At 43.2% G+C, this 72,089-nt stretch overlaps 1 protein-coding gene across 1 annotated transcript; it reads right to left on the bottom strand.

Annotated features, from left to right (window-relative positions):
• Positions 1-27,859: 27,859 nt before the first annotated feature.
• Positions 27,860-71,645, bottom strand: LOC144780978 (cysteine-rich protein 1-like). Its single transcript, XM_078659571.1, has 5 exons — positions 71,531-71,645; positions 43,863-43,957; positions 41,803-41,860; positions 40,943-40,990; positions 27,860-28,242 (listed from the first exon to the last, which is right to left on the bottom strand). Exons 1-4 carry the CDS (start codon positions 71,568-71,570, stop codon positions 40,950-40,952), a joined length of 234 nt encoding a protein of 77 aa, XP_078515697.1. The 5' UTR covers positions 71,571-71,645; the 3' UTR covers positions 27,860-28,242; positions 40,943-40,949.
• Positions 71,646-72,089: the final 444 nt, after the last annotated feature.

Here is a 72,089-nt window from a genome sequence, read left to right as displayed (position 1 = left end):
CGGAGGAGACTTCGACGTGCGAGAGACGGTGGAGAGATGCGTCGATCAGGTAAGTAGGGCCCGCCTCACCACTGACTACAATAGGGAAAATAAAATTATCATTTTATTTTTTCCCTTTGAGCAGTGGGGCGACTCTGCCCTGCCTAAGCGGAGGAGCCGCCACTGTGTTTATCAGTGGCAATCTGCCTTTCAGAGCCGATCGTCCCCATGTACTGTATTCTGACTGTCCGAGGTCTGCCTTCACCCGCTGAATGTTGGATAGCAACAAAGACGTAGTGGTAATAATACAAACAGTTATTCAGTATCTGTCTTCTTGGTTCCATAAGAGGTCTCTGCTTTAAGAACCAGTGCTTCTCTAGAAGAGGTCATTCTTCGTGGACATGACGCCCCCTGGTGGGGGTACCACTTAACAACAATGGAAAAGGGATTTAGCCACAAGGGGTCAAGAAGAAAGGGTGGCAGTGCAAAATATGTAGCGCACCTGAGGTAGTAAAATGCTCAGTCTGCCCAATGAGAGAGCGGGGTCTTTCGGGACCGGGAATGCCACAGAAGAACCCTCCACAATGCCAGCCAGGGAAATAGAGCATGTTGGCACTGCTGCAACAGTGATACCTAAGCCGAACAAGTGTATCTACAATCTTTGTTTCCAGAGGTAGCCTGACTCCTATATCCTGACTAAAGGAGTCGATGTGGTGCTTGGCTCGGCTTTGAGAAGTAAAAGACAGAAACAGCAGATCTAAAGAACAGCCATTTGAAGAAAGGCCACCATTTTGAGTGCCCAGCAGTACTAAGAGAGCTCAGACATTTTACCTGAATTTCTTCAGAATCTAAAGAGAGTGAAACACAATTTACAGAAGTTGGCAAATGTTCTCAGCTTCGCGTTAATCAGTTTCTTAACTTGGACACATGTACCTGTTCTCTATAAACATTCGAGGCAGGGCAGGTTTGCACACACTATCATGATATTCACTTCTGATCTCCCCTCTTTCTCTTAAGTTGTTATGGCTGCGCGTGAAATGGGGCGGGCAGGTGTATGCGATGCCTCATTTGATGGTTGACAGCTTGGAACACGTCACTTTGCTGGTGTGAACATTATAGGCACCTTCCACCTGCTTTTAGCTCTTGCAGTGTGGAAAATGTTCCCTTGCCCCTGACTTCTGGCAACCATCTCTCTGCCCACTGTTGTGTGCTTGGACCAGGGGCGCTAACCCCATTGGCTGAAAAGCCTTCAGCCCCTCCCCTCCAACCCTGCCAGATGCCATAAGAGGGTCTGACTGTGGTGGGTCGAAGGGCCCAAGGCCAACCCCATCCTTCCAGGACTTGGAGAACCATTTACAGCTTTACTGGTCGCACTTTATAATTTCTTTTGTTCTTTGGTCGTTTCGCTTGCATGTTAATAAACACTGACTTGGGCTACATATGGTGTTCTGGGTGACTATGAAGATGCAAGGACTTTAGTTACCAAATAAGCAGCAGATGTGTGTTGCCATTCCCCCGGTGAAGCTACTATCAGTCAGTGCTTTAAATGGGAAACAATAAGGGCAGGTACTCATTAAAATGAGCTAGAGGTGTGGCAAGTGGGCGGGGCTAGGGCGGGGCTAAGTGCAACACATGATGATACATAATGACTTCCATACCAGTTGCAGCACATATTAAAACACCAGAAATGTGTTTATGTAAACAAAACAGGTTAAGTCATTACACAAAATGAAAGCCAAAGAGGATATGTTAACATTTCCTTGTGTATGTATATATATATATATATTCACTGAAAAAAACCATAGGTTTCAGGGGTGTTCTAGTTAGCTGGACATTTCACTCGTATAAAACCATTGAAATTCCCCCGTTATAGTTAGTTGTACTAACTATAACTCGCGCGCCCGCAATCCACTGCTGATGATGTCACATATTACATCATTCATGACATGGTCAGTGACATCACTGATTACATCACTGATGACATCACTGATGACATCACTGATGACATCATCCAGTGAATGTGGTTTGGTTCGTTATTTAAACATGTATTATATATATATATAGGAATCTGCCTTGAAGACTGAGTGGATGTATAAGTGTGTGAATGGAGGATTTAGTACCAATGTGATTGACTGTCTAAGTGAGGAATTTTAAGTGTCTCACTAAGTTAATGTGATAGTGATTAAACTATATGAATACCTGTATCACTCTATCTCTTGTTGTGTAAACTACTACATAAGTTGGTTACTACCTATGTGAAAGTCTACATTAGTTATTAATTAGTTAAGTGAGTATTTGTATGGGATAGTGAATGAGTGTGCGTGTGGTTGGGTGGGATGTGTGTGACTGTGGAAAGATATGTAAATAGTTGATTTAGTAAGTATATGAGGTTAAGACTGTATGTGGAAACAGTTGTTTGTGTGAGTGAATCTCTTTATGGGCGTGGTAATGAGTAAATATATTTCTCAATGATATATGTCCAACAAACTAAAAATATAAAAGGCAGCGTATGTGACAGTTATTGTATATAAATAAGTATACATAATACTCAGTGATTGTATGAGTGATGTATGGATAACTGTATACTTGTAATACTGATTTTATAACACACCAAGTATGAGTTACTATCTTCATGAATAAATAAAGTGGTGTTTGTATAAGTGTATAGCTAAGTAAATTTAACTATGATCAATTGTTTGCATAAGTGAGTAGGATGTCTGCATAAAGGAATAGGATATGTGCTGGTGTATAATGTTGATGTAGGTATGTAAATATATTTAATAGTGTTCTATTGATCTTTGTTAGCATGCATGAGTTAATCTATAGGTAAGTGTTTAGATGTGTGTGTAGATGTAGGAATCACTGAGTGGGTTTTTAGAAACTTGTACTGGTGTGTCAATGTTTCAAATATGGTACTTCATATTTTATAATGTGTGTTAAAAGATTATGCTACTGTATGATCAGGTGTATCAGTTTGTCACATGGATAATGTCATCAGTGATGTCATCAGTGATGTCATTTGAGATGTCATCAGTGGTGTCATAAGTGATGTCACTCACCATATCATGAATGATGTAATATGTGACATCATCAGCAGTGGATTGCGGGCACGCGATAACGGGGGAATTTCAATGGTTTTATACGAGTGAAATGTCCAGCTAACTATAACACCCCTGAAACCTATGGTTTTTTCTGTGAATTTCTAAGGTTTTTTAAATGCTAATTCCTAACTATAACTTATCTGAAACATATGGTTTTTTCAGTGAATTTCAAAGGTTTTTTAAATGCTAATTCCGAACTATAACATGTCTGAAACCTATGGTTTTTTCAGTGAATTTCAAAGGTTTTTTAAATGCTAATTCCTAACTATAACATGTCTGAAACCTATGGCTTTTCAGTGAATTTCAAAGATTTTTAAATGCTAATTTGTAAATATATATATTTTTTTATATATTCTAACTACATTTTTTAAAATCTTTTAATTTTTTGATGTTATTTTTTAAATAACATTACACATTTTTTTAATTAAATATTTTTTACATTAAAATATATTTTTTCATATTATACATTGTTCATAATATACTTAATTATTATTACTTTTTTTTTTTAAATGTATGGAGTTGCGCACTGTTATCCTATGGGTAGAAATTCACTTAGCAGATAAATAATGTTATCGTTACCTTTTCTTACACAGTGGTGGATCCTGGATACAGCACTGCTGCATCTCCTCTAAACAGTTGAAAGAATGCAAATTACCAAAGACGCGCGGAAGCCCGCGTTTTTTTAAAATATCACTAGAATGCGCGGATCATACGCGCACCCCACAATTTTCCCCCCAAAAATAAAAAAAAATAGGGGCCCTGGCAGACCTTGTGGGACCCCCTGAGGAGACCTAGAGGATCAGGGTGTGTCTAGCCTCCCCCTTTTCATGTTTTAAACACACATTCAACACGGTTCTTCAGCCTCCCTTGTACCGAGACATAAAATGGCTGCCAACAGTTTCTAGTTTCGAATGTTGACAACCACTTGACAGCCAATTAGCCTTCAGCACGTGATCGGAAGGATGCGCTTATCGTACGATGACAATAAGCGGAGTATACGTATTAAATTTTTTAATGGGAAGTGGGCCGCGTGGCCCCCCTCCCGTGCCCAATTCCGGGGCATGGCTAATTATATATTATTATTTTATGGAGGAGGGCTGCAAAGCCCCCCTCCTGAAGCCACTTCAAGACCACGGGGAAATCCGAACTCCATCTATGTATGTACCCCTTAGGAGTTGCCTTCACTTTGTACATCCATGTTTGTGGTAGTACATGCGTGTTAATGTTACGCATGTGCACAATATGTCCCACTGTCTGGCTATGTACCCCTAACGTATTTCATTTTATGTGTCCATGCTCAATTACAACATGCCCAATCATAGCTCTCACACCCAGTGACATCATGCTCAACCAATCATCCTTCTGCAAAGCATTTATAAGCTGCCAACCTTCTTGAACTTTTCCTATTCCGCAATCACAGCCATTGAGAGTGTTCGTATCCACTTCTTCGTAGGTGAGCACTTTTTTAAGAGTAATTAAATTAATTAATCTGAACAATCTTTAAATACCACGTAAATGCAAATTTATGTTCAATTTGGCAATGCTGTTTTTAAGAACGCTTTCCTGGTTTTTTATATCGTTAAAGTTAACTTCATAACTTTAGTTTCTGTGCAAATCACTTAATCCGGTGCGTTTGTTAAATTTGCCAAGCGCCATGTGGCCGCTCCTACAGCAGTGTGCTACGTGCTGTTCAGTGAATAGGATGTAGTTATTCTCGTATAAGTAGTGCGTCATGTGCCCCATGAATTGCAAAAGTAATGATTTCGCCAAAAGTGTATTTTAGCACGGTTTCCAGCACTTATAACTTAAATATTTTTCCTTGGTAGGCGATGTTTCTGGGCAAATTACTTATTCCTGCCGCATATCATTTTTTAAGTAGTGCGTCAGGTGCTCCTTCCTGCCCATGCACTGCACATGTAATTGCTTGATCAATGTTGTATTTTAGCATGCTCTCCATGTTTTTTTAATAACCTTAAACTTCATTTGCCCCCTGTTCTATCTCATTATACATATATCTCAACTATGAGATGTACTGGTCGCCACAAGCTGTCCTGCCCATACACTATACCATGTGGTGGTGAACAACTCTACACATCAGATCCACTGACTGCTCTCCATTTGTTATCAGCCGAAAATTGCAATCTAAATAAAGTGAGTGACCAATCTCGGCCTAACATTTGTATAATGCAATGCTATTTCCTATTTTGCTTGCCAAATTTAACCTTTAATAATTACTTTTCATCCCCAATCCTATTGAGAACAAATGTGTTTATGTACATTTAAATTAATCATGGACATATGTACAACATATACATTTGTAACTCTTTTTTCAGTTGGCAGAATGTTTGTTGCCGAGGTTGAAGAAAACGATATCCTCCTCTTCCATCTCCTTACACCGATGTCTCAAATATGGCATTTACTAGTTGTCCGAAGCCATGCACATTCACAAATTTTTTACGGATAACGTTAAGGTAAATACTCACAATACGACTACTCGACAAAGTTTAAAAGTAACGGATATAAGTACTTGGGTTTTCGGTGGCAGATAATGTCAAATTCACACTTCTACGAATGAGTCTGATACAGGGTGGATCTCTGTATAACTAATGGATGATTAGGTTTTAGGATGGCATACAGAGCTCCCAACCTTCTTACTTTTTTCTTAAAGAGTTCCAAATTGGGGACGAATATTAGGCTGTGCAGTAGAGGTTGACGATGTTGCTCCACTGGTACTTGGGCCTCCTCATGAAGCAGGAGGAGCCTTTCTCAATCTCCTTAACTCTTGTCTTACAAAGTTAACCGGATTCTTAGTCTGCAAGTGCTTCCAGATACTTGCAGTTCCACACCAGTCCTCTTTATTGGGATCTCCTCTTGAAAGCAGTCTTGCATATGTGGCAAGTAACTTTTCTTGCATTCACCTTTTTTAATACTTGTGAAAATTAATTTCAAAACATTCAATGAATACGGTGTCACTATGCATTGTGTCAAATGCTTTATTAAAAATATGCAGAAAATGTTCCCTTTGTTGTTAACGTCTTTACAAAACAATTTGAAAGGAGAAAGTAGGAGATGAATAACAGAGGTACGACGTTATATCTCAAAACGCAAAAATTGATAAAAAGAGTGGACCAAAGTCTGCATGTACAATGCCAGTGGAAACATTTCAGGCACACTGGGAACATTTAAAAATATACATATATCGTCAAGTGTTACTTTGACTTGTAATGTTTGACCTCATTTGGTCACATCAATCTAATTTTAAACACTTAGGGCCTCATTAGGATGGCGGGCGGGCTTTGCCCGCCCGCCACCCTAGCGGAAATCGGGACCGCCCGCCGAAAGGGCGGGGGTCCTGACATTGCCATTACGATGCGCCCGCCACAGTGGCGGGCGCATTCCTCAATTTAACATTGTGGCGGCCAGTGCTCACTGCACCGCCCGCCACAATGTTAAAAAACAAAAGCACGCCTTTGCACAATCGAAGCGGCAGGCTCCACGCGGTGCCTGCCTCTTCGATTATGCAAAGGCAGGGGTGTACCACAGGTACCCCCCCCATGTGCCACCCCCCTTTGGCCTTCACTCTGGGGGCCCACAGGGGGCCCCCAGAGTTAACACCGCATTTCTTTCCGTGGCGGCATTGCCACCACGGAAAGGCATTGAAAAAAGCCCATAGTAATATGCCGGGCGGTGTCTAACAGACACCGCCTCCATGTTACTCGTTTTCCGCCCCAGCCGCAAGGAGACCGGGGCGGAAAAAAGGCGGGCGGTGTTTTTCACCGCTGCCTTCCCCTCCGCCATCCTAATATGGTGGGGGGGATTTGGGCTTGCGATGTCGGGCGGTTTGCCTCCGCCAGGCCGGCGGTGGCCACCGCCAGCCTGGCGGAGGCAAACTGCCCGACATCGTAATGGACCCCTAATTTTCTTTTTTGTTTAGCAGATTAACTACAGTACTTCTTTTGGACTCCATATTATATGTTGTTTATTATATTGTTTTGTTAGTTATAGTTCTAGTTATTTATTGTATTGTTATCTTTTAGTTATAGTTCCAGTTATTGTTTTATTAAAAGTTAATTAAAAAAGTACATACGTCTGTTTTTTTGTGAGGGTAGCAGTCATCAATAGAAATTATATTTACAATTTGAAGTATAATTCTGAGGCTAACTCATTAGCAACATAGTGTGGTGAACGTTTAGCCTCTGTGCTCATGTAAGTGTTCCATGAACTGTTACTATGGTAACAGGCAGAAAGCCGTTTGGGGGTAGGGTTAAAAGTTGCTGGCTGTACAAAAACCGTAATATTTACCCAGGATCTTTTACATCACAGAAAGGAAAGCAAAGTAAAACAAAACACTGTGTACCAGATTTACAACCCCCTTGCACCACTTTTGCATCCACCCCCCCTACAACATTACCCGCTGTTCGGAGTGAAAAACCCGAAACTGCGCCGAGTCCAAAACCGCTCCGGTGAAGAGGAGCTTCTGAGAGGGGCACAGATGCCACTTCGGCACGTTGATGGACAACCCCAGCAGGTGCAAGATGTCGACCGTAGTCTGGAGGTGGGAGACGACTGTCTGGGACGAGCCTGCCTTCAACAACCAGTCGTCGAGATAGGGGAAGACTGGAACACCTGATCTGCGCAGGTAAGTGAATAAACATGTGAATAAATCTTTCTAATTTTCTACGAGACTATAGAATATTGTCCATATACCACAACAATCTGCATTTCAATATGCATGCATCTATTAAAGAGATAGTGTACATTTTACAGATGAAGGAAACCGAGTCTTCCTCATGAACTTTAGACTCTGCATCGGTACTTACTTGTAATTACTAAAATCTCTCAATAAACACAAGGGCTCTTTCTAGAACCACCCAACATCTATACACATAAGCTTGATATATATCTCAAAAATACATGCTTCGTTTTTTTCAGCGACCAAATGCGCTGATCCTACGCGCATATCCCGACATTTTTTGTAAAAAAAATTCGTACTTTTTTTTGCCCTTCGGGTCCCTATGTCACCCCCTGAGCAGGCCTAAGGGGTCAGGGTGTGTCCAACCTGCCCCTGTTCACGTTTTGCCAACATAGTTCACAGACTTCTTCACCCTCGCTTCTACAGAGACACAAAATGGCTGCCAACAGTTCCTGGTTTTGAATGTTTACAACTGCTTGACAGCCAATTAGAATTCAGCGCGTGATCGGAACGGTGCGCTTATCCTACGAGGCCAATCCTCGCACAATCCAAGGATCCTCCGCGCCCATTGATATATAAATGACTTTAACCGTAATTTTCAAAGAAACTACTGAACAGATTGACACCAGATATGCCAAAGGCACAAGTCGGAACTGAGGACTACCTCTCTGCCAAATTTGGTGTAATTCCGTTCAGCCGTTCGAGCTGTAGCTGTGGCTAAGGGTCCTTTGAGAAATTGCATGGGGAAAATGCGTTTTGGGACCCCCCTTTCTTCTCGGCCCCCGCTTCACCAATCACCCCCAGACTTTCAGAGAAGGAGCGGAACTTAGCTGGCCAAAAGTTTGGAAAATGTCAATAAGATTCATCAATCAACATTTAGATGTAGAAGTGTACATTGAGAATGGGCAAATGGAAACTAAAATCCACAGAAAACCCACAGCAGTAAATTCGGTGCTACATGCAACCAGTCAGCACCCTAAACATCTTATACAAAGTATCCCCTATGGGGAGATGATCCGACTAAAGAGAATATGTAGTACGGAAGCCGAACTAGTCAAGCCCAACAGACTAGTCGGTCACCATTTCTCCAACGAGGATACACTAAGAAGTGTATAGATGCTGCAATCCTGAAAAGTGGGTTAGTGGATAAGAATACTCTTTTGAAAGTCAAAACCACAGAATTATCTATGACATTATCTGAATCGAAACCAATACCAAATTATCAATTTCAGATGATAATCGGATATAGTAAACAAAGCAGGGAAGTCAACCGCATTATACAAAATAATTGGCCCTTAGTCAAAAATTATCCTGTTTTGGGTCCCACACTACCAACTAGACTGTCCATTACTAACAGGAGAGCTCCCAACATGTGTGACAATCTGGTACAGAATAATCTGGTTGACAAACCAAAAGGTAATTGGTTAGGCCAAAGAAAGGGCTTTTTTAAATGCAGAACGTGTAAAGCGTGCCAATTTGGCATTAGCACATCAACATACAAAACTGCATTTAGTGAACAGGAATACACTATTGACAAAGCCCTTTCATGTAAAACTGAATATGTAGTGTATGTCCTCTTGTGTTCCTGCGGACTTAAGTACGTGGGAAGTACTAAGCTGCAGGGACACAAGAGGATTTTACAACACATAAGAGCTATAACTAATAAAGACCCTACATATCCCGGGGCACGAAATTTCATGGAACACCACCAATCAGACCCAAAACATCTCAAGTATTTCATTATAGATGGTGTTCCATTAAGCAGGCGTGGCGGCAACAGAGAAAAGACACTAAGACAGTTAGAAACCCGCTGTATTTTAGAACTAGATTAAAAAAATCCTAACGGTCTAAACATCACAGAAGACCTGCACACCTATCTATAAAATGCCTAAGTCATCAAAAACAGTTGGTCTTGACTTTTATAACCATCTCTACTTTTATCCTTCCCCATGCACACTCTCCTCCTCTCTTTCGTCTTCTTTTTTATGACTGCTAATCTAGTATTTATTTCAATTTTAAAAGGATTTTTTTTTTCCTTTTTAAGAAATTCAACTAGTAACATATCTGAGCTACAAACTGTTATTTAGCAGTGAAATTGAACCTCACAACATATAGAAGTTATACAGGATATAAGTTATATCTTGGTGTGTTTTAAATTTTTTCACAGATATTTCCGAATATCTAATTGACAAAGGCTTTTGTCAATAAAGTTTTTTTGATAATTTGCACATATTGCACCAATTTGCACAAAAATGTTGGTCAGGTCAGATACTTGATGGATATATCAGAGACACCATTGCAGAATACAATAATGGTAAGGCCTAGGCAGGTCTTATGTCCCATAAGTAAAGTTTTAAGAAGGGGCTGGATTTAAATGAGACAAACAAACATCTATCCAAATAGTGCGACAGTCAAAAGAGACAAGTACTGAGAAAATAGTATTAACTAGGTATTTATACCAGGATTCTTTTTTGCATATATTTTGTCTTGTCTCTATTTATGGATTTTATGAAGGTCAAAATCGATATTCTTTTTTATATAATATAGATAAATTACAATGTTCATATTTATATATTTATATATTTATTTATTTATTTATGCATTAAGTAAATGAATGTACTGTTTGCACTATTTTGCACAATTGACTATAAACAAATAGATGCAACAAGTCATCCATACCTTTGGAACTGTAAAGATAATGAAGGGACAAATGTATATCCAGGTATTCATACCAATATACAACCAATTGCATACTGAGCGACGAGTTTATGTAAACACATATTAGAAACTGTTTTTGAGCACTGTCACTTTAAACATTCACGGTGAAGAGAGTGAAAAAAAGAAAAAAGAAAAAAACACACAAAAAATGGTATTTAAACAGTCATGTGACTTCTAAGCGTACCATGTGATCAAGGCTCTGCGGAGTTGAAACGCGTAATGGCTGACTTACCTTAAAGGCAATAAAAAATAATTGAATAATAATAATATTACACATTTGTAAAGCGCACAATCACCTGTAAGGGTCTCTAGGCGCTGGGGGCCGTCGGGAAGATTAAGCAAGCTATTGCCCAGAGTCACATGGTGCTGGGCTAATCTGCTGCCGGAGCCGGGGATCGAACCGTGATCCCCAGATTCCGGAGTCAGTCGCCCTGGCCGCGGCGCCACACCTCTTCCACATGTGCAGAGATGAGGTCCGTGCTCCTTTCTTCCAGACATTGAAGTGCCAAAGCAGCAGCAGCGGAGTGCTCTGATATATAAATATATATCCATACTAATATAATAAAGAGAGAGCCCAGACCTTTGAGGCGGGTAATCTCAGGAACCACAGCACCAATCACAACACCCAATACAGCGTTGGAAAGGGCAGTTGCAGCAGAAGGACATAGGCTATGGAGACGCCCACCATATACATTTAAAAGGTAAAAGAACCATGCCAGCAAAGTAGTCCCTTGTGGGCATGTCTGCGTTGTGCTGTGGGCGTGTGCTGGGGGCGTGACAAACGTTGGGGGCGTGTGGTACATTCCGCCCTTCATGCCATGTCTCATATCGTGTGCTAATCCCACCCTGCTCCCTTTAAATACCCCTGCACCCCATAATCATAACCCACCCTCACTCCTTAAAATACCCCAACACCCTTAAACACTAACCCATTTTAACCCCATAAATATACCCTGTACCCCAAAACCCAAACCTATCCCTAAACCCTAAAAATACCCCTGTACCCCAAAACCCAAACCTAGCCCTGAACCCTATAAATACCCCTGTACCTCAAAACCCAAACCTAACCCTAAAAATACCACTGTACCCAAAAACCACCCTGAACCCTAAAATACCCCTGTACCCCAAAACCCAAACCTAGCCCTGAACCCTAAAAATACCCCTGTACCCCAAACCCCAAACCTAGCCCTGAACCCTAAAAGTAACCCTGTACCCCAAACCTACCCCTCAACCCTAAAATACCCCTGTACCCCAAAACCCAAACCTAGCCCTGAATCCTAAAAATACCCCTGTACCCCAAAACCCAAACCTAGCCCTGAACCCTTAAAATACCCCTGTACCCAAAACCCAAACCTACCCCTGAACCCTAAAAATACCCCTATACCCCAAAACCCAAACCTAGCCCTGAACCCTTAAAATGCCCCTGTACCCCAAAACCCATACCTATCCCTAAACCCTAAAACTACCCCTGTACCCCATAAACCAAAACGATATCTGAACCCTTAAATACCCAAACACCCCAAAACATATACATCAGTACCCCAAAACATATACCCCTATACCCATACTTACCTTATCCAAACATTAAAAAAAACATGCTTTTACCATTCATGCATTTACAACGAATTTCGTTGTAAATGTATGCGTGGTAAAAGCATATAAAATGTAATGCCATGCATTAAAATGGCATTGCGGAGTAATGGTACTTTCGTAATGAAAGTATGCGGAGTGATGGTAGGTGGAAAGAAAGTTGCGGAATAATGGGTGTTTACCCTCCCCCGGTAAGTACATTGGTGGCACGGCAGCCCACATCTCCCGCAAAATACTCATATTTTTTCACCACCCATTTGAAAAATGCACAGGTCTCTCTCATTGATGGTCAGCCCCGACATACACTTTTAGACACACCTCCCGCCACAAGTTCTATTTATTTTATTATTTGAGCTTTTAGAGCGCGACAGCTACCCGTTCTAGAATTGCGAACTTTAGAGCTGGGGAGCTACGTACGAATCTCGGCATCAGCTCAACATCCTGTGATTCCAGGCAAATTGCTTTGTCTCCCCGTGCCTACCACAAATGAATGTGTTCTTCTGTAATGTAAATTGTGCTCATGCCATGTTGTCGAGTTCGCGCTATATAATATTGCAAGGAAAAATAAAGTAGGCAAACTCGAGTTCACACACTACTGAACGCGCACTCTTAAGTGCATCAGCAGTGCACTGTGAATCGGAGCGTTTCACAGGCCTGTCACAGATAAGAAATGCTATCAAAACGAAATCCTACAAAACAATATACTACTGGCCAGCAGCAATTCATACCCGGACAACATCGGGACGGGCTGCTAGTATATATATATATTACCTACTGGCGATAGCCAGTAGGTATATATAGTTAGGATTTTTTTCCTATGGGATTTTTGAAAATTCTATGTCGAATAACTTTGGCGTTTGAGGACAGAATTGGCTGAAATTTTCAGGAAAATGGAACATTTTGTTTCTGAGCAGCCCCTGAAACTTTGGGGGAGTTTCGTCAAGGGGGGCCGAGAAAAAAGGGGGGTCCCAAAACGTGTTTTTCCCATGCAATTTTCCATAGGGCGGTTGGCCTCACTTTTAGCCTGAACGGCTGAATGGATTTACACCAAACTTGGCAAAATTGTAGGGACTGGTAGCCCGATGTGCCTTTGCTATGTCTCAAGATATAGGCTCCAGTGGTTTTTACGAAAATTAACTTTGAAAAATAAATATTGGGCTACATTGGGCTATATATATGTTGGAGCCCAAATGTAGCCCAATGTAGCCCAATGTAGCCCAAAGATGGCCACCAGAGACAAAAAAAAAACAAATGTAGCCCAAATATCAGCCAGATGTAGCCCAACTATAGCCCAATGACAGAATGTCCCAGAGTGTTCTAAAGAACAACTAGAGTGGTAACAGTCCTACTTATTACAAAGGTATGGCACACCTGAAGCCATCTTGATTGGAATAAAGTGGTAACTCTTAAAACATTTAATTTAAAAAGGAACAAAATGAGGGGGTTCATTTTGCCATAGAAAGTATGATTAGCGAATATATGACGAAATCCCGCATACCATCAGTCCGCAAAAAAAATCCCGCATGTACTATTAGGCCACAAATTAAAATAACGAAAACCTTTAGAACGAATATGCCTTTAGCATACACTAAACAACGAAACTACCCTAAACCCTAAAACACTACCCCCAGCATGACCCTACACTACACAAACAGTACAACACTACCCAAAACCCTAAAACACTACACCCCAGCATGACCCTACACTACGCAAACACTACAACACTACCCTAAACCCTAAAACACTACCCCCAGCATGACCCTACACTACGCAAACACTACAACACTACCCAAAACCCTAAAACACTACACCCCAGCATGACCCTACACTACGCAAACACTACAACACTACCCTAAACCCTAAAACACTACCCCCAGCATGACCCTACACTACACAAACACTACAACACAACCCTAAACCCTAAAACACTGCCCCCAGCATGACCCTACACTACGCAAACACTACAACACAACCCTAAACCCTAAAACACTACCCCCAGCATGACCCTACACTACGCAAACACTACAACACTACCCTAAACCCTAAAACACTACCCCCAGCATGACCCTACACTACGCAAACACTACAACACTACCCAAAACCCTAAAACACTACACCCCAGCATGACCCTACACTACGCAAACACTACAACACTACCCTAAACCCTAAAACACTACCCCCAGCATGACCCTACACTACGCAAACACTACAACACTACCCAAAACCCTAAAACACTACACCCCAGCATGACCCTACACTACGCAAACACTACAACACTACCCTAAACCCTAAAACACTACCCCCAGCATGACCCTACACTACGCAAACACTACAACACTACCCTAAACCCTAAAACACTACCCCCAGCATGACTCTACACTACGCAAACACTACAACACTACCCTAAACCCTAAAACACTACCCCCAGCATGACCCTACACTACGCAAACACTACAACACTACCCTAAACCCTAAAACACTACCCCCAGCATGACCCTACACTACGCAAACACTACAACACTACCCTAAACCCTAAAACACTACCCCCAGCATGACCCTACACTACGCAAACACTACAACACTACCCAAAACCCTAAAACACTACCCCCAGCATGACCCTACACTACGCAAACACTACAACACTACCCAAAACCCTAAAACACTACCCCCCAGCATGACCCTACACTACGCAAAAACTACTACACTACCCAAAACCCTAAAACACTACCCCCAGCATGACCCTACACTACGCAAACACTACAACACTACCCAAAACCCTAAAACACTACCCCCAGCATGACCCTACACTACGCAAACACTACAACACTACCCAAAACCCTAAAACACTACACCCCAGCATGACCCTACACTACGCAAACACTACAACACTACCCAAAACCCTAAAACACTACCCCCAGCATGACCCTACACTACGCAAACACTACAACACTACCCAAAACCCTCAAACACTACCCCCAGCATGACCCTACACTACGCAAACACTACAACACTACCCTAAACCCTAAAATACTACACCCCAGCATGACCCTACACTACGCAAACACTACAACACTACCCAAAACCCTAAAACACTACCCCCAGCATGACCCTACACTACGCAAACACTACAACACTATCCTAAACCCTAAAACACTACGTCCAGCATGACCCTACACTACGCAAACACTACAACACTACCCTAAACCCTAAAACACTAGCCCCAGCATGACCCTACACTACGCAAACACTACAACACAACCCTAAACCCTAAAACACTACCCCCAGCATGACCCTACACTACGCAAACACTACAACACTACCCTAAACCCTAAAACACTACCCCCAGCATGACCCTACACTACGCAAACACTACAACACAACCCTAAACCCTAAAACACTACCCCCAGCATGACCCTACACTAAACAACCACCACAACTCTACACTACACTAACACAACACTACACTACACAACACTACACTACACTACACAATCACTAACCCACGAAAAAATTAACACAAACCCACTTACCTCTCTCGTCATCGTGGTTTTCACAACGCAAATGCATTTACCATACATGCCTTTAAAACGTAATTCTTTGTAAAGGCATGCGCGATAAATGCACATGCGCTTTGAAAAAATGCGGGATAATGGTATGCGAGGTCAATGACCTTGCGGGATAATGGTATGCGGACTGAAAGTCTGCGGGATAAAAAATGCGGGAAAATGGCTGCAAACCATGATTAGCAGCAGACTTCCCTGGTGAGCACTAGCTTTACTACAGTGATCTAATGAGCAACTAGAGTGCTAACATTCAGAATTTATGGCAAATGTGTGACACATCTGAATGCCTTCTTGATAGAACCAAAGTAAACAAGCATTGAAAATGCAATAGATCTCGCCCTCGTTTAAGTTAAAGCCATTCTGTTTGTAATGAGGTGGCTTTTTAGCTTTGCTTTTATTAGTGTTTTTAAAACTTTCATGTAAATAACATGCATATGTATGCATATATGTATATGTATGCATGCATTTATATTTATATAGATATGCAGATTATATATGTTTATATATGTATATTACCTACTGGCGATAGCCAGTGGGTATATATAGTTAGGATTTTTTCTCTATGGGATTTCTGAAAATTCTATGTCTAATAACTTTGGCGTTAGTGGACGGAATTGGCTGAAATTTTCAGGAAAATGGCACATTTTGTTTCTGAGCAGCCCCTGAAAATTTGGGGGGGTTTCGTCAAGGGGGGGGCCGAGAAAAAAGGGGGATCCCAAAACGCGTTTTTCCCATTCATTTTTCCATAGGGCGGTTGGACTCACTTTTAGCTCGAACGGCTGAATAGATTTACATGAAACTTGGCAAAATTGTAGATATGGTTTGCCCGACGTGCCTTTGCTATGTCTCAATATATGTGCTCCAGTGGATTTTGAGAAATTAACGTTTAAAAAAATATATATATCTGTGACAGCGCTCCGGTTAGCGCCCCGGTTCGCGTACCTGACGCGTAACGGAACTTCGCGAAGCGAAGCTGATTGGCTCTACGGTGTCTGTCAACATTCTAAACAGTCCGGAGCGGCCGCCATCTTGTCTCTCGGTACGATCGAGAGACAAGATGTCTTTTTTGCGATTTTACGCCGTAGAGGCGCGTCCCGGTACGCGAACCGGGCAGCTCACCGGGCAGCTCACCGGGCAGCTAACCGGGCAGCTAACCGGCAGCGTAGCTGTCAACATTGTAAACAGTCCGAAGCGGCCGCCATCTTGTCTCTCGGTAGGATCGAGAGACAAGATGTGGTGAAAAAAGAAGGGGGAAATGAAGGAAAGGGGGCAAGGTAAACCCCTCCTGACCCCCTAGGATTGATGAGGGGGATATTAAAGTCCCCCGCGATTTTTCGCGGTAGAGGCGCTTCCCGGTACGCGAACCGGGCAGCTAACCGGCAGCGTAACGGGAGTCCGCCATCTTGTGTTTTTGGAGCGTCCGGTTCGCGTACCGGGTAGCGTCCCGGTAAGCGTAACAAGGGGAAAACCAAGAGAAACAGTAAAAAAAAAATTAAGGGAATAGATTTCCAGAAAACTTGGCAAAATTGTAGGGACTGTTTGTTTGATGTGCCTTTGCAAGGCCTCAAGATATGTGCACGTGTGGATTTTGTCTAATTAAGGTTAAAAAATATATATATATCTGTAAGCGTGCTCCGGCACGCTTACGTTACGGGTTTTGTTTGCGCTGCAGAGCCGATACGTCACGGTTATGCGACGCGTCATGAGGCGTCTCACGTGGCTACGTGATACGTCACGTAATAAAGAATATATTTTACAGCTATAGATATTAGCTTTTAAAAAACCAATGAAATTCACTGAAAAAACCATAGGTTATAGACCATATATAGTTAGGAATTTGCATTTACAAAACCTTGAAAATTCACTGAAAAAACCATAGGTTAGAGACCATATATAGTTAGCTGGACATTTTATTGACATAAAACCAATGAAATTCCATATATAGTTAGTTGCACTAACTATATATCGCGCACCCGCAATCCACTGCTGATGATGTCACATATTACATCATTCATGACATGGTCAGTGACATCACTGATGACATCACTGATGACATCTCAAATGACATCACTGATGACATCACTGATGACATCTCAAATGACATCACTGATGACATCATGACACACCAATACCAGTTACTACATACGCACTCACTGATTCCTACGTCTACACACACATTCACTCATTCACCCATACAATCACTCATACATACAGTCACTCATTATTACAACACTATCATATGCACTCATACACCTATGCAGACACTCACACACTGCCACTCATCCATGGAGTTACTCACACACCTAGTCAGTCCTGTAAAGAATCAATCACACTTCCATTTCCTCATCTATACAGTTAAACACAGAACACCATACTTCAGTGACATCACTGATGACATCACTGATGACATCTCAAATGACATCACTGATGACATCTCAAATGACATCACTGATGACATCATGACACACCAATACCAGTTACTACATACGCACTCACTGATTCCTACGCCTACACACACATTCACTCATTCACCCATACAATCACTCATACATACAGTCACTCATTATTACAACACTATCATATGCACTCATACACCTAGTCAGTCCTGTGAAGAATCAATCACACTTCGATTTCCTCATCTATACAGTTAAACACAGAACACCATACTTTTCACACATATACTAACACATACTTACTCTCTTATACAATCACTGATACAAGTACACATTGATATGCACAGAGTCACACACCTCCCAGCCAGCCACACACACACTCAGTCTTCCATACATCCACTCATTCTTCAATATGTAAAACATAGTTAAACTTTACAAAAACACACAGACACTAGATGATGTCATCAGTGATGTCATTTGAGATGTCATCAGTGATGTCATCAGTGATGTCATTTGAGATGTCATCAGTGATGTCATCAGTGATGTCACTGACCATGTCATGAATGATGTAATATGTGACATCATCAGCAGTGGATTGCGGGTGCGCGATATATAGTTAGTGCAACTAACTATATATGGAATTTCATTGGTTTTATGTCAATAAAATGTCCAGCTAACTATATATGGTCTCTAACCTATGGTTTTTTCAGTGAATTTTCAAGGTTTTGTAAATGCAAATTCCTAACTATATATGGTCTATAACCTATGGTTTTTTCAGTGAATATATATATATATATATATATATATATATATATATATATATATATATATATATATATACATATATATGTATATATATATCAGAGCACTCCGCTCTGTGTAAAGTAAAAAATCTGCTGTATTTCTTGTTAACTTTAATAAATATATATATATATATATATATATCAAGAAATACAGCAGATTTTTAACTTTACACAAGTTTTTGTTAAAATGCCATTTCTAAGCCCCGATTTCAGAACTGAACACATATCTGGTGTTTTTAATCTGAAAAAAGTATCAATCCTAATTTAGGGTGACCAGGAGTCTCGGATTTGCCAGGACGGTCCCGGTTTTTCACCAGCTGTCCCGGCAGATTTCAGGAAATTTAGCTCATGTCCCGGTTTTTAAAGAGGGTCGACCAAAAACGGCGGGAGGTGCTTTTTCATGTTTTACAAAGCAGAGATAGTTAGCAGTTGTTTTGAGAAAGCAATCTAATTAACAGGCAAGTTACTGGGTTGAAAAATAGCATTTTATGTATGTTCTTACTGCCTGTTCTGGAATTATTTGCTGAGGAGAGCTTCATTTTGTGTGCTCGCTTGAAGTAAATTTGTAGTCCTTCTTCTATTTTTGTGGAATGTCCAAGTTTTTGGCTTTAAAATTCTGGTCACCCTACCTAACTTCACCTGTCACCTCACTTTTTTTTACATTCCTCCCTCCCCCTTCCTTCTATTTTCATTCCGTTTTTTCCCCAATCAGACCCATCACCAGTTGTCATGGGAGCTCATTCCTAGAGTGCTGCAGTGTTCCCTACTATTCATTGCTCTTTGGGCAGGGCTACTTTCACACCCATGGATCCCTCATTGTTATGTAAATACAGCCATTAGTGTTGGAGGGGCACACACAGGGAAGCAGCTCCTGTGCTGAAAAAAACAAACGTGAAAAGAAAACCCGCTTTGGGGAAGGTGTAGGAATGTGCTGCACTGCCACTCCTTTAGTAAGGCCAGTGCATTACCCTAAATGGGACTGGATTACTGACCGCAGCCCCAGCCCAGGTCATTTTACGCACCTTCCGGGGAGGGGGCTGGAGGTGAGGGGAGGGGGCTAAAGCACTTTCACCTGAATGGTCGTTGCACGCCTAATTAACAGTGCAGAGTCTGCCTAGACCCTGTCCTGTTAATCACAGCATGATGGAAGTCCTCTCAAACCCCTGCAGTGTCGGGAAATTCAAAGGGGCGCCACTGGACTTTAGTAACGTTTCTGCAAAAGTCTACTTCAGAGGCTCAGTGTGATTGCGAGATCCGGAAGCAGAGTGGCATTCTAAAGAAAAGTGCCGGTACTGATGGCTAGAACATTTGGAAGTGCTGGTACTAAGTACTGGTGAGTACCGCCCCAGTTAAAGTATTGCTATCAGTATGATTTGATGGCAAAGTGAGCAAGTGACATAAAATAAATATCCTAGCAAAATGTTGCTTTCCAAAGACATAGAAAAGTGCATGTGAAAATCGAAAAGAAATCTTTGGGGTCGTCTGATATTTTTTAGTGATATGTAGCACTATTTTCCCTAGAACTGCCCACATAAATCTGTCATTCTAGCATAGGGTTTTATTTACTGCACATAGTATGCCTTTTATATGTAGGTTAGGGTGGGCAAAACTGTAATTTTTTTTCCAAATATACATAGGTTTTGCATATTCTTGCCGGGATCATGCATACAAATTGGACATGAGGGCATGGCTTGCAAACAAGATCCGCACGAGATACCAGTAGATACCAGTAGAAGACTAGTTTGAGGAGAAGAAGTCTATTGACTGTGGTTTGCTATCACTGTAAAATTCGTTATGCTCCGACTAGTGTCCAGTGGGAAAAAATTATGCAGAATATTTTAGTCTTTATATGTGATTTTTATTTATAAAATTTGCTTAACGCAAAATTTGAAAATTGCACAAGACTTTGTGTAATGAAAATTTCACTGGGCCTAAAGTTAGTATATGTACCATGATTTTGACTCAACTGGTCTTCTCCTTCAAGAAAGGTGAGATAATTACATCAGAAGCAATTAAACCCAGTCTTTCAGCTGTTTTTAGTTGGATGGAAATGAACCAGCTCAAAAGTAACACATATACAACGGAGGTTCTTAGCTTTGGTCACAATGCCACTTTCAACCTGCAGGCTCACTGACCAGATGAGGCTTTGCTGCTCAATCTGCAAGTGGACTCGGTAAAAAACTTGAGAGTCAAGTTCAATAATCAGATGACCATGAATTATCAAATCAATACGGTGGTCTCTTGCACTCGGCAAACACATTTGCATCTTCTCTCTCTACCAGTGAGAATAACAGTGGTAATGGTATTAATTCTTTCCAGGTTTGACTATGCTAATGCCCTTTATAAAGGTTTCCCACTGCAGACAGTTCAAAATGCTGCTGCCCGATTTGTGCTTAATTTACCATACCGGGCACAAGTCTTGCGGCATTTCAGAAACCTGCATTGGCTCCCTGTGAACAAGCGGATCACATTTAAGATCCTTCTCCTAATGCACAGAGCAATGAACCACTCTGGTCCAGTCTACATGTCATCCAGGATACGCCATTACTTACCTGCGAGAACTTTGCGCTTATCCAAGGGCCACTTGGCCGCAATTCCTAGGGTCCGCCTTACCAAATTTGGGGGCTGATCCTTCTCATTCTTGGAACCGCAAGCCTGGAATAGGCTTCTGGTAGAGTTGCGACAAATGGAAGAAGACACTCTTCAGAAAGAAACTCAGGACATGGCTCTTTGCACTCTAACCACCTTTTTCCTCCCCTTGTTTTCCAACTAACCACCTAGCGCCGAGACACTCTTTTTGAGAAGACGTGTGCTTAACAAATCGTGTCATTAATTAATTCATTAATCCTCTCTCTCACATTTATTTAATTTCTTTTACAATGCTTCCAATCCCAGTGAGGGTGTCAGAGTGTTTTACATCACACATGCATTTTATATTGTATTGTATTGTATTGTAATTGCATTTATATAGCGCTTACTACCCCAGACGAGGCGTCATATAGTGACATTGAATCATTAAAGTGTGTAAATAAAGATATAGGAAATTTTACAAATAGATTAGAAGGTGAAGGAGTCATGTGTCATCCATACTGGTATGTATTTTATGTTAAGAGTCCTTTGTCTGGAGAAACACAAACCCCTGGATTTAAAATGTAACATAGTAGTTAGTGTTGTCTGTACAAAAAAGAATATAGGAACCCATCTTAACAACCTTCGAATAACAAAAGATTGAGGAAAATAATAAGATTGTAGACCTATGTCTTACAGTTTGCTTGCAGCTCTTTGATGCCAATTCATAGCTCACTGTGCTATGGCAGGATCTTAATTTATGAACTACATGTAACAAATGGATCTCAATGACAAAAGCAGTAACCCAAAGAGCTATCTATATAAAATACAATTTGTGATCTGCATGATACACATTGTGCTGCCCAGCATGCGACTCAGAATACTCTGTGTTATTTTATGATGAGCCAAAACTGTGACTTGACAAAACACAGATCTCTCCAGAAAGTACATTAGCCACTAGAGTTCCCTTGCTGTTATTATGCATTGAAAAAATCCTTTGCATACAAAGATCTCTGCAAGTTGCTTGTTTCACCTGTGACACCTAATGCATCAGCTCTTGTCTCCCTTCCCTTCAGAGTGCAAGTCCATGCCCCCTTCCAGATTGGCACCCCGTGAAGCGGCATAAGGCAGGCCCTAAAGTCGGCACTTTAATAAACATCTCAGTGCTATAAAAAAAATGCCTAGTCATCTCATGTTTTCTGAAGCACCGCAGAAAATACAGAATTATAGCTTTCTAGAGCACTGTTATGTGGTATGTTCAAAAGCACCTTATCCTATGTATTTCAACAGCTTTGAATTTATTTCAGGTAGGCATCGGTTAGGAAAAATTCACATCCCCTTAGAGACTACCCTAGAAAATACCAACTTCACACAAGCTTAATACTAATCAATTTTGGTAACCAGGTAAAGCTAATGGGTGTTTAACCCTTGTCATGGATAAATACACTATTGAGTTGTAGTCTAAGTGGTGCTCTAAAAAAGGAAGAAAGATTGGTTACCAATGCAATCTTATGTTAACCCTCCACAGAAGATTAATAGTACATTCAAAATCCACCACGAGCACACATAAGTCAAATCAAGAGCCCATGAATTATCAAGTAAGTCCAGTAGTTTTCAAACCAATGTCCCAATTTGTATTCCGTCTTTCCAATTCTCAAATGAAAGTAGGTAACTTTTCTATACACAGCTAGATCTTCAGTTCACAAAACAACAGCAGCCAACAAGTGTTTTGTCGTGCCATCTGATGCACAAATGACTTCTTCAGGGCTGCAAACCCAAGAGGAACAAAATTACTCAATATATACAATACAGTAACATGTATATATCATTAGGGAGTATACCACAGTACCAATAGAAAGTGTGTTATACAGAAGTTATAATCCAAGATTCCAAATATTGTGAACACCACCATCCAGAAAATGAAAAAGAAAAAAGCTCCAGTGACAAAGAGTCGGATTTGTATATTAAAAACACCATAGGCGTGATTACCCGAGAGCAGAAAACAGAAAGGAAAATAGAATTACTAATCACTTGATATAAACGATTCTTTATTGTTTGTACGCGATAAGTCAATCCATTGACATCAGAAATCTATAGAAGCAAAAAACACAACATGAAATAATCCCCATTCTGGACTGGCTATACCTAGGCCAATCCAAGTTTATGAGACGTTAAACCCCTCCTGAAGAAAGCCTCCTCTTACCCCAATGATCTAAAAAAGTATCACCCTATCTCTCTGCTCCTGTACCAGGCCAGAGTTTTCGAGAAAGCCATGAACAAGCAGCTCACCGAATTCCTGCAACAAAATCACCCACTGGCCACCTCTCAATCAGGATTCTGTGCCAACCACAGCACTGAGACCATGCTGATCGCCGCGACTGATGATATCAGAACACTCACCACTGTGGAAAATCAATTTCCCTGATCCTCCTCAACCTCTCCGCAGTGTTCTACACATTCACATTCCACAACAACAACAGCAACAGACTCCACAACATAAGCATACATCAAAACATCCTCAAAGTGGATTGCCTCCTTTCTCTCAGGACGCACACAGACATCTTATGTGGCGTACCACAAGGATCATCCCTTAGCCCCACCCTGTTCAACATCTACATGACCCCCTCACCGACGTCATCAGATCTCCCAGACTCAACATAGTCTCCTACGCAGATGGTACTCAACAGATCCTCTCGCTCATTGAGGACAAGTGCCAAAACCAACTTCTGCAACATCATGACAAACGTAGCCAAATGGATGAGAAACAACTGCCTCCAACTCAACTCCGAAAAAACCGAAGTGCTGATCTTCGAGAAGAAAACCTTTGCATGGGACCACCGCTGGTTGCCTGCAGAACTTAGACCCACACCCACACAGACCAACCACACACGCAATCTCTGCATCATCCTAGACAGCCAACTGATCATGAAACGACAAGTTAATGTAGTCACCTCTGCCTGCTTCCATACACTTTGCATGTTCCACAGAAGCTTCTGATGCCTTACAACAAACACCAGAAAGACCATCACCCAGACCCTCGTCACTAGCCACCTCAACTATGGTAATGCCCTCTATGCTGGCATATCCACCCAGCTCCTCAGAAGACTCCAGACCATACAGAACACTGCAGCTCGACTCAGCCTAGACCTCCCCAAACAAACCCATATCACCCTCCAAATGAGAGACCTCTACTGGCTCCCCTTCCAGAAAACATGGCAGTTCAAGATTCTCACACAAAGCTCTCCACTACCTAGGACCTGCTTACCTCAACCATCGACTGAATTTCCACCAACCCTCCAGATACATGCGCACCTCCTCACTAACCCTTGTACACACTACCCGCATCCGTCGCAGCAACAGCGGCCACTTCCTCTTCTACTTAGCTGCCAAGACCTGGGATGACCTTCCCCTTCAGCTCTGTACAGCCTCCTCTCTGGCAGACTTCAGAAAGAGACTCAAGACCTGGCTCTTCAACGGAGACACAGCACCCAGATACCCCTAAGGATGGCAGTGTTGTGCTCTACAAATGAGGTTTGATTGATTTGAGTGTTGAATGAGTTAGTAGATAAATATATTGCATATTCTCCATTGACAACATGGGATCATGTGATGCACAGTAGCTTTGTAGGTTATGTAGTGCCCAGAGTGGAGATGTGTAATCTGATTAGGGTTTTTTTTCATACCAGATTAACAGAAAGCATGTACTTGCAATGGTGTGGTTTTCCAGATTGAATATGGCTTTTCTTAAGGTCTGTCGACTTCTTACATATTTAGTCGACTCCTATACATGTGATGTTTTGTGGGTATAGTACAAATGCATATTAGGGACTGTAAATGTACACTTGTTGCTCTAACTGTAATGCTGTGGTGAGGGTTTCACTTGTAGGTTCAAATGGACTTAGTTTTATTCAATTGTAGATTGGCTGGAATCAAGCAGTGTTTGTCTGAATGTACAAATGAGAGAATGTCCACTTGTTTAGGCTCATTTGAATTTGCTCCTGATTGTTATGTAACTTCCGTTCCATATTAGCCAGACAGTAACGGAATTTACTGAACTTGCCGCGGTAATGGCTTTGAAAAGAACCAAAGAGCATGCTGAAGTGGCATTTGGGAGCACAGCAAAAGTCTATGAAAAGTCTGGGGATTGGAAGAAAAGAGGCTGAGAGACGGAATTGAGAAGAAAGGAAAAAGAGAGGAAGGGAGAGATGAGAGAGTGTGATGGAAGAAAGATAAAGATACATAGAGAGGAAAGGCAGAATAAGGGACAGAAAGGTGGAAAACGAATGAAAGTTATGAAATGTTAAAAAAGGTAGAAAGAGAAAAAAATAAGAAAATTCATGCAAAAAAAGCAGACAAGGAAAGAAAAGAGAATAAGGCGAAAGATGATGAGATAATGAGGGTGAAAACAGAAAGGCATGAAACAAAAGTGTAAATGAAGTGAAAGCAAGTGGGAACAAAGGAAGAGAAAGATGGAGAGCAAACAGAGATCATAAGAGGTGGAAGGGGAGTACAAAGAGAAATATATAGACCCACAGGTGAGAGAAATGGAAGGAAAAGGGAAGAGTGAAAAGAAAGGGATGGATAAGAGAAGTGAGTGGATTCAGCAGAGGATACAAATGTTCATCTCAAGCCAGATCGTAAGCAAACGCCTTGTAGCCCCATAACTTCTTAGGTGTGCGGTAACTCCTGTACATATCGAAATTGTGAGTTTTGCAGTTTTATCGCACCAAGTAATTACTGGGCATGATAAAAAACACATCACCAGTTAAATTTAAACAGGTCAACCATTACAGAATTCAAAGGGAGAAAAAGGCCAGGAAATAGCACGGCATACAGGTTTTTGAGGCGGCAAGAATCAAAATCCATGATATGCCCCTTTTCAGTGACAAAACTTACACCAGGCGATAATTATCACACCCAATAAATTTGGAACTCATCACTGTTAGATTTCATAGGATGCAATAATGATCATAACTGTGCCACTTCTGATGAGGGGTTGGGTCCATTTTGAAAATGAAAATCTTTACACCGTCCTGAAGGAGAGCTAGTTCAGCTGCCTCTGGTAGATTGGTAGAGAGTTCCATATACTTGTTGCTTCTCTGGTGAAGTACCTGTTCTGTGCTTGTTTTAGTTTGACTTTGGGTGGCACTAGTAGTGGTGCGCCTCCTGGAATGTCTGGCTTCGCCAGAGAATGTCAAGAGCGTGGCCATGCAGTTAGGTTTTTGCTGGTGGATGGCTTTGTGAGTTACGCATTTGATTCCAAATTTTATTCTGACCTCCAGTGGAAGCCAATGGAGGACACACAGAATTGGCGTAATGTGGTTGAATTAATTTTTGTCCCCGATGATTAATCTTGCTTTAGTGTGTAATACTGCTTGGATGGAGCGCGGTGGATCCCAGGAGTTCCTATTAAGATCACACCGCCGAAACAGATTCTTGAAATCAGCCATTGTGTCTCTCATTCACCCATTCTCATGAGCCGCTACTGCTTCTGTTCATCTCAGCTCACTTAGCTTCTACGACATCCACTGATTTCCTTGCATAAACCTTATATATACCATTGTAGACTCACATCAAAGCATTGTAAATTCCTTTGACCTCATCTGACAGGCTATTACGGGATAGTTACAGTCACCAAGTAAATGTATTAGTTGAGCCAAACTCACTATTCTACTGTAGTTTCCACTGTTTCCACCACACTCCTACATTGTCGAGTTTATTCACTGACCTCTACCATTACGAGGAATCATAAATCTGGAAATGCGTGTCAATGCTACGCCTCCCTAGTGGAGGAGTAGCAAGGCGCAACGAGGAGAAATGTTTTCATTTCTCCTCGTTTTCTCCTCTTTCAAAGCGTGCTGCATTCTACAGCACGCACTGAAAGAGGAAAATGCCTGTAATGATTTTTTTGTGCAGGAAGGTGTCCCTTCCTGCACAAAAACAATCTCCCCATGACGCAGGCATCCTTGCACCATGGTGCAAGGGTGCCTGCGCCTTCAGATGGCTGCAATTTGTGCGCCAGAGCAGACAAGAGCACAGGAATGCGATATATTATTGTAAATATGTTGCATTCCTGTGCTTCGCAAGTGCCGCAGCATGGCGCAGCCAAAGGGCTTGTGTTGCCGCGCTGCGGCACTTCCTTGTATATCTGTCCTGGGGAGTCTTGCTAAGTTGAAAATCACTCTCTGGCTATTTTATTTGAGATCATTCATGTTTGGTCTTTCGAAGGCTCCTAAATTCACAAACTAGGAGCCTGAATTTATAAGCATTTTCTCTGGATTGTCCTTATTTGCAAAGAGTTTTTTCCTGGCTTAGGACAGTCGAGGAACTTTCCGGTTTATGTCCTACACCAGGTACAAATGTAGTAAACAGGCGCAGCTTTTCATCCAAGAAACATTTTCTAGATCATGAAACAATGAATATAAATAAATAAGACTCTCTCATTATGTCTTTTTCAAATTTTAATATTTGTAAGAAATAATCATATACATCATAAAACATTTATGGTAAGAGCTTAGGTTAAAAACAGTTACTTCGTAGTTTGAATGTGTGGTTTACTCTTAGAAAGTTGTAATGTACTGTTCTTAAATTTTAGCCGGATTTGTTAACCATTCCGCCTCTAATAATAAAAAAAAAAACAGTTCAGACTGTGGGCAAACCCAGTAATCGTCGTTCAATTACCACTAACAAAGATGTAAACTGGTTAAAATCCTTGAACAGTTAAAAAAACATGCTGCATTTAATTAAAGCACCTCATCTTTCTCGGAAGGTTAAGACAATGTTTTTTTCTTTCTTGTTTCTCAGGTGCCTAAATTGGATTCTTCTCTCCGAGGTCTAAGGAAGAAAAAAACAAAAATAAGTACACACACATTAAAAAACAAAGGAGCATTTATTAATAATTGCGCTATTCTGGATGATTTAAAGGGAAAGTTTGTAATAGTTATCACAGTAAATAAAAGAAACAAACTGCCTGAGATTCCTTTTGCAACATTAATAATATGCTTGTAAACTGAAAATCATTTGTATGGTCTGGCTTGACAGCTCAGCTGTTGCTAGACAGTTATGTGAGAATCTGCAGGAAAGGGTCTTTGGCACCCACCCACATGTTTTGATTGGGTGGAAGTTGTGCACATCCACAAAAAAAAGTGCTTGCCATCCACAGAGCTGTGATCATTTTGTTTATTTATCCAGCTGTTGGAGCTTGAACTTTCAGGGGGCACACTCATGACATTACAATGTTATTAGTGTCTTAAATATCCAGATAATGTATGATGTTTTTCTCTGGCGGCAGCACAGATGGAAGGATGGTAGTCATTCACTTACATGCATTTTTAGGTCTAGCTTGACGGTACAACTGTCACACCTAACCTTTTAACCTACACAATATTATTCTGCAGTTCTTTGCTTCTGCACAAATACAGATACATTCCCATGCTATCTACTTGTAATGCTCAACAGTACCATGCAACATTTCTTTAAAGCAAGACATTTTGGCATTGCCAAAGCTTGTTTTCAAACTGCACCAGGAATCTAGTGCCTGTTATTTTGGCATTCATCGGCAAGAATGGAGGGGTTTTTCTATTTCTTATATACCGAGAAGGGTCTTCTCCATTAGCTTGCCTCAGGTTGTTTTATAACTAGAACGTGGGGTTGGTTCGCAATGTATTGAGTAATTTGTTAATTTTGTGTTGAGGTCTCCAGACTCCAGATATCTCTCACATTAAAGGGATAAAAAGCCCTCGAAAAATGAATCACAAGTTGCTATTATATGAAATTAGTGCATTTTACTCTATGTAGTGGATAGTCACTCCCCTTCTGAAATTGTGTGCAAGGCCAAGTGCAAGCCCTTTCCAAGTGACCTGTAAAGGCCAGAGACCTATTGACATGCACGCACAGTACCCACTGGCTGTAGTTTAGAGCACATTATAAAATTTCGGACACAAGGAATTAATTACAGTTATATACAACTAGCGTTTCCCCCTAACTGCTTGAGCATCAGCATGCAGTAGTACTGTCAGGCAGGGAAGAGCTCTTCAAGCCTGAGATACATGGGTCTGGATCCAGATGGCTCCGGTACCACCGACTCGAGGTAATATGATGCTTGCATCGGTATCAACCATGCGCTGCACAAGTACCCCAATGATCCAGAGATTTTTCCAGGCAGAACTTTGCCAGATACAATCCAACGAAATTTCTCAGGCAAAAAAAACAACTTTCTGAACTCTACAGTTCAGAACAGGGGTAAATGTTGAGGTTCTGTGAATTCTGAACCCCTGGGTTCTATTTTGTGTATGGCAGCCATTTTGTGGTTGCCCTCACATAGGCCATGATTGTGGCTGAAACTAGTCTTTTGAGGACATGTACACCTTAGATCGAGTTCATGCTGACTCCTGTTTGACCTGAGTGAACTGACCCTGTTGCCTGAAGCTGACCTTGTTAAACCAGTTCCTGCCCTTTAGCTGATCAAGATTGAGGATCAAAGCACAGGACATTGTAGAGTTTGGTATGCACACACACACACCCCTTATCCTGCTTCTTATCTGTTTTCTGTTCCTTCTTTTATGGTCTGTTTATGATATGGGTTGTGGTCCTTTTATTATGGTTTTGTCCCGGCTTGTGTAAGAAGGAATGTTAGGCATTTTGCATGCTTGCAAAAGCTCGGACTGCCCCTTACTTGTATGCTGAAGTTTTAACCCTAAGCATGTAAAAGGCCTCTGTTTTCTGTATTCCTCAGACTACCTCATTCAGTTGCTACGGCTTTTGTGTGACGTGGCCTCACTTATTAAATTTAATAAAGATGTCTTTTCATATTTTCAGCTTCTGTGCCAAGTTCTTTTTTCTATTAGTAAGTATTGCCTGAGAATGAAGATTTACAGTTCTTCAAATGGCGCGGCCAACGTGGGCTTCATCAGAGAAGTGACTTTCTGAAGGAGTGATCTTGTCAGGAGACTGAAATCTACTGAGTTGGAGAGGATGGGACTCTGCTACTTTGTGCACAAGGATTCTGGAGATTCTCTGTCTTCGCAGCCCAGTATATTTCTGATCTTCCTGATTTTGATCGTCCACATGATGTCACTCCTGACTGAGAACCTTTTTGGCGTGAGTATTCTAAAAAAGACCGTTAGGTCATGTAGAACTTGACAGTTAGAATTTGGATAACGTTTTGATTAGTAAGAATAAGAAGTACAAGTGGGTCACTCCCACGACTTTGTTTGGTTTCTTGGTTTTGATTTGGTTATTGCAATTACCAAAACCGAGGGTTTGGTTTCTTGGTTTTGATTTGGTTATTGCAATAACCAAAGCCGAGGGTCTTGTATATTTGCGAGTATATCGTTCTTGATAACCCCTTGAAGTTTGAAGCTAGATTAGTGAGCCATAAGATGCCTGGTCTTAGCAGATTTAGGACTGTAACTTTGGAACTTTGGAATTTGTGTTGGCCAACTTTGGATTTGTATAGGTTTGTATATGCGAATTGCAATTTGTGTAGAACAGGTAATGAGGAGAATTTTCTCTATTTGGTTTAGTTGAACGGTGCACGTACGAAAAGTACATTAAGCACTACATTGATTATAATATTGTATATTTTGCAATATTTTTGGCATGCCTGTTTAAAAGCTCACATACGAAGAATGTGTGATATATTTGGAAGGTACCATAGTGTGATGTGAAGTAAATTAGCCGGCTTCCCTAGAGGGAATATCTAAATAGGTTTAGATTTACAAACATATTTCTTCCTTGGTGATTTTGTATCCCCAGGGAATTAAAATATGACATAATACAAAACAAGGATCCTTTGTTCTGCGCAATTTTATAAATGAAGATATGCAGAGCGATTTTTTGGTGTTCTGCCAGCCACAGCTAGTGAATTAAGTGTGTTTTGGCTTCTTGGATATGCAGCAGACTGTTTTTGCAGTCTTTTGGAACACTATTGAAAAGCGTTTCTTGTAAATATGACTTACAACTAGTATTTACAAATGGTTTGGTTTAAGTACAGTCTGTGGGCTGTCCTTTGTTTTTGTTCTGAGTATTGGTTTGTGGGTTAAATGTGTGTTTAAATGTCTATGTGGTTTTCCCATTAGTGCAATTTCTGTAAGTGAATAGCGTTGGCGCTATTTATGAAATGCATGGCTAAAGCGCGCCGTATTGTGTGTCCTGAGTGTTTCACCCCTTTCTGTTTATGTCTGAAATAAGGGATGCAGCTTGCTTTTGTATGTGAAATTAGCCAAAATGATTGGGTTTATTAAAAATAATTATTAAATTATGAAAAATAATTATTAAAAATAAGTGCTACAAAATTCGTTTTTTACTATTCATGAAGCTTAATGCTCATACTGTGACCTCCTAGCATTATTTTTTTTATTTTTTTTTATACTTTATTCGACAAAAATCATCATAAAAGTGCAAACATACATACATACAAACAGAAAACATAAAAAGAAAAAAACAATCTGTCCCAAAGTACAACAACAAGGATATATCAAAACTGAAAAGTGAATTAATAAAGCTCGCTAATTAATTCAGCGGATTTTTGGATCACCAAGTAATCTAGAGCGAATTGACCAAGCCCCCGCTAAATATTTTGCGACCCCACAAACAATATACATTGAGGCAGTATTAGTTGACATAATGCGTAGGGCTGCTCTATGATCATTCACGCCCATGGATTTGCAGACCGGTTTCAGCCATTTATTCCTAACATGTGTATAAGCTGAACATGCAAATAAAAAGTGCCCCAGGGATTCTTTCGGGCAGCTACAACCTGGACAATTTAGATTTATCTTTTCCATACCTTTCCAACCTGCCGTGGTCTCATTAACAGGCAAAGATCCGTATCTAAATTTCAAAAACAATGTCCTATCTCTAGGTTTTTGGATAAAATCCAAAAAGGGTTCAATTTTACGCCCTACTTTATGCTCTAGAAACTTAATTGTCAGGGGGCCAAAATTTGAATTAGCATGTATCTTGGAGTCTACCCATTCCCAGTATAGCTTTTTAACTTCTAATTTGGAGGGTGGGCATTGTGAAGACCAAGATTCCCCCAGGCCTAACGAGTATACTAACACCTTAAGGTTGCTAAGCCACTTTATTTTGTTGTTAACATTAAGGGCAATAAGCTCGTCCAGGACTCGAGCGTAGTCTTTTAATTCTTCAGTCCTACGTAATCGTACCCAAAATAATAGGGGTCTAAGATGGACTTTATCAGCTATACATTTCATGCCCATGTCGAAAAATAGTGGTAACAGTGGAGTTGACACGGGGAGTGATACCAATTCTTGAATAAACTTATTCTCAATGATGGTCAGGGCTCTAGAGTTTACTGCGCCCCATATTTCTGAACCGTAGACAGCCGATGCTACAGCCTTGCCCTCATAAACTGAAAGGGCTGGAGCAACAGGTCTACTGGTGGACTGGCGTTGATTTTTGATTATAGCGCCAGAGACCCTTTTAAGATTGAGTATCATTTTAGACATATGCGGTCCCCAGGACATGTTGTTGGATAGCCTAACACCCAAGTAATCAAATTCGTTCACAACCTCGAGCGGGGACCCAAAGAGTGAAATGTGTACATTCCTAGACTTTCTTTTTAACGAGAATACCATTAGCTTTGTTTTTGAGGTATTTATTGTTAAGCCTCGCTCTCTGCAAAAGAGCGAAAAGCGGTCAAGCAATTTCTGGAGACCCGACGGGGTCTTGGACATCAGAAGGGTATCGTCCGCAAAGAGGAGTGTAGGGGTCTTCTCACCGGCAAGGACGGGAGCATCCGCTGGGATCTCCCTCAAATGGTCCACCACCCCATTTATGAAGAGGGAGAACAGCGTAGGTGCCATCACACACCCCTGCCGTACTCCTCTATTGACCGGAACCCTCTCAGTCAATTGCCCTTGGCTTCCCCAACGAATCCTTGCAAAATTGTCCTCATGGAGCTTAATAATAAATTGCAGAAGATAATTGGGGAAGCCCATTTCCAGTAGAACTTCCCACAGTTTAGATCGAGGAATGACATCAAAAGCGGTTTTCAGATCGATGAAAGCCAGGTACAGACTACCTTTGTTTATGGATACTGACTTCCAATAAACCGCACAAAACCAGAACACCTGGTCTATTGCACCCACATTCTGTCTAAACCCTGCCTGGAAATGAGTCAATATCTCATCTTCCATGAGCCATGTCTCGAATCTATTTACAATGACCCTGCCAACTACCTTTTGTATAGTATCAATTAAACTAATTGGCCTATAGTTGTCAGGGTCCTCTCTATTACCTTTTTTGTATATTGTGATTACCTCCGCCCCTTTCCAGGAGTCCGGGACGGGAAACCCCTGTTGAATTAAATTCATTAAGCTAGCTATAAAACTTGCCCAAACCAAAGGGTCATGGGCTAATAGGTCTCCAGGCAGACCGTCAGGCCCAGGTGCTTTACCGGGTCGGATTTTAGAGATAGCATCTATGACCTCTCTTACCTCAAAGGGAATTATTTCTGATGCAATTTCTCTTCTTAAAACAGGGAAAATTTCTAGAGCAAGATGAGCTTGGGTCTCATCTTCGCAATATAATTTTAAAAAATGAGCGTGCCATTGCTGGGCGTTTATATGGTTTAAAATAGGATCCACTCCCCTACGATTTAAAAGATTAATTAGTTTCCAAAAGGAGACAGAATTCTTATCCCAAGCAGCTGTTTTAAGTTTCTGCCAATGGTCTTCCTCCCAATTCTTTTTTGAAGATGCCAATGTTTTCCTATAGTTCCCCCTTGCTAATCTTACTGCTCCGGTGTCTTTTAGTTTTATAGCACGTGCAATTTCCTTTCTCTTTTCCCTACAATCAACAGTATACAAAGGCTTCGTTTTTATTTTAAGCTTCTCAGCAGGTTGCTTCCCCTTCGACTTTTTTTGAAAAACCTTACCTATTTTAACTACAAGATCTTGATAGTGAGTTAAAAATAATGGGCCATGGGTGTTTGAAGAAGCCAGATTCAGCATTATTTCTGACAAAGTGGAAGATTCCGCTAAGACCAATTCCCTAATGTGCAGAAGAACCTCCTCCTCTAGCTTGATCACCTCCCATCTCAATTTCCTATTGCAATTGGATGGGATAGCCTCCTTAGTGATTAAATTCGTACATAAGGACTCACTATGTCCATTAGACCAGTTAATTGCCATACATAGAGGATTATGGTCGCTATCTATGGTCTGCTTAATCTCCATGTCTATAAGTTTGGACCAGGAATCAAGATCTAAGAAGATATAATCAATTCGTGATGGGGAGAGAATCCTATTGTATGTCATCGCCCCATTGCGATCGGAGGTGGTCCGGCCATTTAGAGCTCTAAGGTTATGTGCCGAGGCTAGAGCATTCAACTGTATAGCTCTTGGATACCATTTTTTAATGGGTGCTAAATCCAAAGTGGGGACGGAGTACTTCCAATCTTCCGCATTCCAACCTAAAATATCCTCATCATCCAGAGGTTCGAAAGTACAATTAAAATCGCCACCCACCAAAATTTTTGATCTCCTAGCATTATAATTTAATATGAGTTGTGTTGCACTGCATACTGAGGACATTAGCATATGACATCTCACTTAGCGCAGGCGTAAAAAACTAATTTTTCAAAGGATTTACACGAGATATGTCTAATGTCTAATATCTGTAATGTGTAAACAACATTCTGAGGATGATTAATATGTAACATACTTATAGGATATTTATTTTTAAGTGCCACAAATATCAAAGTCGAATTTAGGTATTTTTGCCATTTAAAATAGCTTTAAAGTGCCTTAGGCTTCAGTAAATGCATACATTTAGGTATAAAACACAAATTTGCAGGTTGTTCCCATTTGGGGTTGCGTTTAATGGCTCAGTGAGCCAATGTGCCTGGTGCAGAGGTTTGAGTTTAATATCAGGGTTGAAGGTTTTAACTCCAGCTGGACTTACTGAAATGTTTATCTATTTAAGGTTGCTGAAATGAGTACCATTGCATAGGGTAATAGCAAACATCTGTTCTAAAGATGGTATGTTATGTTATTATGTTCTGCGAATTATTCACAGTAAATGTTTTAATAATATAATTATAGCAATAAATTGTAGCCCCTAACAGGAGTCATGTGTATAACATGTGTTTTTAAATAGAGTGAATTATTGCAGGTTAGGAGGAATTAGGAAGGCCTTTTGGCTTTGTCAGCCTCAGAATGAGCAGAGGGTGGGGGCTAGTAGAACTGCAGAGGTTTGCTCAAGTCCCGCTGAGGTGTTATCTTTAGTTTCCCTGTAAGCAATGGAAGGAGGCTGTCATGTTGACATTTGTGACCTTTTAAATTAAGGCCTTGTCTCTGTGAAATTCAGAATTACCTTGCTAAACAGGCCTCTAAAAGGAAGGGTTTCTGGTTTCTCCACAAAATTAAAGAACTTAATTCCAAAGGGAAAATATGAAACAGGTTTCTTTGAAAGTCCCAACACATGCTAAATGCTCTGCAGAAATGATATATTTGTATCTCTGCCTCTAAAAAAATAATGTCTGCTAGTTCTTTTATTTGACCGAAAATGAAGCATTGCATTAAGTCTTAGACAGAAAATAAGACGAAGCTTTTTATTGAAATTTTGAAGGCTACATGCCTAAGTGAGAACAATTGTGTCGCAAAGATAACACAGAGTGTCAGTGAAAGAATTTTACTTTCGGAAAGTTAAAATGGCTTAATGTTGCAAGCTGACTGACAAGATGGTAACAGTTAAGTAATGGAAATTTATTTTTGTGTCTGTTCATGTGTATTATGTTTTGTATTCTGATTAAACGTTATAATTGATGTCTGTTTGTTATGAGAAATGTCTCTCTTTTGTGTGTTGTGTATTTTTTTTTTTTTGCTTCTGCCCACAGATCATTCATGGATTGTTCTGGGTGATTTTAAGGCTGACAAGACACGTGAGTTTGGTTGGTTGAAATGAGATGTGTTTTTGCGAAACTCCTTTGGAAAGAAATGTCCATGCGTTTTTCATGTTTGTGTATTTGGTTCCATCATGAATTGTTCTTGCTGGTTCTGTGTGTCTAAAAGTTGTATTTGACACCAGATATCCACTAACTGGTGATCTACTGTCAAACAGGAGGGTAAGGATTTTAAACCTGACACGGTGTTATGTGTCACCGCTCATTTATATATGCTGTTGTTTTGTCTATGCTTTTTGTGCTTGATATACAGCAAGTATATCTGATGGCTTGACATGTCCGTTTTGTGCGGTTTTTTTGCATGTTTTTTTGTTTTATGTTGCTGCTTATGATACTATTACACGTTTACCTGTGTTGTGAAGGGATATACATGACGATGTGTATCCTGCAAACAGTTGGGTAGATTTGCTTTGACACTAAATTTCACAGAAAGACAGACAACACTTCATCAGTGTATGTCAAATTTGGCTTTGATGGTATTTGAAGGAAAATAAAAAAAGAGATATACAGAATCAAAGTGTGTCACATGCTGTTAGTCACGTACTGCCCCTCCCCTTAAGGAACAGGCAGCCCTACATTTATGTATCCTGATTGGACGTAAGGATAAATTATAGATCTGTGACTTTTGCGCATGGTGACCTAATTTTTATATTACATTAGTCAGGTTTGTTCTGCTTCCTAAATAGTGTATGGCCTTGTACCATAAAGGAAACAAGGTTTCATTTTTCCCTGAAGAAAGGAACTGGAACATTAGCTGAGATTACCGTATATGGTTTAGCGGCCAGCGGTAGAGCTAACATTCACTCAAGTAATTTCTTGTTCTTCCTATCGATTTTTCTTTCATCACTTCTCCCCTGATTGATGTTGCATCGTCCCTAGTAATTGGGGATGTTAGCTGTGTCCTAGTCCCATTTTCCCTTTTCCATATTCCTTTCACCTGTTAGCCTTCTTTTATTATTATTATTGTATTAGGTTCACACTTCCAGATTGCAGTAATGTACTAGGAACCCCTATATTATGTATAATTCCCTTTTGTATGACTAGACTGGTTTTTAAGAATTTTCTTTAGGCCTAACTCGATGTTTTCCAGTCTAACCGTCATGGTAGTGATGGACTGGTTAACTGACTCAATGCTATTATAAGACAAGTTTCCACATTTTGATTATTAGCCTGTGTATTGCGTAGTGCACTTCTGCACAGTTATTAAACGGGAGGTATCTACATGTCCCTAATAATCTGTATTATGCGATTTCTCTTTTGAAATGTTTTAGATAAGGAATTTAGGAACACCTATATGTAATTATTGAGAGAAAAAATGTGTTTACCCCATTAGACGATGTCACTATGTGTGAGGACATCCATTTAGATAAAATTCTCATATAGTTATCTACCATTAGATGGTAGAGTATATGCTCTCACATGGAAACCCAATTGAAGAAATTAGAGGCACTGTTTTGCTTATTGCCTTTGTCTTTGTACTCTATGAGAATGACAGTGTGTTCTAGACCAGAATTGTCTCATGGCGTATGGCCACTCCCTCGCAGATTGCAGGCCACCTGCTGGCAATCCTCTTGTTAAAAACAAACTGTTTTTGTACTAAATTGAAGGAAAATAACAAATGTGTCCCATTTCCTATGACACTAGGTTCTGCGGGATTAAGTCATAATAACCTGCGGACCTTTGATGAAAAGCTAATTCCCATCAGTGACAGTCCCAGCACCCAGACAGTGATCGCCAGCGTGTCATCAGTGATATCTCCAACGTATTGTACTTGCTTCATCAGAAGGCGTTGAACGTCAGAAAGAAGGAGGAGCTGGTTTTGCCACAGAACCAGAGTTTCAGTGCAAAAGAGCGAAAGAGAAGGATTCCAGTTATTTTAAGTTTTTAGTTTTTCACCTGTCATGTGCTGGTAACCTCTGACAGTAGTCAGTCCATTGAGCCCCTTGGCCTGAGTTTTGGCCACACACCCCCCCCCCCCTTTTCTTTGCTCCAACGGAAAGGCAGTGCACCAGAGGATCCAGGATTGGAAAAAGGCACTACATTGTGGTACCTATGACTAAATGGAAGAGCAGCCCGAGCATCCTCTGACACTGAAAAGCGAGTGTTGGAGTCTGAAAGTGTTGCTGAGTATGAAAGCCTGTTGCTCTTTCCTGATTAATAGTACTTGGGTCTGCATGAGATGATCTGTGCCCTTGATCAATGAAGAGCACACTATCTGTAGTGCCTGCCGCAGAGGAGAGATATTGGTGCACTGCCTTGAGACATTGAGGCTTTCAAATAAGCTACGAGTGTTTGCCAGGAGGGCACTCCAACGGATACTGAGAAGGACCATTTTCATGAAAGGCCTGAACGAAGAGGCCCATGCGGAAGAAAACGACAGAAAAGGATTTGATGAACAATAGCAGCCTGCCGGAGAGGCTTGGACGGACTCTGGGTATTTCCTGTGCGATTGCATAAAATGGGTGTTAGGAGACTAATTTTTGCTGTTTTGCTGGCATTGTTTTAAAGTAGTATTCTGTTTAGTAAAAGCAGAATAAAGTCCATTCTCTGTGGAAGAGTATCCCTTTTCATCTGAGAGCATTAATAAGGATCACCACTGTTTCACCTGAACATATAATAAGTTACTGAAATGCATAGGAGCCATAAAAAATGTTACTAGATAATTTTAGGATTTGCTTTCTGCTTAGAGTTGTGAAAAATTATAATTTTGTTTGTAATAGTGGTCATTACTTTCTCCTGTTGTCCATATGTTCTTAATAACATGTTATCTAGTATTTTTAAGCATGACATTGTCTTTTGTGGGTTGGATTGTTTTCACTACCCAATTGACTTCTGCACCCACCTCCCAACCTATGTCTTTTCCTACTACTACTTCTTTGCATTCTTTTCATATCTTACCTGAGCACGAGCAGATTAGAAGGTCGGAATTTGTGAATAATTCCTTTGTACAGTTTCAGCATCAATACCAGTTAGTAATGAAGACCACTAATTGTTGGGTGTGTGGTCTTTTGCCACATACTACAGATAGAGGTATTCCCTATTTGGTTCTGTCATTTAGTTACAATGGGTCTGTATGGGCATATCAGACGATGTTTATTTATGCCAACGAAGTCTATCCCTTGCGTTCCATGAAAGATAACTCAAGTAATAATGCCTTAGTGAAGGGAATAACGGATAATATTGACATCGATTCAGATACAGACTGAGTGATTGCCTATGTAAGGGCAAAAGGAGGGGCTGAGGTTCTGTGAATTCTGAACCCACGGGTTCCATTTTGTGTATGGCAGCCATTTTGTGATGCCCTCACATAGGCCATGATTGTGGCTGAAACTAGTCTTTTGAGGACATGTACACCTTAGCTCGAGTTCATGCTGACTCCTGGTTGACCTGAGTGGACTGACCCTGTTGCCTGAAGCTGACCTGGTTAAACCAGTTCCTGCCCTTTAGCTGATCAAGATGAGGATCAAAGCATAGGACATTGTAGAGTTTGGTATGCCCACACACACCCCTTATCCTGCTTCTTATCTGTTTTCTGTTCCTTCTTTTATGGTCTGTTTATGATATAGGTTGTGGTCCTTTTATTATGGGTTTGTCCCAGCTTGTGTAAGAAGGAATGTTAGGCATTTTGCATGCTTGCAAAAGCTAGGACTGCCCCTTACTTGTATGCTGAAGTTTGTAACCCTAAGCATATAAAAGGCCTCTGTTTTCTGTATTCCTCAGACTACCTCATTCAGTTGCTACGGCTTCTGTGTGACGTGGCCTCAGTTAATAAATTTAATAAAGATGTCTTTTCATATTTTCAGCTTCTGTGCCAAGTTCTTTTTTCTATTAGTAAGTATTCCCTGAGAATGAAGATTTACAGTTCTTCAATGTGTGGTGTTAAATCTATTCCGGGTCACGGAACTTAGAATGGGACATAAGACTTCACTGAGAAGTAACCAACCAAAGTGGTCTGAGTATTTCCCCACATGGTATAATATTGAATTAAATTTCAATAAACTGTGCACGGGCATAATCCAACTGAGAGTTACCTGCCACCCCCTGCCTACAAGTGTGACTCTTATAGCAGTTAGCCCCCCCCCAACATCAATGATTACGGGCCCCCAGGGTGTCGGGGTGCACATGGGAGCATTTACATGCACAAAGCGGGAGGCACCGCGCGGTGCCTGCCGCTTTGTGCATGTAAATGCAAAGCATGCATTTTTAACCTTGCGGTGGGTGCTGCTTCAAGCAGGACCCACCTCAAGGTTAAAGATAAGGGATGTGACCGCCTGGGTGGTGGTCACATCCTAATTGGTATGGAGGAACCGCCGCTGCCCCTGCAGACGGTCCCTCCACCTCAGGGGTGGCGGACGGACGCAGGTCCGTCCGCCATCCTAATAGGCCCCTATGTTGGCTTGCCTGCATTAAGAGCTATCATCAAAACAGTTATTTTCTCCTTGCTACCTCTTACACAAACGTTTTGGTCGTAAGATCTGCACGTGCTGCACTCAATCAAATCAAGGGATATGTTTGTACGATTAAGATGCATAAAAAGACCAAGCTGTGAAAAGCACCATTGGAACGGTCCACGCCGCGAAACCTTTGAAGTTTGCACACGCTTACCTCTGCATTATTCGAAGCTATGGCTTTCTGCCCCACCGTGACCAAAACCTGAAGGTAAAAAAGAACCACAGTTACTGGCAGTCTGGAAAGTAACACTCTCCCTCCAAAAGCTCACTGCAAACAAATGGGTTGAGAAGATTAACTGAATGTCAATAGACACCTCACTGCAGAATGTCAACATGGAACTTTGCAAACTTTTCTGTTCCCAGGGTCAATGTCTACACAATGTTTCCTAACTAGAGTACGGTTATGCCCTGCATTTGAACCCCTGTTTCCCCATGCTGAGGCATTGCTTAAGGAATGCACACATTGCATATGGCCTTCAAACACAGGTTTGGCTCAAGCTTCTTTAGGCTCTGACCTCAAAGGAGTCCATAAATAAACCAGGGCCTCCAGGATGCTTCCCAACTGGTTTAAATGAGGTGCTGGGGCGAGGTGCAAAAAGCACACTGGCTTGCGGGCTTTGAATCATGCGTTAATGAGTGGACCTGGTGCCAAAAAGTTTACAGATGTTTGTCAATGTGGCACATTCCTTGTGAAGCTAAAACTCTCAGAGCACAAGACAACAAAGTACACATCTGCAATATTCGTCTTGACCCAGCAGTTTTGTTAGATAGTAACTTGAAATTTCACAAAACCAACGCTACATTTAAATCTATATATGACTACTTTGAGATGATTTCAAGGGCCAGGCTTGGGAACATTTAGGGCAGTGTGTGTAGGTGTGTATATATTTATATACATATATATCTATACACACATACTCTGCATATCTGAATCCACGGTTAAATAGTAAAACATTTAATTTATCTGACTGGTAATAGGACCCAAATACAAATAGATAATGAAGAAACACCTACCTTTGGGTCCAAACAATGCTGCATAGCAAGGCTTGTTGCAGTAAGGTTTGCCTTCATGCTGGGAAATGAAGAGAGACAACATTTAGAGATTGGAAAAGAAGAGAGGCAGCACTTACAGATGGAACTAAATTACTAAGTATGCTGTCCTGTACCCTCATTGCCATCCTAACCTCGTGTGAATCACAATATGGCGGGTTCACGGAAGAGCCTTTGTTGACCTAGACCAGTGTCAGAGGACAGCACACACATTCATCTTCAGTTCATTAATAGGGTGTTGAACAAGGCCACAGGAAAATTGCACAACTTTTATGTTTCTTAAAGTCATCCATGTCAACACAGCGACACTCAGAGATGTGTTAAGGCAATGGCCAAGTGGGTGACACGCACCTCCCCCTTCCAAAGCCCCCCACACCCTAGGACCCCCAAGAAAGTAGTCTGAGCAGTAAGAAGATTTGCTTTCCTTTTGCTCTTTCTCTTCTCTATCTCAACTTTCTACTCCTGCCTCTGATTCTGTCTCTCTCTACCTTACCCTACTTCACCACTTAACATTACTACCTAGTTTTTCTGTAGGGCAACTATCAGATGTACTTGTATCTCTCTCTCACCCTGCCTTGCTTACCTTTCTTTACCTTTCTCCACTTCTACCTACCTCTAGTTTAATCTTTCCTCCCTCTGTCTCTCTTGCTTCTGCTTTTTAAGTCTTCTGGCTCAACCCTTGAACTGAGTCGCTTGAATGAGACCAGGGTGTCCTGCTGGGCACAGGCACCTTACTGCTGACCTGTACCATCAATGTCATTTGTACTGGGTGCCATGCAGAAAGGGATGTGAAAGACAAACTAAGTAAGAAACAAGGTAGGTGAGGGTGTTGTCACCAAATAGCACTTCGGGAAAAGGTGTGCTTTCAGGGCCATGTATCATAGAAACACATTTTAGCACTTGTATGTACTTTTTCTGAAATGTTAAGGTATAAACCAATCTTTTTAGAAATAATGAAGGCTTGATTAAGCTGTAAATGTGCTCTAAATGTAAAGTTAGTCCTAAGAGGGGGCCCCAATATAGGTCTTGCCCGGGGCCCAAATAATCCGTAAGATGTCCCTGGTGGCAATACCTTTAAACCAAAAGTGTCCAACATTGGTTAACGAGAACCAGATCTATTTTCATTTAATTAGTTATTTAAGCAATGAAAACATTCTGCTTGAGTTCTAGTAGTGAAATAGGCATAAGTCCACTAACTTTGTGAATATCATGCATTTCCAAAAGTACATTAAAACACACACTCGATTTACAGAGGTAAATGCATGTGAAAAAGCAAATAGCTGTAACTTGCACCTGCAGGGAAAGTTTACATACGCCGTTATTAAAATCTGTAAATGCCATGTGCCGTATTTAGAGTTTGGCAGATGGGATAATCCATCGGAACGGAGCAGCTATCCTGTTGGCCATGTTACAGGTGCTATGGACTATAATGCACTTGCAATACAGCGGATTAGACACCCGCCATCTTTGAGACAGAAGTTCCCATGCGCCAAACTCTAAATAAGGCACTTTGTAAACTCACTCCAGTGTTGAATGTGTAAAAAAAATAAGTACCAGGACCCGCATCAGGAGGCCACTTGCACCGCCCATTGCCGCTGCCAGTTCTGCCAACTACAGTAACAACCAAACTACTAACCATCACACTCCTACAAGTGTGACAATTCTAACTATTCTAGACCCCCAAACTTATAAGAATGTTTTTGGCGGCAGGTATTTGTAATTTTAATGCATATTGAATTAATAAACAACTGTTGTTGTGGTGGTGTCCAAAGTAGATAAACAGCGCCACCATGTGGCAGACTGTCAAAAGCTCAGTGCTGGCAATTAAGTGCTAGGGGCCGAGCACAGGAAACCACCAGCTCCAATTAAGCACTGGCTCACTCCGTTATGTGCAGTGTAGTATATAGATCAGAGGGGCATACCCAAATTCCATCCATCACCCTTCCTTCCCGACCCCCTCCCAACTCCCAGGGAACAAGAAGGAGGGCAAGGAGCGTAAACTCAACATGTTTCCGCAATCATACCTCAGCATGGCTGCCGGAAGACAAGGTTTTATTGCACTTCTCGCATTTCAAGCAATGTCTGTGCCAGTCGTTGCCCAGGGAGGAGACCCTCTCGGCTGCAAAGAGAGAAGACAGGAGAAAAATTAGCGGGGATCAAAGACTAATAGAAATGGAAGAAAAACAGAGCTGTAGTGCTAAAACAGTGCTCACACACAAGGCTTGTAATTACATGGTCCCTAGACCCACAGGCTAGACTAAATGATGGCAGAACACTGCTGCTGTGAGCACTCCAATTGTCTCGAGCATGTGCACCCAGACCCTTTTATTAGCAGGGTCACCTGACTGGTGGCGCCTCCGTTGGGTGGGAGTCCAGAACGACACTACAGGGCCCAAAGTGTCCCCTTGTAACAGAAGCCGGCAGAGTGTGTATGCATCTGCCTTAGTTCACTGACGCACATTGCCTCATCAGTTAATGGTGTTACACCAAATGTTGGTAACTACTCAGCAAAATGGTGGTACCTACTCAGAAAGGGAACTGCGCGGAACAGCCATTTTGTGTAAACATTGGAAATTGATGGATGCATTCGGAAAGTAAATCTGAGACGCAACCCTTCCTCTGCATGCAGCGGGACCGATGCATCGCCTCCTCACGGTCTCAGGAGTGTTGCATCTCTTTGTTTTCTAACATTGCGGCTGTTTGGCTTGGTGAACTTTGACGCAACTACAGGTACTTTGGTGAAAAGTCACGCATCCATAGTTTTCTACGGTTCAAGTTCTTGAAACCTTTTGAAAGTCATATTTTTAACTGTGTATGTTGGATTTTTGGCGTTTTGATCTCATCAAGTTTAGATAAAGATATATTTTTTTCTAAACTGGTGTGGTGTCCATTTGTGGAGTTTTCTCTGTGTTACTGTGAGTGTTGGTACAAATACTTTACACATTGCCTTTGGGATAAGCCTGTCGGCTTGTGCCAAGCTACCAAGAACAGGCGTTACATTATCGCCGCTTTTATCGGCAGGAAACTGCCAAATTAATTTAATAAAATAGATACTTACACCTAAGCCAAACCTGCACTTAGTCACTGTTTTTTTCTCTCCAAAAGAAAGAAGGCAAGACAAAGATGCGCAGATTTAAAAGTGTGCACGCTGCATCAGATATTCCTCATGGGAAGTAGTGTTGGCAGCCATAATAGTGAAAGATCTGAAGCCATGTAATAATTACATTTATTCTTGTTAAGGTGAGCATCGACAGCATAAGACACATCTGCAGGAATCAATTGAAATAGCCAGAAGGAGACCTGCAAGTAGTCCCAAGCATGTGGGTGTGTGCATGCCCAAAACTCTGCGGCACCACTCTCAAAGGCTGTAGCTTCAGCCAGTGCACAATCCCTGCACTCTCAGCCAGTGTGGAGCTCATGTTCCCTCACCCGATGACTGGTGTTCTCTCGCAGGAAAATGGAAGGTACACCTAGCGGTGCAGGGAAATACGCAGAGCTTTTGTTTACTGAAGGGACCATGATTTGGGGGCACCATGATTTAAGTCCTTCCCTTTGTTTGTGGTGCCACCAAGTCATACATTACCGATTAGCACACATGCACTAACAGAGGATCCTGCAGCCTCCTCATACTGCACCCTTGAAGTTGCCCTGCCCTCACAAGCTTCATTCTTTACTCCTCCATCCACTCACTTTGGGGTTTGCCTGCTTCAAACGCACAAGGGACGTGAATATATAAAACACCAAACTCATTCAGTATCTGAACGGTTTACATTTGATGCTCCTTATGAAACACAAGTTTAAAAATTGACTAGACCACCTTTTACAATTCTAAAAAATAAGTGCCAAATGAATCTGTCACATGTGCACCACCTTCACTCCAACCCAATGCTTGGCCAAAAACTGTGTATGCTGGTGAGCAAGATGCTTCTATGGAGATTGGTATCAGCACCATCCACAAACAGCACTTCCCAGTGACACAGTGAAAGTCAGACTTCTTATCAAAGAAGCTAAAGGAATGGGTGAAATATGCTGTAAAGTTTTCTTTTGTCCACATAGTCACCCCCTCCTGCTTCCACACCCTCAAAATACTCCATGTAATCTTCAAACGGCTCCCAGTCATCACATGTAGAATGGCCACCCAGGCCCTCATCACCAGCAAGCTGGACTACGGCAACACACTCTATCGAATCACTGTCTAGTTGCTAGTAGAATTCAGACTATACAAAACCCAGTGGCCAGACACACTTAGGTCACCCCCGTCCCCCATTGGTCACATCACGCCGCATGACAAAGACCTCAACTGTCTGCCCATTCACTAACCCACACACAATACACCCACCAAGCACTTCTACTCAGTCAGAATCCTACTCGCACACATACCCCACATACAAAGAACCAGAGTCAGCTGTTGTGCTTCCCCTACCACATGCCCAAAGCCTGGAATAACCTACCCCTACACATCTGAGCTGCCTCTTCAGTACTTGAGCTCAGCAAGAAACGGAAAACATGGCTCTACACCTGGACACAGAAGCACTTACCTGCTAGACGCTGCGACGCCGCCACCGCCAGGAGTCTTTTTGGGGCAAACAGGCACCTGCTGGAAAGCCGCCACCGCCGAGAGTCATCTTCCCTCACGCCACACGCGCCGCCGCTCCGGGACTTCAATTCCCGGCAGCCTACGCGGCGGCGCGCCTACCAACGTCGCGAGGGCGCCAGGAGGAGGCGCAATAAAGCGCCTCAGTTACCGGCGGAGCAGGGGGACACAGAAGCACTTACCTGCTAGACGCTGCGACGCCGCCACCGCCAGGAGTCTTTTTGGGGCAAACAGGCACCTGCTGGAAAGCCGCCACCGCCGAGAGTCATCTTCCCTCACGCCACACGCGCCGCCGCTCCGGGACTTCAATTCCCGGCAGCCTACGCGGCGGCGCGCCTACCAACGTCGCGAGGGCGCCAGGAGGAGGCGCAATAAAGCGCCTCAGTTACCGGCGGAGCAGGGGGACACAGAAGCACTTACCTGCTAGACGCTGCGACGCCGCCACCGCCAGGAGTCTTTTTGGGGCAAACAGGCACCTGCTGGAAAGCCGCCACCGCCGAGAGTCATCTTCCCTCACGCCACACGCGCCGCCGCTCCGGGACTTCAATTCCCGGCAGCCTACGCGGCGGCGCGCCTACCAACGTCGCGAGGGCGCCAGGAGGAGGCGCAATAAAGCGCCTCAGTTACCGGCGGAGCAGGGGGACACAGAAGCACTTACCTGCTAGACGCTGCGACGCCGCCACCGCCAGGAGTCTTTTTGGGGCAAACAGGCACCTGCTGGAAAGCCGCCACCGCCGAGAGTCATCTTCCCTCACGCCACACGCGCCGCCGCTCCGGGACTTCAATTCCCGGCAGCCTACGCGGCGGCGCGCCTACCAACGTCGCGAGGGCGCCAGGAGGAGGCGCAATAAAGCGCCTCAGTTACCCGCTGCGCGGGACGCGAGCGGGACGCCCGGGGCTAAGCCCGGGCAAAGGGCGGGCCCTCTACGGCCCTCATCGGCAGGAAGAGGCAGGGGCAGGGCCTGACCCCCTGTTTCACCAGAGACGCGTCCACAAGTAAGACTTAGTTGCTCTGTTGTTCACCGTGTTACATATAGATGGCGACTAAAAAGAAACCTGCTGTTCTGCCCGCTAATACCATGGATAATTATGTTGTGCAAACTGTAAAGAAAATAAATGAACAAAGGAGGGAATCACTTGGGCTAAGCCAGTCACCAGATTTGCGCAGGTTAAGCCCTACCTTACCTATGTCAGCAGAGGATAGCCCTTTTGTGATGGTGGAAATAAGGGCCTCAACTAACGATTCACCTATGATTGAGTCTGACAGTCAGCCACTGATCACGTTAGTATCCCCTGTTATTTTGGATGTAGACTTTGATAATGTTATTGATTCAGATCCAGACACTGTTACTGGTCCTGTGGAGGACGATCTACCTCTGATAGAGCACACACCCCGACCTGTGCGTGCCTGTGTGAAGAATCAGCGGAAACAGGGTGGTCAAAGACCAAGAGTGAAAAGGAAAAGAACATTATCTCCAGGTTCCTCGAGAGCTCCCCTAAAGGCAGTAGGGGAAGGGACTATAAGAAACAGAGGAGAGGATGAAATGTTTGCTAAACTGCTTGAGGTTGTAGAGGGTAAACTTATCGAAATTGTAAAACCTCTGATCTCTAAAATAGATAAACTCCAGGCGGAAGTAAAAAGACTTGGAGGTATGCAAACTAAGCTGACGGAGGAAATAGGTAGTCTTAATACTTCGTTATTAACAAGAAATATTATAGAAGGGGTTAATCAAGCCGGAGAAGGGATATCTGGTGTGCTGATTGATCCAGCCCATACGCCGGCCCCAAAAGTTAATCATAATATAACAACAGTAGAAGGGTGCCCGTTGATAGTTAATATTCCACAAGCACAAGTCCACGGTACAGACCCTCTGCAGTTTATTGAGGAAGCCTCACCTGTTGTATTAGTGTTAGCTAATGTACCCCAGTTGGATGACGGTATTATCGAGTCAGCCAGCTCTCTGAGTAGTAAGGCCCTTCACTGGCTCTCTGGTAATATGAGGTTAGCGCCTGGTGGGTTACAGCAACTGGCGCATGATATCAAAGCAGTTAAACGTGTTCCCTGGATAGGGAATCGCCCCAAAAGATTTAAAGGGGACTGCGTGGCGGTAACATTTGCACATCCCAATATACTTCCTAATGTTCTAACACATATTTTTCCACCTCAGCGTAGAAGAGGTACGGTGGTTCCCCTAACACTAAAATTTTTCCATGGGGAACAGCAAAATGTAACCCTACCAAAAACGCCAGCATTAGGATGGGATAACAACTTGAATAACAACTTGAATATGCATAACCGCTGGGCATCCCCCCTAGTACCAAGTCTGCTATTGCACAATAGATATGATGCCCTGTCTGGTCTTAACAACTGCGATTGACAAGAGGTCAGACACGAGTCTGCCGCAGTGGTTGCAGGAGTAGATTCACATCAGCCCCCAATTACAACTGGTAGTACACTGCCTAAGTCTGTGGGTACATCTTGCAATACCTTAGTGGGGGCGTCAACAACTTGCCTTATTGCCAGTTGGAATATAGCAGGACTAGTTTCTAAATTAAATGTACTAGGGTGGCTAGAACTAATCAGAACATTTGATATCTTATGTTTACAAGAGACCTGGTGTTTAAATTTTAAGGGCCTTGATGGTTTTGTAGCCTATGAGTTACCAGCAGTGGCAACTACCTCAGGGAGGGCTAAAGGTGGTTTGCTAATTCTGATTTCTGTGAAAATGCGAATCAGGGTGAGGGAGCATATTACTGTGGGCAATAATTCCCAACTGCTATGGTTAGCGGATGAGGCAGACAAAAACATTCTGTTGATTAATATGTATAATAATGTTTTTGATGCCAGCAGATATACGGTTATTTTAGAATTAGACGTCGCAATCAAACAATTGATGAAAGCCTCCAATACAGTATTTGAATTCATATATGTTGGAGATTTTAATATTTCTGTTTGCCCTCTCTCTAACCAAAAGTTGTGTGGTACTTTGAATCGTGTTGGAGAGCCAGCTACACACTTCCAACACAACACATATGGAGAAACTTTGAACTCCTTCCTACTCGCCTACGACTTGGAGATCTTAGAGATTGAGCAGGACGGGAAGGGTGATAGTTTGCCAACCTTTGTGGGGAGAGGGGCGAACACTGTGATTGATTTTATTTGCATGTCTTCCGAATTAGCTGATTTTAGTTCTGATGTCAAGGTTGTAGACCACATGGTTAGTGACCATAACTGTCTTGTTATTGAAACTAGGTTTTGGGAAGTTTGTATAATTCCAGATAGTAGTCCTATTTTAAACATTGAAGTATATAGGCCGAATGGATTCAGAATAAGGTGGGCAGGGGATAAGGCTGAAGTAACTTCTAATTGCATTATCTCCTGCTGCTTAAATGATATTACATCAATTATTGACGAGAAACCAAATATGAAGGCCTGTATTTCCCACTTTACAAAAATCAATGTTTTTATTAGTAGTAAGTTTACTAGGTCTGCTGGAAATTTTAATAATAAAGCTAGGGGATGGTTTAACAATGCATGTACTGTGGCATTGAAGACATTAAAAAAGGCATTATCCATCAAACCTAGAGACAAAACAGTTGTAGCTAAGCTTAGATCTGATTATAATTTAGCTCTTAAGCAAAGGAAAGTTGAATTACGTGAGGAAGCTTGGGAGCGATTTGATCTAGCGGCTGTATCGAATAATTGTACGCTTTTTTGGGCAGTAGTAAACAGCCCCTTTTTAAGAGATGATAAACTTCCCATGTTAACCTCAAACGTGGGTAAGGAATCATGGGTACAGCATTTTTCTGCCATTTTTAATCCTGACACGGTAACGTTGCCGATAAGTTGCTCTTGGCCAGTACTTAACCTAGATATCACCTTACAGGAGGTCCTAAGTAGTATCAGGGCTAGTAAGGGCGGTAAGGCCCAGGGACCCGATGGTGTCCCAGTTGATGTATACAAATTTGCGCCTGAGACTTGGGGGCCAGTACTAGCCAAAGTTTTTAACGCTGCTGTTCGCTATACTATTCCGTGCACCTGGTCTGAATCTATAATAGTTCCAATTCATAAGAAAGGGGACCGAGGAAACGTCAAAAACTACCGGCCAATCTCATTGTTGGATTCGTCCGTCAAGATTATGAGCCGTGTACTCCTCGTCCGATTGGAAGAATGGGCAGAGTCTAATCAAATAATGACAGACTGCCAATATGGGTTCAGGAAAGGAAGAGGTTGCATTGAACAATGCTTAAATTTGGAGCTACTGATTGGGAAATACACCCGAGCAAAAAATGGTTCACTTTACCTCTGTTTCGCTGATTTGAGCAGCGCTTTTGACCTGGTGGATCACGCCATACTATGGACTACTTTGCTAGAAATGGGAGCACCCAGGGAAATTATATATTTTCTGGCCCGTTTATACGAGAGGCTTAGCTCGAGTGTCCGGTACGGGCCTTCGGGCGAATGCACAGACAAATTCAGGGTCAGGAGAGGTATCAGACAAGGGTGTGTATTGGCACCCTTGCTTTTCACTCTGTTTATTAATGAAATAGACTCGATCTTACAGAGGGCACCAGCTGACGCACCTAGAGTAAACACAAGCACCATCCCCGTGTTACTCTATGCAGACGACGCTGTGTTGCTCTCTAGGACTCCCCGGGGTCTACAGCTTTTGATGGATAAATTTGTGGCCTTTATTGAGAAAAGAAAGCTGGTCATTAACAAAAGCAAGACATTTGTGATGGAGTGCGGAGCTAGTAAGGTGAAAATTAAAAAGCCCTATAGGTATCTCATTGACGGCCAAGTGGTGCAGTCTGTGGAAAACTTTTGCTACCTGGGAGTTAACTTTTCCAAAAATGGTCACTGGGATGTCGAGCACAAGGTGATGCGCGACAAAATGATCAGGAGTGCCAATGGAATATTTGCATTTGCAAGTAAATTAGGTAGTAGAAGGCCTAAAGAAATGCTTAAGATCTTTGAAGCTAGGTGTCTCTCGGCTGCCCTCTACGGAGCAGGGGTATGGGGGGTATCCAGGGTAGAATCTCTACAGGTAGAAGAGAATATGTTTCTGAAAAAATTACTGTGTCTCCCGACCTCTACTGCTAATAGTTTGGTCCATAAAGAACTAGGACTACACCATATAAACGATCTATTATTATTGAGACCTTTGATGTTGTGGCGTTCGGTCTGGATGAAAGACGAAACCTCATTTAATAGGGCCATCATTGAGGATTGTTTACGTCTAGACTATTTTCTCAAAATCCCATGGATTAAATACACAATTGAATCTTTCTCTAGTGTATTTGGGCTTAACGTTACATTAGATCACTGTTCTGCCTCGGATCTCTCTAAGGAGAGTCTGAAATCAATTTTCTTAAATCATTGTGCAGAAAGACGAGCTATGGATGATCTTAAACTTTCCACCTGTATACGTTATAACCATTTGAACGAATTTGTGGGCCTACATCCTTACCTCCCCCAGGTGACCAAAGGGCAACACCGGTTTGTTCTCACCAGGATGAGGATGGGTACGGTCCACCTATTGGTTGCATTCCCTGAGATTAAGAGGCGCCCTACAGGTCCATGTCGGTGCGACAATATTTCAGAACAAAGCACAGAGCACTTTCTACTTATATGTAACCTGTATAGCGAATGTCGTAAATTCTTTTTAAAACCTTTATTTATTAAATTTGGAGTAAGAACTGTTAAAGCGGCAATGAAATTACTTTTTAACTTGCATCACCCTGACATCTGTTTTTATACGGCTAGTTATTTACTTAGGGCCATTAGCTATAGGAAAAGCATGATTTTTTAACAAACAAATATCAAATTTCTTATAACATTTTATTTATTGGAAAATTTTTAAGTGTGTCATTTGATTGTTATATGTATCTTACTGTATTTGTAGCTGATTGCGATTGTTAAAGTGCATTTTCTTTTAACATGTATTGTATGTATGTACTTTTATGGACATGATTTACATGTTTCCGAATAAAGTTTTGAATTGAATTGAATTGAGTCCCAGTCACAGCAGACATGACCCCTGCTTCCTCAGGACCAGGATACTCTTGAGGGTGAGCTGTGTACTTCACAATTACCCTTAACATAACAAAGTTTGCCTAAGCATTATTGTTGTGGTGTTGTTCAAACTCCTCTTACTCTGGTGTCTCTTGTTTCACACTCTGTCTCTGTTTTCCATCTCCGTCATACTCTCTTTATTTCTTTCTCACCTTTCTGTCCAAATTCGCAAACACGCTTAATTCTCTTTCACTACTATCGACCTTGTCTTTCTCTCTCTCACTCTCTTTTCAATCAATTCTCTTAATCCCTTCTCCCTCACTGCCATCCTCCCTCCCACCTTCTCCTCCTCACTCTCTATCAAGAAGATTAACCTAGGCGAGAGGCATGTGACACTCCCACAAACATTAGCTGGCCCTAGTTTCTCAGTTCCCACAGAACCTCGGAGTTTACATTATAGGAATGAATGCTGAAAGAGCTTAACTTTGACTGAGAACTGACTCACCACATTCTATATCTGCGCAGGGACTCACCACTGTCTGCAATGGAGCTCAGCTGCATACTTGGAAGAGCTCAGCTCTGTCTACGCAGGTTCATAGTACTATGCATGGAGGAACTTCGGTTCAGTTCAATGAAAAATTACCCATGGGTATATGGTCTTTGCTCTATCTGTGCATGGCTTCAGTACTATATATGCAGGGACTTGGCTGCCTCTGTGATGGAGCTCAGCTGCATCTGCAGAGGAGTGAGCACTTTTAGACTGGCTTCCACCCTATGTATGCACTTTATGCATTCCATCATATAATGGTGAACCGTGTGAATTTAGGTATCTCCCAAATGGACTTCCTTGGTCCCTCCTGAAGGCTCTTCCCACCTCAACATCCATTAGAAGAAACAACAGTGGCAAAGTCAATGGGTCTGGCTTGCATTTTGAGTCCTAACTAAACATTAAAAATCCTGCTGCAGTAAAAAAAAAAAAAAAGTTCTTATTTTCTTAGCACCTGCCAACTACAAGATAAAAATTTAGGGTCACATTACAATTGTCGGTCGAAAAGCATTCCGACCGACTCCTTGTCAGAATGGTTACCGACCGAATAGGATTCAGGGAGTCCGACCGACCGATTACGATGTTTCCAAACACCGTTCGGTCAGACTCCCATTTACTTGAATGGGAGCCTGTGTTCCGACTCACCACGCAGGCTCGCATTGACAGGCTCCCATTGAAGAAAGGGATTGTTGCGAAAACCATCCATGGTTCGAAAGAGGGAACCTATGGGTACCCCCACGGGCCCCAACCAGAGAACTCCAGGTGAAGGGGGCTTGCTACGGGCCCCCAAAGCCGGTTTCCAACAGCCGATCCATGTCGGACAAACCAATTCAGAAAGGCTGTCTGAATCGGACATCATAATACGTTGGTCGTACAGTCGGTCCATAGCCCTGTATGGATCAGCTCTGACCGACTTGGTTTCTCCAAATGCCGGTCGGAACCGAGTCAGAAATTTCAAACGGTTTCTGACTATCGTAATCGGACGGATATGTTTTCGAGTCGGTCAGAAATGTGGGTTCCAACACAGATTCGGACAAACCGAATGCCGTTCGGAGCCTTTCCGACAAACATTGTAATGAGGCCCTAAGTGTCGGATGATTCAACGTACCTTTGGAGATGTAAAATAGTCTGTCCTGCATTAAAATGCAAGCCAATCCATAGGAGGTGGAATGATACACCAAACAGCCAACAGCACGAGCTGAAACCTAATAATTTTCTGGGCAGGACCAAAGCCTAATCTATCTGTATTTAAAAGTTTTGGTGAACTGGATCATCCAATTGAGGTCATTCAGACCTACAAAGTGTTGGAGACCAATCTGTTCAAAGAGACCTTCGACTTATAAGCAGGCTTTGACGGGACCAGCACCCTCTGATCCCCCTTTCCTTTAAGGACGAACCCCTTCACCTTCCCCAAGACTTCCTCAAGTCCCCCCACTGACTACATTTCACACAAAATATTTGATGCGTTTCCTTATTCTATCATCTGTTTTGATGATGGATTAAGACCCTACCTTGTCACACGCTGCGAAGTGATATCCGAGCCGCAGTGATGGGGCTCAACCAGTCCTGGTTTTCAGCAAAAGCATGCTGGGACGTGTAGTTTCAATTTTTGTATTATACATAATAAAACTTTGAGATTAGTGATGTTGAATTAAAACCAGGATCAGCTGAAAGTCACATTGCTACTGCGCTGGTGCTAGGATTTCCAAAAATAAAGGAAGATGGACATTTGCCATTTGAGTGCTCAAAAATAAGGCTTTTGTTGAGACCCTAATGTCGGTCCAGACATGCCCCGATTACATGATGAGACTTGACTTCTATGCCTGTAATAAGGTTCTTTGGCTCTGTACTTACAAACTACTCTTGTGGTACTTTCCAGAGCAAGTGCCTGTTTTAAGGGTAAAAGCGGGTGCCCTTAAGCACAGTTATTCAAACTAGAGTGCACTTCATCCGAGTAAATCCACACAGAAGCTAGAGAGCAACAAGCGGTTTAACACACAGCACAGAAGGACATTTTGTGGTCAGCCACTTCTTTGCCCGGAAATCCAACATCTGCAGTTTACAGTATGCGGTAATACAGATGCAGAAAAGTTCAAGAGGTCATTACAGTGGCATATTCCACACACTCAACCATGACACATTGAATCTTGTTAGTGTTGTGTGCAAACCTGCATGATTTTAGTTCTACACATTTCTGAGATTCTAAAACAGGCATTGCAAATGTAATGACACGTGCACTTATTTTTAAAATCGCAGGAGAAAAGGTCTGCAAAAAAATGTAGGTGAGAATAAATTCACCACTTGATTTTTTACCAGCAAAAACAATGCATACAAAAACGCCCTAAACTGGTTTGTACTGGAGAATTTCCCTTTAAAATCTGGAAAACTTCTATGTTATATTTGAAAAAGAAATTATGAAATCGTAAAATTATGAATGTTGGCCATTTACGCCAGCAGGATTGCACCCTGCAGGGTGTTATGATGTCGGCCTCTTTGAACTCCTGATCCGTGACCCCCAGAATAAAACCTTAGAGTGATCATATTTCCTGAGTCCATAATTTACCTAGTCAGTCAAGTGAATTTAGAAGGGTTTTTGTTCCAGGAAATGTGTGAGCTCTACAACAGTAACAGCTGTCTTCAGACAACTTGAGGTCTCTGGAGGCACAGTTTTAGCAAGGGTATCTACCTACCACAGAGGGGGACATAAGCAGAACTCTTAAATTTACAATCCAGGTCCATGCCAGAAGCTCATCCAGACTGTGTTTTTGTCTGATTTAAAAAGAAAAAAAGAATCAACTGCAAACCCCAGAATGCAAAGAACAAAACTGGGCTGGATTAGCTACTCATACATGGAACTGAGAAACATGAGAGTTCTTCATAAATCTTGTGTCAGAACCTTGGGAAAATATTGCAGTGTAAGAAAATCTCATTTGCAGCATAGTTAAACCTGTCAATGGCCCGGGGAGGGCAGGGTTAGTTTTGCATTCCCGTCGGGTTCTTTTGAACACGTCAATCTTGCAGCAGGTGAGCCCTGGCCTTGTTTTTAATTAGTGGGATTTTTAAAATGTTTTGAAGAATGGCTCACCTGTTCCATATCAGATATCACAAGGTTTATTTTCTGATGAGCTATTAGCTGGGGGCTGGAAGCTGGATGTTCAAATGCTCAGTCATTGTTTAGGAAGACATTCAACAGTAAAATAGCTATACCCTAAAAGAAGACTGGCTGCATTTCTCGTGTTTGTCTCAACATATTTTGGAGCTATTTCTAGAAACGCACCCCACTTCCGGTGATTAACTCTGTTCCTGCCACACCTTAGTCTGGAAAGGCTCTCTTCTGAGGCCTGCTTAGATCTTGCAGCTGCTCAAACTGCAGTTCTTCTGAAACACAATGCAGGTAGTGTTGCAGTGGTGTTTTGTCCCCCAAAATATAGACCTGCTGCACTGTTTATAGCGGCCATTGACCCATCAGCCAGCTTTCGTTTTTAATCAGGTAGTGCTTTGCATTCTGGGACCTGTAGTCTCGCATTTACTAATACTCGATACTGGCTGAAAGTGCCACGCACGACCCAGGGCTCATTGACAGCCAACATGAGGTTTTAAATAAACTGAAAAGTAAAACAAAAGATTTCCCGGTGGGAGATATTATTTCCTGCTCATAAGTCAGGGCACAACTCTCAAACACCATTCATACCATTCATTTTTGTGGAACGGGAAAACACTCGCCAGAAAGGAAAACCACCCAGTCTAATGATACTATAAAAAATATACACTTTATTCTAAAATATACAACACTAATCAATAAATAAAAGTTAAAAAACATAAAAAACACAATGGAATGCACAGTTAAAAGCCACCTAATGTGGACGTGGAGAAAATTAATCTAAAGAGACATTTATATCTGTCTTTAGTCTGTCATTTCGGACCATCATTTGTCAACACTACGAGGAAAATATTCCTTTAGTTCAGTTAGAATGTTGGCAATGCCGAATATGACTTTGAAGTTGGCGTCGACGCGTTTCGGAAGCTTAAGAAATGATAATGGCTTCCTTCCTCAGGACAGTTTGTATACGTATTCTCCACAAGCTGATAGAAAACCGTAATGATTGTAATTTTCGTAAAGAGGCCACAACATGTATAATGATCCTCAGCTTCGCTTCCGTGAGAGTCACCTTGCTTTTCTTTCCTCTCCTACCTTAATGTTTGGAAAGATGTTTTAATCACGACCCTCGTCTGTTTCAATAAAAAGTGTTTTTCATCGGTAGGAGGTTTTAAGCGGTCCTTATAACTCGCTTGGTGCGATGTTTATTTGAAATTAACCGGGTAAAATAAAGTAACATTTCCTCACTAAAGCGGTGATCGAAAAGACGCCACGAGAGTTAGCACCGGGAACGCCAGCCGTGTGCACACACTAGCCACGTGCATTATTTTACCCGGTTGCTGGACAAGAACCCCAATTAAGGAACGAGATCGACGTATCTCGGCCTCGTGCACTATTTTACCCGGTAGCCGGACAACAAGCCTATTCAGGGTACGAGACCTATGTATCTCGGTAAAGAACAGCACCTAAAATAACTGTGAGACCGATAATTTCAAATAAACATCGCACCAAGCGAGTTATAAGGACCGCTTAAAACCTCCTACCGATGAAAAAAGGTGACTCTCACGGAAGCGAAGCTGAGGATCATTATACATGTTGTGGCCTCTTTACGAAAATTACAATCATTACGGTTTTCTATCAGCTTGTGGAGAATACGTATACAAACTGTCCTGAGGAAGGAAGCCATTATCATTTCTTAAGCTTCCGAAACGCGTCGACGCCAACTTCAAAGTCATATTCGGCATTGCCAACATTCTAACTGAACTAAAGGAATATTTTCCTCGTAGTGTTGACAAATGATGGTCCGAAATGACAGACTAAAGACAGATATAAATGTCTCTTTAGATTAATTTTCTCCACGTCCACATTAGGTGGCTTTTAACTGTGCATTCCATTGTGTTTTTTATGTTTTTTAACTTTTATTTATTGATTAGTGTTGTATATTTTAGAATAAAGTGTATATTTTTTATAGTATCATTAGACTGGGTGGTTTTCCTTTCTGGCGAGTGTTTTCCCGTTCCACAAAAATGAATGGTATGAATGGTGTTTGAGAGTTGTGCCCTGACTTATGAGCAGGAAATAATATCTCCCACCGGGAAATCTTTTGTTTTACTTTTCAAGTATATTGGTGCTCTATTTCCCTTTGGGTTACTAAGAGCCCCTCTCTTTCCTTTTTACCTTTAAATAAACTGAAACAATCCAACCTTCACAAGCCCTGGGGTCTCACAAAGAAAACCCGAGGACCGCGAGCCAAATGGCCTCATCCTTACTGTTGCCGCTGCTCAAATCAATGACATCAGTAACGGGCTCTGAAGGATGAAACACGCTGTGGCCCCAACTTGAGTATGCATTAGGGTCCACATGCTACACGCAAATACCCGCTGGCAGGTTGTACAGAGGTCAGTTGCAGGAGCTATTCTCGCTTTTCATTTTAACAGCAGTGCTTAATTTGAGCTGGTGATTTCCGGTGTTCAGCACCAGCACTTAACCATCAACACCGCACTTTTCCTAGTCACCACTTAAAGACACATTCATTTATGGCAGGCACGTGAAGATTACGCGATTTGCCCAGAATCAAAGGATGTTGAACCGATGTAGAGGTTCGAACTTGGTTTCTCAGTCCCGAAGTCGGCAGCTCTGGCCATTACGCCACATCATCTCCCCACTTTCATAGTTGGTTCTGCTTTAAGCGGCGCTAACAAGCTGTCTCCTGACGAGAGCCCCGGCACTTATTCCTTACAAGTTAACTGCCGCTGAGCTCGCATTCCTGCAGGAGGTGACCAGGGTGCATATTGATCCGTGGGAGGAGACGCGAGAGAAGCTGCGAGGCGGGAACAGCTCACGCGCTCATTACTAAACGCTTCGAGGCACTGCTGCAGACAGGGCGCTGTCGAAGGCCTTCCTGACCTTTGAGATGGCCTCTGCGTGGGATCGGCATAGACTGACGCAATGCAATGCCAGCGAGGCAAGACTGCAGAGCGCACTCGGGGCAATGCAAGACCAGTGGGCAGCAGCCGGGACCGCGGGCACAGAGCAGCAATTAGAACCTGTTTTCACCATGCGGTGTAACCCTCGAGTGCCCGCGAGCTGCTCTGACGGAAGCTTTTGTGACCAAACTTAGTGCAAAGATCTCGAGTTGTAATACTGGCTCAGCTGTCAGGCAGCCCCACGTTAGGCCTGACTCCTTTCACCAGTCCTGCCTTATCAGTCAACAGCATGTTGCATTCTGGGGATTGTAGTTTCGCTTTTAACATTGTGTGAGTGGGTTCAACATAGCACACACATTATTGCCTAAAGCGCCTGTACTGGCCTGGGCTGGTCAAGGGGCCACTTGTGAGTATGTACCAGGCCAGGTGTGAATACCTCGTCCAGTCCGACCTTTCCATTCTGACACCTATGGTAAGAGCAAAAACTATACGTATCAGAATGCAAGAAATGTAGCCATTACGTACATGTGGATGGGGTAAAGTAATGTCTCTGCTCAGCAACTCTGATTAAACTGACCCTTACATCTGGAAATAAATTGTGCCCATGTGATGATACGAGCGTACAAAATGATTTACATTTTCTCTTTTTTTGTAAATTTTACCAAAAATACTTCAAATGGTTCCTAGTTCCATATTTTAAGAAGCACAGACCACTTTCTTTGGAGGAATCCTATTTGATGTTGTTAACTCTGAATAACGAAGAATTGATATTCCGCACTAGCACTTTCTTAAGAGTTATTACTTACGCACGGAAAACAATGGAGCACCCTTAGAAATTTTTTGTACTGTTGCTGCTAATTAACCTGTATTTTACAAATGTATTTGGAATCATGGCTCTTTTAATTTATTGGGATTGTATATTTGTATTGCTTTTATGGATTTGTAAAAATTCGTATAAAGATTAGATTTGATTCGATTCGACCCTTACACTTCTACAAAAGGTGCACTAGCCAACCGAGCTTTCTTTAAAAGGCAGATGAGCGCGAGACGCTGTTAATGAGTCCCTGCTATGTAAGTTAGTGTGTTTTTTAAAACAAATCTAAGTACAATTACATATATATTTGTATATAGATATGCACACACACACACTATATATTTATTCACAGAAAAAGAGAAAGGTTAAAGTGATTTTATAATTAGATGTCAAAATAAAACTAACATTTAAAAAGAAAACACTGAAATTCAGCAGTTATAGTTCACTGAGCTAACCAAAACTTGCAACCATGCCATGCTCTGCTTATTACCTCACATTGGATCAATCATGTCTGTTAAATGACATCACTGATGACATCACCGATAACCCCTTAGTCATAGACAGCATATAGTTACTGAGTGAACATTGGTGGGTGCATAGCATGGAAATATAGCAAACCTTGGAGGCAAGTGTGGTTGCACATGGTGAAAGTTACATCACAGACGTTTGGGATGCAAGTAATACAAGATAAGGAGAGCACACCTAATGTGGGTTGCCACAATAGATTTGTAAGCAGGGTGTGGCTTAATGCCAAAGCCTGTTCCAAAAAATGTGTGAGAATGGTCAAAGTTTATGCTGACAATATGTTATCCCTCAGTGGAAGTATGGAAATGTGGCTCCTTTAAATAGTTGCCACCGAGTGCTATAGACAAATTATGTAATGAGAGCGTTTATAAATTGTGGATGTTCAATATCAGAACTTTGCTGAAGATTTTGACAAATTGAAGACTGCAGATGACCACCAAGCAACTAGCCACCTCTAGCGCCTTGAAACCCTCACCGGTGATTTGTCACACTTTATAAATCTTTGATTGATTGAATAAAGTAGAATGCATTGGTGTCCCACTTAGAGTTGGTGTATCTCATACTGGCATTGTAGGTGTGGCCTGGGGACCAGGCCCTGCAGAAAACCATTCGCCATGCACAGCAGGGAGTTTTCTGCTCTCAGCAGGGTGGGATCAGGGCCTAGCCAGAGGCCATGGTCTGAGGCCAACCTCTGCTGCACACGGCCCCACACTACTGAAATGATGGACGGGAGAAAAGCTCCCTCAGCTATTGAATGAATGAAACTAGGTTTTATAAAGCGCAGCGTTCACTCCAAGGAGCATCTTGGCGCTAGATGACAGAAGACAGAGGGGAAGACAGGAGGGGAAGGGTGCAAAAAAAGGATGATTGCAGAGGGATCAAATAAGTGCCAAGATTTCCTGGTCTGAAGTGCTGAAGATCCAAGTTTTTAATAGCTTTCTAAACATAAGCTCGTTGTTGGTGTGTCTTAGTTGGGTGAGCAGGTGATTCCAAGCTTTTGCTCCCAGTGTGGCCAGAGTTTTCCCCCCTCGGGTTTTCATTTTGAAGTGGGGATTGGTGAGCAAGTTCTCGTTGGAAGACCGCAGGGTTCGTTTAGTTTTGTAGGGTCTAAGGTGTTTCCTCAGATATTGTGGCCCACTTCCAATGGTGGCTTTATAGGTGATGGTTAGGATCTTAAATAAGATCCTTTTGTGAATTGGTAGCCAGTGGAGGGTTTTTAGGGCATCGGTCGAGGATGACCGTTTGGGGAGTCCCAGCACCAGCCTGGCGGCGGCATTTTGGATCACTTGTAGTCGTTTTATCACCATTTTTTTGTTCCAGCATATAGACCATTGGGATCTATGATGTTACAACGCATACTTTTACAACGCATACCGTTACAACGCATTTTTTACAACGCAAAAACTTTTACAACGCATACCATTACAACGCATGTTTTTACAACGCAAGTACTTTTACAACGCATGCCATTACAACGTAAGTATTGGTAAGTATATAATATATTTTTTTTAAATTAATTGTAATTAATATAATTTAATTTAATTTAATTTATTTAATTTAATTTTTTTTACCCTGTACCCCTGTACCCCCAAAACCCAAATTAACCCAGAAACCTAAAAATACCCCTGTACCCCAAAAACCCAAAACTGTCCCTGAACCCAAAAAAAACACTGTATCTCATAAACCCAAAACTGTCCCTGAACCCTAAAAATACCCCTGTACCCAAAAACTGAAAACTAACCCTGAACCCTAAAAATACACCTGTACCCAAAAACTAAAAACTGACCCTGAACCCTAAAAATACCCCTTTACCCAAAAACTGAAAACTGACCCTGAACCCTAAAAATACCCTTTTACCCAAAAACTGAAAACTGACCCTGAACCCTAAAAATACCCCTTTACCCAAAAACTGAAAACTGACCCTGAACCCTAAAAATACCCTTTTACCCAAAAACTGAAAACTGACCCTGAACCCTAAAAATACCCCTTTACCCAAAAACTGAAAACTGACCCTGAACCCTAAAAAATACCCCTTTACCCAAAAACTGAAAACTGACCCTGAACCCTAAAAATACCCCTTTACCCAAAAACTGAAAACTGACCCTGAACCCTAAAAATACCCCTTTACCCAAAAACTGAAAACTGACCCTGAACCCTAAAAATACCCCTTTACCCAAAAACTGAAAACTGACCCTAAACCCTAAAAATACCCCTTTACCCAAAAACTGAAAACTGACCCTAAACCCTAAAAATACCCCTTTACCCAAAAGCTGAAAACGTTAAAAAAAACCAAACATATAAAATATTAAATATAATTGTATACTTACCAATACTTACGTTGTAATGGCATGCGTTGTAAAAGTACTTGCGTTGTAAAAACATGCGTTGTAATGGTATGCGTTGTAAAAGTTTTTGCGTTGTAAAAAATGCGTTGTAATGGTAGTGCGTTGTAAAAGTTGCGTTGTAAATGTTGTTTACCGTGTCTGCCATAGTCAAGGCGAGATAAAATCAGGGCCACTGCAACAGTTTTTCTGGCGTGCAGGGGAAGCAGATCAAAGAATTTCCTCAACATTCTTATAATTTGAAAACAAGTACCTGCAACTGCGAGTGCCTGTTTGTGAAAGAACAGCGAGGGATCGAATTTAAAACCTAAATTTTTGGCTGTGTCCACTGTGGCAGGCGGTGGGTCTGAATTAATGGGCCACCATAGGGTTGGGTTAAAGTTGTTAGCTTTCCCAAACAACATAATCTCTGTCTTGGAGCTGTTACACCTGAGATGGTTTGACTCCATCCATTTCATGACTGAGGTGAGGCAGTGATGACATTTTTCTTCTGCCGCGGTGGAGTTTTTATCCAAAGTCAGAATCAATTGGGTGTCGTCTGCGTAGCTGATTGCTTCAATATCGAAGGAGTCAATCAGTGTGAGCAGAGGGGACATGTATAAGTTAACAAGCATTTACAATGCAATGGTTTCGCCTTTGGAAAAGTTAGAGTTATTGGCATTGTATATGCCAAAATTTGTATTTATGTTTTTGTTTCGAAAACAGATAAGTAAATGGCATTGTCATTTACATTGCCATTACCTTTTTTTGCAGTCACTTGGCACTCTCTAGCACTCCCTAGTACTCTTTATGCACTCTGCATTTCATATGCACTCCCTGTGCACTCTGCACTCCCTATGCAGCACTCTGTATGCACTCTGTACTCTATATGCACCCTGCACGCTCCACTTCCTATGCACTCCCTATGCACTCTGCACTTTTTATGCAGCACTCTGTATGCACTGTGCACTTTGTATGCACTCCACACTTCCTATGCACTCTGCACTCCCTATGCACTCTGCACTTATCATGCACTCCCTATGCACTCCCTATGCACTCTGCACTCCCTATGCAGCACTTTGCATAGAGAGTGCAGAGTGCCTAAAGAGTGCAGAGTGCACTCCCTATGCACTCTGCACTGTCTATGCACTCTGCACTCCCTATGCACTCTGCACTCCCTATGCACTCTGCACTCCCTATACACTCTGTATGCATTCTGCATTACCTATGCACTGTGCACTGTCTATGCACTGTGCACTCTGCACTTCTTATGCACTCTGCACTTCTTATGCACTCTGCACTCCCTATGCACTCTCTGCATTCCTTATGCACTCTGCACTTCCTATGCACTCTGCACTCTCTATACACTCTGCACTCCCTATGTACTCTCTCTGCACTTTGCACTGTCTATGCACTCCCTATGCACTCTGCATTACCTATGCACTCTCTATGCACTTTGCACTCCTTATGCACTCTGCACTCTCTCTGCACTCTTTATACATTCTGCACTTTTTATGCACTCTCTCTCTGCACTCTCTATGCACTCTGCACTCCTTATGCACTCTGCACTGTGTATGCACTCCCTATGCACTCTGCATTCCCTATGCACTCTGCACTTTGTATACATTCCCTATGCACTTTGTATGCACTCTTTATGCACTCTCTCTGGACTCTGCATTCCCTATGTACTCTGCACTGCCTATGCACTTTGCACCCTCTATGCACTCTGCACGCACTCTGCACGCACTCTGCACTCTATGCACTCTGCACTCCCCCTGCTCTATGCACTCCCTACTCTGCACTCCCTTTGTTAAAGTTTGAGCTTTTGATAAATGGTGTTTTGTATCTTCATTGAATTATGTGTAAAATGTTGATGTGTTTTACTTTACACAGAAATCTGGAGTGCATTTATAATGCAATTATTTGCAGAGAGAGGGAAGGGATGAAAGAGGCCAGGAGTAAGAAAGCTCAAAAGGAAGCGAGTGCAGGATAGAGAGGGAGGGCAGGAGGGAAGGAATAGACGCAGGAGAGAGGGAGGGCATAAAGGAGTGTGAGGGCATGAGGGAAGGTAGGAAAGTGTGAGAAAGGCAGAAAGGAGAGGGCGGCAGGTAAGAGAGGGAGGGCGGAAAGGAGAAGGAGGGCTAGAGGAGGAGAGAGAGGGAGAGTGGGCAGGAGAGGGTAAAGAAAGCACACGGGCAACAGAGGGTGGGCAGAAGAGGGTAGGGAGAGCACGTGGACAACGGAGGGTGGGCAGGAGATGGAGGGGAGAGCACATGGACAACGAAGGGTGGGCAGGAGAGGGTAAAGAAAGCACACTGGCAACAGGGTGGGCAGAAGAGGGCAGGGAGAGCACAAGGACAACGGAGGGTGGGCAGGGGAGGGTAAAGAAAGCACACTGGCAACAGAGGGTAAGGAGAGCACATGGACAACGGAGGGTGGGCAGGAGATGGAGGGGAGAGCACATGGACAACGAAGGGTGGGCAGGAGAGGGTAAAGAAAGCACACTGGCAACAGGGTGGGCAGAAGAGGGCAGGGAGAGCACAAGGACAACGGAGGGTGGGCAGGGGAGGGTAAAGAAAGCACACTGGCAACAGAGGGTGGGCAGGAGAGGGTAAGGAGAGCACATCGACAACGAAGGGTGGGCAGGAGAGGGTGAGGAGAGCACATGGAAAATGAAGAGTGGGCAGGAGAGGGTAAAGAAAGCACACTGGCAACAGGGTGGGCAGAAGAGGGCAGGGAGAGCACAAGGACAACGGGGGGTGGGCAGGGGAGGGTAAAGAAAGCACACTGGAAACAGAGGGTGGGCAGGAGAGGGTAAGGAGAGCACATGGACAACGAAGGGTGGGCAGGAGAGGGTAAAGAAAGCACACTGGCAACAGAGGGTTGGCATGAGAGGGTAGGGAGAGCACATGGACAACGGAGGGTGGGCAGGAGAGGGTAAAGAAAGCACACGGGCAACAGAGGGTTGGCATGAGAGGGCGGGGAGAGCACACGGAAAATGGAGGGTGGGCAGGAGAGGGTAGGGAGAGCACAGGTCAACAGAGGGTGGGCAGGAGAGGGTATGGAGAGCACATGGACAATGGAGGGTGGGCAGGAGAGGGTAAAGAAAGCACACGGGCAATAGAGGGTGGTCAGGAGAGAGTGGGGAGAGCACACGGACATCGGAGGGTGGGCAGGAGAGGGTAAAAAAAGCACACGTCAACAGAGGGTGGGCAGGAGAGGGTGGGGAGAGCACACGGACATCGGAGGGTGGGCAGGAGAGGGTAAAGAAAGCACACGGGCAATAGAGGGTGGGCAGGAGAGGGTGGGGAGAGCACACGGACATCGGAGGGTGGGCAGGAGAGGGTAAAGAAAGCACACGGGCAATAGAGGGTGGGCATAGCACACGTCAACAAAGGGTAGGCAGGAGAGGGTATGGAGAGCACATGGACAATGGAGGGTGGGCAGGAGAGGGTAGGGAGAGCACACTGACAACGAAGGATGGGTAGGAGATGCTGGGTCAAGCAAAATGACAAAGGATGAAAGGCAGGAACAGAATGAGTGAGAAACACAGAGGGGGAGAAGTACACAAGGGAGCCAGCTGGAGGAAACACGCACTCTCATAAAGTGGTGCTTAAATTAAAAGAAAAAAGTACCACCTGAAATAGTGAGCCGTGGATGGACAGCAGTGCGTCCATAACGCTAAAGAAGAAAAAAAAAAAAGAAATAAAGTAGAGGGAGGAAAACCTACCGAAGCTAAGAATTCCAAGCAAGCAAAGGAGAGTGACAATGAACCGAAGTAGAAATGGGCGGGCGCTAAGTCCACTGTAAAGTACCAAAACGTCTGGCAACAGACAGAGGTGAGACATAATAAAAATAAAATGATGTACACAGTGGGCTTTGGATCCAGTCAGAGGAGTATTGGTCACTCACCTCCTGGTACAGGACAGCGAGGGGGGGGAGGGCGGGAACGGGGCACAGGACAGCGAGGGGGGAGGGCGGGAACGGGGCACAGGACAGCGAGGGGGGGAGGGCGGGAACGGGGCACAGGACAGCGAGGGGGGGGGGGCGGGAACAGCACACGGTGTTCAATTATTCTCCTGGCGATGTGATTACTGCCAAAAGAGTCCACTTCAACATAAGAAATTCAAGGCATAGTGCATTTAATCAAAAGTTTGCTAATCCTCCTAATAGCACCATGCCCTGCTCCCAATTAGATAAAAGCCATACAGAAGAAACCATTTAAACCTTTGCGTTTTCAGTGGCAATGTAAACCGAGTGCATTCCAGATGATTTCTTGTTAACTGCAGTCAAATAGTAAGCCTAAACTTGCTCTAAATAGTATGGCAACCACGTGCTTGGGCGATACAAGTCTGAATGCAACCCCCTGGGCACCAAAAACAAACAAGCAACGGAGAGTGAAAGGGGAGGGGGGGCGGAACGGACAGCGGGAGGGGGCGGGAACGGGGCACAGGACAGCGAGGGGGGGGAGGGCGGGAACGGGGCACAGGACAGCGAGGGGGGGGGGGGAGGGCCACGTCAACCGTGCTGAAGGCCAACGTTCACAACCAGAAAAACACACCCTAGTAAAACCATAGGTTGAAAACCAGTCCGGTCTCAGAGTCCATTTCCGTTTAATGAGGTATGAAAGGAACCCGGTCCTCTCCAGATGTTTTCCGGCAGTACATCAATAACAACCTGGCCAGGGGAGGATGTAAAGCAACACACAAAACACCCATGACAAGGGAAGCACAAACCACGTCACAGGAACATTTGACCCGGCTTTGGTGACGAAAGAAACGATTATTTTCTAAACTGGTTACAAAGCGGACACGCTCACACCTTCCTGTGCCTAAAACACATATTTAAGGAGGCTAGCAGCCCTTTTAGCAAGTTTAAATCACTTTGCAACAGTGATGGGCAGAATTGTGGGAGACAGCACAGAAAACATCACAACCTCAGTGCCCACAATTATACATAATCCTACAAGTAACTGGTGCTGACCGTCAAGAAATGTGGTGAGACGACTCGAGCTGGCATAGGGAGTCCAACTTGTGAGGAGTTCTGCTCTGGACACCGTCTGCGGCCGCTCGGAGAACACAGGCGTCCGGGGGCCCTGGCTGGCGAAACCGAAACTGTAGCCGCGGGCGGTGGTGAGCGCTGCTGCCGTGACGCAAGTCACGCAAGGTGGAGGAAAGTAGCGGTTCGGGCCGGTGGGCTCCCCCTATGGTGCCGAAGAAACGCATGCAATTCAGGGCAGATGCTGGTCCCGGCTGAGGAGGCTGCGGCTCGGTGTGTGGGCGCAGAGAGACTCGCATGGAGCCGGTGGGAACCCTGAGCGCGACTACACAGTAAGCGGTAAGGTCGTGTGTGCAAGAAGGAGTCCGTAGGCCCCCCATCAAGTTTTTGAACTGCCGGTTGCGTGGGGCATCGGACGCGGCAGGAGTGAGAGCGGTCAGGGTGTCGGGAGCGGCAGGGGTGAGGAGACTTCTGGCGCGTACACCCGTGAACAGCAGGGCTGAGCGGCGCTTACCGGAGTGCGGCACAAGCAGTGCTGGGGGGGCCGCTCTCTTATCCCGGGACCGCCTATGGGCATTGAGATGCGCTGCAGGGCTGAGCGGCGCTTACCGGAGTGCGGCACAAGCAGTGCTGGGGGGGCCGCTCTCTTATCCCGGGACCGCCTATGGGCATTGAGATGCGCTGCCGTTTTTGAATCTCCTCGAGAAGAGGCGTGATTGCGGCGGTATTCAGAGGAGCGTCTTTCCGGGTCCGATTTCGTTTGTCAATATACACTTTACAGACAGAGAAAGACAGGCTCACGGAGAGCGGGAGGGGGACGGCGGGAGGAGGGACACAGAGTAAGGCAGGACAGCAGCAAGCACGGCCCGGCCGGACCAGATTCGGGGGCGTTCCCGGCTTTTGGCTGACGTATCATGACGTAGCCAAAAGCCAAAGATTCTCGGGAACGCCCCCGAATCTGGTCCGGCATTGACGGACAGGCCCCTCGTCCAATGGCTAGGCTCCATTTATGGAGCCAGCCAATAAATGACGAGGGCCGACCCAAACCCCACTACAGTTCTCATCAGGTTTTCGCCTGCGCGAAAAAGCTGCGCAGAGCGCAGCTTTCGCCAGGCAAAACCTAAAAAGGGTCGGACTCAGGGAGGATCCCTGTGGGACCCCTGAGGACAGTTGTTTCCCTGTGGACTTGTACCTACCCAGAGTGACGACCTGGTTCCTGTTTCTAAGAAATGCGGTTAACCATTCGTGGGCTTTGTCGTTTAAACCAATTTGCTTCAGTCTGTTTATCAGAATTCACAGGGTCTTATTTTTTTAATTCATGGTACCAAGGGACTTTCACAGAACCAACTTTCCACATATACCGAACTTTTTTACCCCTTCACGACCACCTTGAGCACCGCTTTAAATAAAAATTTCTCGAAAACAGCTGAACGAATTTACACTAAATAACAAAAAACACACTTTATGAGTAAAGTTCTAACTTTCTGCCAAATGTGGTGTAATTTCAATGTAACCGTTTTGTTTTTGTGTGGAAGAGCAAATTTTCCCATGGGAATTAACATGAGACCTCAACATTTTTTGACAAATCTGCATTCCCCCCACCTCCCCCCTGCTTGCCAAATCATCCCAAAACGTTCCAAGAAAGAGCTGAGGTGGATGAACTTTTTTTTGGGAGGGGGGGGGGGGGGGGGGGCGGGGCGGGGTGAATTTCGTGCACATTTTTGAAACTGCACCAAAGTTACCAGCAAAACAAGAAATGCTCTTTTATGGAAACACGAACCTAACTAGAACACTGCCACTTTAAATGAACACTCTACACACCCTCGCTAAATATGTCAAGCAATGTGTGCAGGCTGCACAGACAAAAAAGACCGCTATAGCTTTATTCATTTTTATGGTGAAACAATGTCAACAGGGAAACAACATTATACTCTACTGGAAATTCGCGGGGAGGGCCATTATACTAAAGGGGTGGGGGGGGGGGAGGGTAGTTCTGTGCATTAGCGTACAATACCCAGCGTGGCAGGTAACAGAATAACATGCGGTGCCCAGGGCACCACTTTCCAATTACAGGTGAACATGTAATGCCCAAGAGCGCCGGGAAGTAATTAACAGATGAACATGTAATGCCCTGGGGCAGTGGCAGGCAGGGAATGAAAGAACAGGACAGGAAGCAGGGCTGTGTAGGTAAGAGAATATAGAATTTTGTGCCAAGGGACACTGCCAGGTAGCGTCAAAAAAGTATTGACTTCCCATTGACAGTGCTAGGCATGTATCGATGAACATGTGATACTCAAAACCAGGAACGAAATAGTGCCATCCATGCAACAGAAGATCACCGCAGGGGCAGATGGTAACAGTACCCCTGGACTGCGCGCGCACTGCTCCAATGTATAATTGACATGTTGGACAGCAAGAAGAGGATCACGTGCAGTGCCAGCAAAGTAACTAAAAGACATGGAGTGTTCAAGAGAGGAGCCAATTGGGTAAGAAAAGCAGAGTGTGGTAAAGGCCTCTTGGGGCACTGGGTGTCATACATGAAGGCAATCATTGCCCAGGGGGCAGTGCCCGATAGGAAACAGAAATACACTCGCTCACACGCAGAATCTGCACATCCTAAGAGCAGTGCCTATTGGTAGCAAAGAAGAAACCCAAGCAGGCCCAGGCAGCGCATTTCAGGTACCAAAACTAGAAACGCATGCAGGCCTTGAGGTCACATGAGTAATAGAGCTGCGGCAACAATTGATGGACGGAATGCAGAATGAATCAGACATTCACCCCCAGTCAAGAGATCTGGGTTACATCTATTGGTCTTTTGCTCACTGCGCCACACCGGTTTGGACCCAGCCATACGCAAATCAGTCTTGACCCTGTGCCTCATGGAAACAGTCCAGCCCGAACTGCCAAGCCAGGTCCTCCCTGGACCAGAAGCAAGCATCCTGGGCACGGTTTGGGGGGTAAAACCCCTCATCAGACAGGCTAACTTGACTCCAGTGACACAGTAAGCAGGGTACCCATACCTGGGTATACCCATCCCACTTAGGGTGAAAAGTGCTGCGCAAACAAATGATGGAGGGGGGGGGAAATGATGAATTTAACTCAGATCTGTGAATGAGGGTGAATATTTGATTGATTCAGCATTCCGTCCATCTTCTGTTCTATTTGAATTACACGAGTTATAGAAGCAGAACACGAAGGGCGATGGCTGGTAGGCAGCAGACGCACAGGCAGCGCCCAAAGGCTGTGCCAGGAAGGTAACACAAACAGTATGGGCCCAGAAAAGAGTCTGCTAATAGCAAATGCAGAAAAGCGTGCAGTGCCCATGGACAGTGCCGAACAGGCAACAGGATCACAGAGAGTGCCTTGAGAGTAGCCTTGAGAGTTAATATAATACAGTTACTCATGCAGTGCACACGCAGTGCAAAGTGGCAGTGCCACATATTAACAAAAACCTATGCAAAAAGATACGTACACCGTGCCCAGGAACAGTGGCAGCAGACATTTCACATAAACTTGTGCAGTGCCAGGCAGGAAACACAACACATACAGTGGCCATGGACAGTGCCAACTATTTACCAGAAAGACATGCAATGCACAGGGGCAACACGCACACGAAGTGCCTAGCAGCAGTGCCAGATAAGTGACACTGGAACAGGCACACTCCAGAGACCGTAAAACGACGCAGAGCTGGTGGGATGGCAGCAGACGGCAGTAACTTGGGGGCTCAGTGCCAGGCAGGTGGGCCAGGCACGCGCTCTCCCATCAGTCACTGCTGCTCTGCCGCGAGGAGGCTGCCTGTGGGCACAGGATTCAGCCCGTGCTGCCAGGTGGAGGCTGAGCGAAGACTCCTTACCAAAGTACACCTCCTTGGCACAGTTCGGGCACTTGGGCATGTTGGCGAGGGGCGGTGTCGGGTGTCAGGCGAGGTGAGTGTCGGGCGTTGCTGTCAGGCTCCGAGGACGGGCTACTGTCTCTGAGCCCTCGTCGCGTCCGCGCGCCTCTTGTACACAGGGTGCGGCAGGGTGGGGCGTAGAGGAGGGACAATACCCCCCGGAGGTTGGGGAGGCAGGCAAGCCTCTGTGACTGCATCTGTTAAGCAATAAGCACCAAAAGGAGAAACGTAACGGAGAGTAAAAAACCGCAGCAGATAAAACTATAAAAAAGACCAACAGAGAAGCAAAAAAGAAAATAAACCCCGGAGCGAGTAGTGGAAAGAGAGCGATGCAATAAAAACACTGAATAGAAAATGAAGCCAGAAGAAATGGAATAACATCCCTGCATTGGCTTACACCACAGGAAAAAGTACAAATCCACAAGAAAGTATAACTGGAACTTAAAGAAGCGTACGGACTACAGCCCCCCCCCCTCCCTCTTCCTTCTTCCTTTCTCTTCCTCCGCCTACTTTCTTCCTC

The sequence above is a fragment of the Lissotriton helveticus genome, chromosome 9 (genome assembly GCF_964261635.1).
Source record: "Lissotriton helveticus chromosome 9, aLisHel1.1, whole genome shotgun sequence".
Taxonomy (NCBI): domain Eukaryota; kingdom Metazoa; phylum Chordata; class Amphibia; order Caudata; family Salamandridae; genus Lissotriton; species Lissotriton helveticus.
Note: the sequence above shows the minus strand (reverse complement) of the source record. Positions and strands in the feature narration are given on the sequence as shown.

Excerpts from the sequence above, each read along its gene's own strand:
- LOC144780978 (XM_078659571.1), bottom strand. The coding sequence starts at position 71,570 with ATGCCCAAGTGCCCGAACTGTGCCAAGGAGGTGTACTTTG. Across the intron at positions 43,958-71,530 it reads TGCCAAGGAGGTGTACTTTG|CCGAGAGGGTCTCCTCCCTG; the intron begins GTAAGGAGTCTT and ends CTCTCTTTGCAG. Across the intron at positions 41,861-43,862 it reads CTTCCGGCAGCCATGCTGAG|CATGAAGGCAAACCTTACTG; the intron begins GTATGATTGCGG and ends TTCATTTCCCAG.